Genomic DNA, 72,089 nt, shown 5'->3' with positions numbered 1-72,089 from the left:
CTGATCTTGATCCAAATTTGGGATTTGTTGCTACTATTGAGAAAATCATAAATGAATGATACTCTGAAATGGTGGAATGAAGCTGGTGTGGTCCGAAAAGCTTGTCACTCTGCTGGCTGGCTGTTGTGATGTGTTTATAGTTCCTGGAGCTGGAACTAAAATAAAAGTTTGTATGTTTTTTTATTTTCTTGTATTCAGGTGTGCTGTTTGGACTCCAGGAAGCTTGAAGGAGAATTTTTTTTTTTATTGTATTAACTAGTATGAATCTCAACTAGTCAGTGATGAGACTGATTGGGAAGTGTGTTTGTTTTTCTTTATATAAAATTCAGTTTATTAATTGTTGTGGTACTTCTGCAGAAGCACGTGCACACACAAAAAATTATGTCTTATCAATGCAGATTAAAAATAGCATCTATCTGCACTTTAATTACCTGTTCTATTCGAAAAGAAATTACAGGAATTATAATCTGAATTTCGAAATAACTAAGCAACTTATTTCGATACAGATGCATCTCGAAATATTTATGCCATTTCGATTTATCAGTTTTTAAATGTTATTCGAATAAATATTTGTTCGAATAAACAGAAAATTAATATGAAAATCAATATGACTTTCGAATTTTATAGGTTCAAGAAAATTTTTGAACTCCAAATTTTTTACTTTATTCGATATTTTTTTTCATTTCAAAATCTTATGAAAGATTCGACTTGCACGGATTAGACTTGGTTGAATTATTAAAAAAAATCCTCCAAAGTCAGGCTTAAATAGCAAGCATATTCAAATAAATAACAAAGGGAAGAAATTGTCTCTTTTATCATTAAAAAAAGGGGAAGAGATTTATACCTCCTTAAAATATTATCAAAAAGGGGGAACAAATTCTTTTTGAAGAAAAAATATCTCCCTACAAACTATATCTCTCAATTATGTCTCTCTATTTCAAAGAAATAAAAAGAGATTGTATTATACCCCTCTACGATTGAGGGGAAGCAATTATTTTTAAGGAAAGAAAAATTATTTTCCCCCCAAAAATTATAAACGGGGAAGTAAAGTTTTTTTCCGAAAAGAGTATAACAATTCTTTTTGGTCTTTTGTCAACAAAAGGGGAAGAGAAGCTATATAACTTCTTCATAACATTTGGTATCATAACATGTGGTATCTAAATTTAAGTTATATAGCTATCAAAATTTAAAATTTCCCCAAGGCCAAAAATAGACAAAATATATTTTATTCTAACAAATGTTTATTTTTGCAGGGACTATCAAGGATTACTAGTGCTTCTAGGATTTTCGTGTGTGAAAAACTTATTTTTCAAAACTCATGCATACACTAAGGGGAAGCACACACTGTTAAAATTTAAATTTTGTGTTTGTTCGACAAATACCAAAAAGGGGAAGATTGAAAGGATATCTTCGATAAACAATTATTTATATATTTGTTTTGGTATTTGTGACAAACATTAAATTTAAATTCATTTAGTAATCCTCCCAATAGGTCATTAATTTAATTGATTAATCAAAAGTGGATAGTCATCTTTGGCAAGTATTTCTAAAATAACTCTTTACCAAAATACATGTGCTTTCAAAAAGAATTTTCTTTACGCAATAGTCATGCCGAGGAATTTCGGTATTTCGGTATTTATCGATTGCCTCTCTCTTACTATTGTAACATCAAAATACATGAGCAAGGATGAAGTATCATCTACATATGATATTCTTTAAATATCTCATGTAACATTATTTTCAAAATACATTTAAGGTAATTTATTCCATATTCAAACAATTTATTTATCTTTCGGAATAAATTATTTTAAATATTTCAAAAATCATAGATCCTTCATTTTTCAAAGGTCTTATTTTTCTCAAGAAGGATTTATATTTTCCATATTAATATTTATCTCAAAAATATTGATATCAAATTTTATCTCATTTCGGGATATTTTTCTCGGTCTCTCAAATTCATTATTTTTCAAAGAAAAATATTTCCGATACTTAGAAAGCTCTTTCAACTTATCAAAATCATGATTTATCATGAACAATATTTTTCTAAGTATTTTGGGATAAAAACTTTCGTCAAAGAGTCTACGCGATTTGACTAAAAGACGAACTGTATCGGTTTTTCAAATATCGGTATTCGTTAAGAAAATTGATTTAAATACTCTAAAATATTTCCCCATCCTCAAAAGTATTTTATATTTAAGGGAATGTATTTTAAGTATTTAATCAAATCTTAACTTTGGTCAAAAACTCTCTTCTAAATCTCAAAAGAATTTTCGCTCATTATTTGGACCCGAAAAACGTTTTAATCGTTTTAATTCCAAATAAAATACTTCCACTTGTCCAAATGACTTGAAACTTGAGATTAGCCAGTTATATATTTTTCTTAGTGCATGGTTAAAGTTTCGTAATTTTTCGAGGACTTTCGTTCGGGAGCGTTTTTCTGTCTGTCGTCCCGATCTTCCACCGAACGTTTGACCAAGCTAGAGTTGACCAAAAATTACCAAACTTGGCAGAATATCATTTTCCAATATTCTAAGAATTATCATATTTTTTCCGGAATTTATTGAGCACGTTCGAAATCTCGTAATATTTAGTGTAACGGAATTTAATCGGTTTCTCGAAATGCGTGCCACCTTATCCACAAGCATGGAGCATTGAGATGTGTGCCAATAAATGCAGTTCAACTAGTGTACTTAATGCATTGGCAAGCATGGGGGACAAGAATGACAAGCATGGGCAAGTGGGGCCAATATGTTTTTAATTTGAATTTAATCATTTTAAATTCAAATGCTTCCACCAATTTTGCCTATAAATACAAGGCTTCCCCCATTCATTTCTTACAAGCTAACAAGCAAGAAAGTGCTGAGATTTTGCAAGTAGAAGCTCTCTCCAAATTTATATAAACACATTTTTCATCTACTTCATCTTTAAAACCTCCGTCCCGCTCGGTATATTCGTATATTCTCGAGGTTTTAAACACCGAGGCTTTGCTCCCCCCAACCAAGCCCCGTACCACTTTGCTTGCACCCAAACCACTCTTTCCGACCTCCCGAAGGGCTGTCCGAAGTTCGTCCATAAGCCAAATTCCTACCGAACCTCCGGCGAATTTTTCCGGCGAACTTGTTACGAAAATCGTGTAAGTGGTTTCTTTAGCTTCGTCTTATCCGAGTCTTAACCGACCGACTTTAACAGAGCTATCAAGCCAAAATTCTCTTCATCTCAAAGCTCTCTTTCTCTTTAACAATACAAAGCACAAGAGTTGGCCGCTCGTATTATCTATAGTATACCTACGTGTGCGTGTGTGTGTTATACCCTATCTTGTTGACGTGAAGATTCTCATACGTGCTGAGCTTTCGTGAGAATATTTGCTTAAACGAGTTTGGTGGTGGTCCTCACCTTAGTGAGTTGATTTATACGTATATCTATATATATCACCAACACTTTGTTCACACACCACAAAATACCCGTAGCTTGTCCCACGTGAGATTCGCTCGGTATTTCTAAAATCAACTATATATATATATTATAGCGGTGTTATAATCGCAAAATCTTAGTGGCCCAAAACTCTATATCATTGTGCAATTGTTAAAGATAGTCAAGAACTCACTCTCTCGTGCAAAACGATATTTATATTTAAAGAGGAGTTATCTTGCAACGAAAGTGTAAAATAAAACGCTTTGTAATATTACTTCGAGCGTTATCATACCCGAAGTATTTCATATACTTAGTCAAAGACAAGTATATTAGTCCATAAAGCCAAAAGAGCTTAAAAGGACTTTATTTTATCTACAAACTCCAAGACACTCGAATATTACTTATTTGGAGGATTTTGTACGATAAACGTATTCTTCGATTATAAATATAAATCTATCGAAAAAGAATACTTGCAAGGTCTTAAGCTTTATAAAAGCTTAAAGGACACTTAATCTTTAATATTCTAAGACCAAGAATATTATTGAAACACTCGGACTAGTGAATCTTGTCCAAAACTCTTTTTATAACCAAGGTTGTCTTTCGTAGATATTGTTTTCTAGATTTTGCAGTGAGGTGAAGTGAAGTGAGGTGATCTTCGTTCTAAGACCCAAGTCCTAGACGAGCTAACGGGGAGTTAGTCGTCTTTGCACCGTGAGGAAGAGGAAAGACCCAAGACCTAAGACCTAAGATCCAAGACCCGCTTAAGGCTAGAAGAACAAAGACTACACATTGAGAGATACAACGATTTTGAGGAGGTGACGGGGAGTTACGCTCCAAGACAAGTCTTGTAATTTACATTTATAGTGAGGAGGTAACGGGAAGTTACGCTCCAAGATATATATTTGTAAAGGCTTCTCCGCCTACTGTAAAGGAGTTTCTTTATAGTAGAGAAAATCTCGAGTCCGGGGAGGAGCTCGGGGACTGGAGTAGGGGTGAGTGGACTCCAAGGGTTGAGTTAGCCACCGCGAACCAGGATAAAATCGCTCGTGTGGTATTTGTCTTTCTTTTCATTTACTTCCGCACATCATAACTGCTAAAACTCTCGATACAAGCTTTTAAAAAGGGGATAAACTTTTTAAAACTACACCATTATTTTTAAATTGGCTATTAAGCTATTCAACCCCCCCTTCTAGCTTAATTATCCCCTATATCGGGACCTAACATGATGATTATCTCAAAAACCAGTACCGATTGGACCCCGCTTTATTAATATAAAGCTATTAATACGTATTTTCATGTCATAAACGATCCAAAGGGGTACCAATTATTTGTAAATATAAATAGACTTTCTTGTAACTTATTTTCACCGTAAAAAAATCATTTTCACCAGTTTCTTTGCACGAATACCGAGAGAAACCGAAGTATGTTCTTCGTGTTCTTCATAATCAAACGAAGATTTGGAGGTGTTATTGGAATCCGATGGAGGCGTATGAATAGTCAAAACGAAGCTATCGACGCGTAGAATCTAGTTTAATCATCCGTTTGTGTGCAGATTCAACAGGTGATTTTAGATTATTTTTATAAAATTCGAATTATTTGATTTTTAAATGATAAATTTTTGTAACTGATCTTGTTTGATTGATTTGATGATGCCATGTTGTAGAGCGTGTTTTTCTCGTCGTTTTGGTATATTATATGTTGAATTTGGAGTTCGGAATCATATTGAAACGTTAGGTTGATTCTGAGATTGTATGTGCTTGAATGTTCTTCGTTTGTTCTTGAAGCTTTTAATTGAAAATTCGATTTCTGAGTTCGGTTAAGTCTAGGTGAGTTTTGATGATTGGAACATGTTCGGTGGGTTGTGTAGAATCGATTGGTGTGATCGGTTTTGATGGAGGAGGTTTGTAGCAGCCTCGCCGGAGTTGAAGAACTTGGCGGCGGCGTGATTTTTGTTTCGAAAATACGGCCAAATGGTCGTGCTTTTGAGCAAATTGATCTGTTCATCAGCTTCCTGGTGGCTTAAGCTTGAGTTCTGGGTGATTTGGGTAAAGAACGGAGGTGGAAGACGCCGTTTCCGGCGAAGTCGGGGGGAAGGCGGTGCAAAAGTGCCGTTTAGTACCCCCAACTTTTGGAAACGGTGAAGTCTTCGTACCCGAGTTTCATATTAAACGTTTTCGACCCTGAAACTTTTGAATTTGACACATTGCACCCCGAGTGCAAACTTTTAGATTTTTACAGTTTAAACCTTTTACAAAATATTTTCAAAAATGTTTTTATTTAATTATTTTAAATTTCAAAAATAGTTTTTAATTATTTCTTTATTCAAAAATAAATCTAAATTAGTTTGTTAATTAATTTTAATTAGTAATTAATTATTTTAATTAGTCAATTAATTTAAATATTAATTGATTAATTATTTTAATTAATTATTAATTGATTTTAATTGATTAATTAATTGGATTTAATTAATCCTTTTTGATTTAAAAAGTCCGAAAAATAGTTTCGAGCTTTAAAATATTTTTCCAAATTATTTTCAAGGCTCGATAATTGTTTATGAATGATTTCAAGTCCAATTTCAAGTAATTGGGACTTGATTATTTATTCGAAAAGTGATTCTTTTATCGATTTTAATTCCGAAAATTGTTTAAAAATTCTAGAAAATTCCCGAAAAATCATTTTTAACCCAAGACTTGATTTGACATCGATTGGGATGAGAGATTTAATGTGTAATGTGTTGTCTGCTATCGGTGTAAGGTATTATTTGTTGAGAGCGGAGTCAGAAAACGGTTTTGAACCTATCTTTTGATCTGTAAGTCAGAATCAAGTGAAACGAAAGAGAGATAGAAGCTTGTGAAGCCTATTTTAATATAATGAGATAATATGATCGAATCTAGAATGTGGTAATATGTTATGTAATATGCAATATGTGTCAATATGTGACTTGTTTGCTGTGAATTGATGATTACGTGACCTACGTGGTTATTCCTAATAGGGTGCATATGTGATAAATGACTTATATGACATAGTGTCATGATTTGATTAGTATTGGATAAGAATATATGGATTATAGTGATTGGATCTTGTTGGTTGATTGTTGATTGAGATAGGATAACAGGTGGATAGTCTTATACATAGACGAAACGATGTCGGATTTTCGATAAGGATTTATATGATAATTGATTGGTGATATGTTATGTGGAATATGATTGATTATATGTTAGAGTCAAAGCATGCTTATGTGTTACGTGGTATGTGATAGGGTTAAAGGAGTATATAAGTGGGTATCGATATACGTGATATGTATATGCGGTATATTGTTTAGTGACTATAGCATTATCTTATTCTCGTAAAGGATTGGGACGAGACGTGTACGCTCGAAGACGTCAGAAAGTCGGAATGGTATTGCAAAGCGAATAAGGGATGATTGAGTAAGCGAAGCGAAGTGGCGAATAGAGTATAGCTAGAGATGGTCTAGAGATTACGAGATGCATAGATTGTGAAAGTGGAGAGATGAGATAGAGATGTGAGACTGGAGTCAGATTTAAGGCAAGTATCCTGCACCCTGCTTTTGGATATATTGCAAATATTCTGATTCATTCTTTTGATGTGTTGCAAGTATCCTAAACCCTTCTCTTGGATATATTGCATATTCTGATCCATTCTTTTGGTATCTGTTGCAAGAATTCGTACCTTTCCTTCCTTTACTTAAAAGTGCATGTATTCGGATCTATTCTTTCTATTCTTCAAGTTTCCATTCTATTAATTAATTCGAAGTTCAGATTGTCATTGAAGCATGTGTTGCTCAGTGATAGTTAGAGCTTTGAATGAATTGGGATCTTCTTGATTATTCAACCCGCCATTGTCATGCTGGTTTAGCAGGCTAAATTCAGTTGCTTAGCCGATAATGGAGGATATTGAATAGTTAGGGATTTCCTGAACGATGATTTATGAAAGAATGGACTGTGACTTATGAAAAGTTTATTATCAAAGTTTGATTTGAAATTATTCAGTTGTTGATGATGATTATGATTATGTTCTGTTAATTTACATTGGTTTCATGAACTGAATTATAGAATTGGATTATTGTTTTTATAAAATTATGTGGACCAAATGAGTGGTCAGACCAGATGAGTGGTCATGTTAGGCCAATGAGTGCCTTGGATCCAGTGACAGAGCATGGCGGGGCCTGCTCGGGGTTAGGTATGACTGATCAGCATCCTAACCTTGGTTTTTAATTAAAATGTGATAGTCCAATTCAATAATTCTCTTGTGAAGGATTGAATTCCTCAGGTTTCTATTGCTGCAAGGTATTGTGATTCTTTTATACAATACCTGAATTTGTGAACTCAGGTTGAATCTTTTTATATCTTGAACTCGAGAATTTCTGTTATATCACTTCAGAACTTTCATTGTTTATTATTACTTGCTGAGCATTGTTGCTCACTCTTGCTATTCCTTTCTTAATCATTTCAGAAAGGATTAAAGATGAATGGCTAGACTATGATTGCGAGTAAGGCTAATGCTAGGCGAGGAGACAGAGTTGAGGATCCAGTGGTCGAGGAGTGTTCAGGAAAGTTGATGAGGTTGGTGCAAGCTGGAATAGTTGACAGTGATTCTTCTTATCGAAGATGATCTGATTTGGTAAGAGATGTTGTGTAATAATAGTGGTAGATTCTAATTTCAATACTGTAACCTGGATGCGATCCTGTTGCTTTTAGGGGGTTTAAATGTTCTCTTGAAATTCTCCTATTATGGCTTTCAAGTTTGAAATTTAGGTTTTAAAATCATTCGATTTATGTTCTCATTCAAATCTTTTATTAAATGTTTTCAGGTTTTAAATTCTCTGATTTTATTATCTTTTGAAAAAAAAAAATTACAGGTTTTTGAAGTGTTTTAAAAATGGTTTTGTGTGGTGACGTCAGAATCCAGACCCCCGGATTCCTGGACCGTCACAGTTGGTATCAGAGCAACAGGTTATAAGTATTTGAAATTAGAATATAGACTTTAGTTTTAAGTTCTATTGATGAGGAATGTTGTGTGACCTCATATAGAGGTATTGTGAGACTATTTAGAAACAGTCTAGAGATGCGATAGAGGTATAAAATCTGGTTAGACGATCAAGTTGAGTGTATAGGTTTAGAGAGATTTTGATTCTTAAGTTTAGACATAGGATTTCTAGTATGTTGATTAATTGAGATGATGAATTGTGTGAAAGGTCAAGGTTAGACCTAGATAGAAGAGTTGGATAGTGAATGATTGAGTTGAGAATGGTGAAAATGCAGAGTTCAGAGTATTCTGACTATACTGCATAGTTGAAAATGGTCTACTGTATTGATTTGAGAATGATAAAGATGCATGGTTCATAGTATGTTGACCATGTCAGACATTTCGAAGATGTATATTGTTTTGAGTGAAGATATGAAGAGTAAGTGTAGAGTATGAGTTGTATTGGATTAGAAGGAGAGATTGGTAGATAGAGGTTGATAGGTGAGAAGTGAATGATAGAGAGTACGTGGAATTGAGTCCAGTTATTAGAAATGATGTCTACGAGTAAGTTAGAACGTTAGTCCTCGACGACAACGCTTCGAGCTAATCGGGATTTCAAATGGCATCAAGGTGGGCCCATAACCCACAGGTTGATGATCCAGAAAATCGAAGATATGCTATGTGTTGTGCTATGGACTTCAAAGGCAACTGGATGAAACATGAGAACGTGAACTACTTGGGCCAGACTTATTATGAACAATAACGTCTACGATGACATCTTACGAGGCTATTACGAGTCAACATCGATCGATTATCGAGAACGTTGAAAAGAAGATATATATCGAACAATGATTTATTGAAGCAAAGCGAAAATCTGAGAAGACCTTGGCAATACCTCTCTTCAACTAAAGATTCTTTTGATTGTTTTCTCATCAGTGAGATATTATCATGATATCTTTTCTACAAAAGTTTTGATAAATGAGATCTTTAATTTCTCAAATTCTAAGATGACAATGATATTGATTATTGGTGTGAGTTAGTATTGAATCGGTGTATGATAAAGGCGTGTTTATGAAGAGACAGTGGAATTCCTTAATATTATTTGATATTGTTTGATATCCCTTGATATTCTTCCATATTCTTTGATATCCCTTAATATTCGTTGATATTCTTTGACACTCTTTGATATTCCTTGATATCTTTTCAATATTTCTTATTATATTCCTCGATAATCCTTAACATTCTTTGATGCTCCTTGAGATTTCTTGGATTCTTTCCATCTGATTGGGATGAACAACCCTACGTATAGGGGACACAAGGTATACCTGTCTGTGTGATAGGAGTTGGATGGGACGCCATCACTTGTGTGTGTTGTGATTACAAGAAGGTTAGCAACCTTTAGTAGTGTCTAATATAGACACGCAACATTAAGCTCATTTGATCGTATTGATCTCCCAGTCACTCTTGTATTCCAATGTGACCTACTTTGAAAGCATCTTGTTCCTCCAAATTTTCCCAAAGATTGATTCTTGGGAAATGAATTTTGTAATTGTGAAAGTTTGATTTTCCTATTTCTTTGAAGTCAAAGGTATGCCAAGATTGATCAAAAGGCGGATGACGATATGATATTACGAAGTGTGTACGTTTTAGTTTTCTTCGGGGGATTCCGAGGACGGAATCCTTATAAGGGGGGTAGAATGTAATATCCCATATTATTAAATTTAGATGTGATTATTATAAATCTATTTGTCTAAATATTATTGTTGGCTGTAGTTGAAAAGCGAATTGATTATGTGAATAGTTTTATGTGATTATACTTGTTCTGTGGACTGATATGGATTTTACAAATTATGTGTCCTCCTTCTTTCTCTGATTCCGAGGACGGAATCCCTATAAGGAGGGTAGATTGTAATGACCCGGATTTTTAAAAATATTTTTATTAGTATTAAAAGTGATTTTTTCTTTAAAGAAGGGAATAAGATTTAATATTTTATTCCAGTTTAATGAGTTTTCAAAGTTTTATATTTAAACCCGGGTTATTGTGTTATTTATAAATAATGGTATTTTCAAAACTTATTTTCAAATATTGTTTTGAAATTTCTGTATGAATATTCTGTGAATATACGTGTTATGTGATTAAGTGGTGTTGGTGGAATTGATTGTTAATTAATTGTGGTTAATAACGGATATTATATGATTAATACATGAATTTTTGTGAATATTGTACTATCTGGTTTATTTAATTGACCGCTCATATGTGCTCGGATGTGAGATATTTCAATTTCTATATGATCAGGATAAAATGTAGTTTATTTGGATATTTTGTATCGATTTATGGAATGTTAGATGATTTTATAATCGATTTACAGATTTAATTGCGTATATTTGTATTTATTTATTAATTATTTGATCTTTTTGGAAACCGTCCACTCGTGACGGAACAACGATTTTATTTCCGAAAATTTCGAGAAAACTTACCTTTAGCCTAATTTGAATATTCCGGACATTTTTCGTGTTTTGACTTTTTCGATCCGGAGTACGGTTTTCCCCGGAGTCGGTCCGGCGGAGTTTTTCGGGTATTTTAATTGTTGATAATTATCTGGTTTGTCTCGATATACGTGAAAGCCAGATATTTTGATTATTATATTACTTTTTATCGAAATACGTGCAAATGGGACCCCCAGACCAATGATTGAGTTTAAAAGCCCCGTTTTGATGATTATCTCAAAAACCAGTACCGATTGGACCCCGCTTTATTAATATAAAGCTATTAATACGTATTTTCATGTCATAAACGATCCAAAGGGGTACCAATTATTTGTAAATATAAATAGACTTTCTTGTAACTTATTTTCACCGTAAAAAATCATTTTCACCAGTTTCTTTGCACGAATACCGAGAGAAACCGAAGTATGTTCTTCGTGTTCTTCATAATCAAACGAAGATTTGGAGGTGTTATTGGAATCCGATGGAGGCGTATGAATAGTCAAAACGAAGCTATCGACGCGTAGAATCTAGTTTAATCATCCGTTTGTGTGCAGATTCAACAGGTGATTTTAGATTATTTTTATAAAATTCGAATTATTTGATTTTTAAATGATAAATTTTTGTAACTGATCTTGTTTGATTGATTTGATGATGCCATGTTGTAGAGCGTGTTTTTCTCGTCGTTTTGGTATATTATTTGTTGAATTTGGAGTTCGGAATCATATTGAAACGTTAGGTTGATTCTGAGATTGTATGTGCTTGAATGTTCTTCGTTTGTTCTTGAAGCTTTTAATTGAAAATTCGATTTCTGAGTTCGGTTAAGTCTAGGTGAGTTTTGATGATTGGAACATGTTCGGTGGGTTGTGTAGAATCGATTGGTGTGATCGGTTTTGATGGAGGAGGTTTGTAGCAGCCTCGCCGGAGTTGAAGAACTTGGCGGCGGCGTGATTTTTGTTTCGAAAATACGGCCAAATGGTCGTGCTTTTGAGCAAATTGATCTGTTCATCAGCTTCCTGGTGGCTTAAGCTTGAGTTCTGGGTGATTTGGGTAAAGAACGGAGGTGGAAGACGCCGTTTCCGGCGAGGAAGGCGGTGCAAAAGTGCCGTTTAGTACCCTAACTTTTGGAAACGGTGAAGTCTTCGTACCCGAGTTTCATATTAAACGTTTTCGACCCTGAAACTTTTGAATTTGACACATTGCACCCCGAGTGCAAACTTTTAGATTTTTACAGTTTAAACCTTTTACAAAATATTTTCAAAAATGTTTTTATTTAATTATTTTAAATTTCAAAAATAGTTTTTAATTATTTCTTTATTCAAAAATAAATCTAAATTAGTTTGTTAATTAATTTTAATTAGTAATTAATTATTTTAATTAGTCAATTAATTTAAATATTAATTGATTAATTATTTTAATTAATTATTAATTGATTTTAATTGATTAATTAATTGGATTTAATTAATCCTTTTTGATTTAAAAAGTCCGAAAAATAGTTTCGAGCTTTAAAATATTTTTCCAAATTATTTTCAAGGCTCGATAATTGTTTATGAATGATTTCAAGTCCAATTTCAAGTAATTGGGACTTGATTATTTATTCGAAAAGTGATTCTTTTATCGATTTTAATTCCGAAAATTGTTTAAAAATTCTAGAAAATTCCCGAAAAATCATTTTTAACCCAAGACTTGATTTGACATCGATTGGGATGAGAGATTTAATGTGTAATGTGTTGTCTGCTATCGGTGTAAGGTATTATTTGTTGAGAGCGGAGTCAGAAAACGGTTTTGAACCTATCTTTTGATCTGTAAGTCAGAATCAAGTGAAACGAAAGAGAGATAGAAGCTTGTGAAGCCTATTTTAATATAATGAGATAATATGATCGAATCTAGAATGTGGTAATATGTTATGTAATATGCAATATGTGTCAATATGTGACTTGTTTGCTGTGAATTGATGATTACGTGACCTACGTGGTTATTCCTAATAGGGTGCATATGTGATAAATGACTTATATGACATAGTGTCATGATTTGATTAGTATTGGATAAGAATATATGGATTATAGTGATTGGATCTTGTTGGTTGATTGTTGATTGAGATAGGATAACAGGTGGATAGTCTTATACATAGACGAAACGATGTCGGATTTTCGATAAGGATTTATATGATAATTGATTGGTGATATGTTATGTGGAATATGATTGATTATATGTTAGAGTCAAAGCATGCTTATGTGTTACGTGGTATGTGATAGGGTTAAAGGAGTATATAAGTGGGTATCGATATACGTGATATGTATATGCGGTATATTGTTTAGTGACTATAGCATTATCTTATTCTCGTAAAGGATTGGGACGAGACGTGTACGCTCGAAGACGTCAGAAAGTCAGAATGGTATTGCAAAGCGAATAAGGGATGATTGAGTAAGCGAAGCGAAGTGGCGAATAGAGTATAGCTAGAGATGGTCTAGAGATTACGAGATGCATAGATTGTGAAAGTGGAGAGATGAGATAGAGATGTGAGACTGGAGTCAGATTTAAGGCAAGTATCCTGCACCCTGCTTTTGGATATATTGCAAATATTCTGATTCATTCTTTTGATGTGTTGCAAGTATCCTAAACCCTTCTCTTGGATATATTGCATATTCTGATCCATTCTTTTGGTATCTGTTGCAAGAATTCGTACCTTTCCTTCCTTTACTTAAAAGTGCATGTATTCGGATCTATTCTTTCTATTCTTCAAGTTTCCGTTCTATTAATTAATTCGAAGTTCAGATTGTCATTGAAGCATGTGTTGCTCAGTGATAGTTAGAGCTTTGAATGAATTGGGATCTTCTTGATTATTCAACCCGCCATTGTCATGCTGGTTTAGCAGGCTAAATTCAGTTGCTTAGCCGATAATGGAGGATATTGAATAGTTAGGGATTTCCTGAACGATGATTTATGAAAGAATGGACTGTGACTTATGAAAAGTTTATTATCAAAGTTTGATTTGAAATTATTCAGTTGTTGATGATGATTATGATTATGTTCTGTTAATTTACATTGGTTTCATGAACTGAATTATAGAATTGGATTATTGTTTTTATAAAATTATGTGGACCAAATGAGTGGTCAGACCAGATGAGTGGTCATGTTAGGCCAATGAGTGCCTTGGATCCAGTGACAGAGCATGGCGGGGCCTGCTCGGGGTTAGGTATGACTGATCAGCATCCTAACCTTGGTTTTTAATTAAAATGTGATAGTCCAATTCAATAATTCTCTTGTGAAGGATTGAATTCCTCAGGTTTCTATTGCTGCAAGGTATTGTGATTCTTTTATACAATACCTGAATTTGTGAACTCAGGTTGAATCTTTTTATATCTTGAACTCGAGAATTTCTGTTATATCACTTCAGAACTTTCATTGTTTATTATTACTTGCTGAGCATTGTTGCTCACTCTTGCTATTCCTTTCTTAATCATTTCAGAAAGGATTAAAGATGAATGGCTAGACTATGATTGCGAGTAAGGCTAATGCTAGGCGAGGAGACAGAGTTGAGGATCCAGTGGTCGAGGAGTGTTCAGGAAAGTTGATGAGGTTGGTGCAAGCTGGAATAGTTGACAGTGATTCTTCTTATCGAAGATGATCTGATTTGGTAAGAGATGTTGTGTAATAATAGTGGTAGATTCTAATTTCAATACTGTAACCTGGATGCGATCCTGTTGCTTTTAGGGGGTTTAAATGTTCTCTTGAAATTCTCCTATTATGGCTTTCAAGTTTGAAATTTAGGTTTTAAAATCATTCGATTTATGTTCTCATTCAAATCTTTTATTAAATGTTTTCAGGTTTTAAATTCTCTGATTTTATTATCTTTTGAAAAAAAAAAATTTACAGGTTTTTGAAGTGTTTTAAAAATGGTTTTGTGTGGTGACGTCAGAATCCAGACCCCCGGATTCCTGGACCGTCACATGCAGCCCATTCGGAAATTGATAACAGGCTGAAAACTGACATCTTGGAAAGGGTTATATCCGGTGACTCAGAATTCGGTGGTGAGGAGGAAGAAGAACACCTTCAATACTTGAATGCTTCTCCTTGGAGAAGACGGTTGGATCCTCCAATTGAATCTCTTGGGTTATCGGAGTTGAAAGATTCTCATGAACGGCTGAAACTCTCTATTGTTGAAGCTCCTAAACTTGAGCTTAAGCAACTTCCCGAACACCTAAGGTATGCCTTTCTTGGTGAATCTTCTACTTTACCTGTAATTATTGCATCTAACCTTTCAGGTATCGAGGAAGAAAAGCTTTTGAGAATTCTTAGGGAGTTCAAATCAGCCATTGGATGGACTATTGCAGATATCAAGGGAATCAGCCCTTCTTATTGTCAACATAAAATTTTGATCGAGGAGGGTAGTAGACCCACTGTTGAACATTAAAGAAGACTCAATCCAATCATGAAAGAAGTGGTGAAGAAGGAGATTCTTAAGTGGCTTGATGCCGGCATTATTTATCCAATCTCGGATAGTTCTTGGGTGAGCCCTGTTCAGTGTGTGCCTAAGAAAGGAGGCATGACCGTGGTAGCTAATGAGAAGAATGAGCTCATTCCGACTCGTACAGTCACAGGTTGGAGAATATGCATGGACTATCGGAAGCTCAATAAAGCCACCAGAAAAGATCACTTTCCGTTGCCTTTCATTGATCAGATGCTTGATAGGTTGGCCGGTCATGAGTACTATTGTCTTCTTGATGGGTATTCAGGGTATAATCAGATTTGTATCGCACCAGAGGATCTGGAGAAGACCACTTTCACTTGCCCTTTCGGCACATTTGCTTTCCGTCGTCTTTCTTTTGGACTTTGTGGTGCACCAGCAACTTTTCAGAGATGCATGATGGCTATTTTCTCCGAGATGATAGGTACCAATGTTGAGGTGTTCATGGATGACTTTTCTGTGTTCGGAACTTCTTATGATGAATGATTGAGCAACTTGACGATGGTGCTAAAAAGATGTGTGGAAACTAATCTCGTTCTTAATTCGGAAAAATGCCACTTCATGGTGCAAGAAGGCATAATTCTTGGGCATAAAGTTTCGAACAAGGGTCTTGAGGTGGATAAAGCAAAGGTGGAGACAATTGAAAACCTTCCTCCACCAATCTCAGTGAAGGGGATTAGGAGTTTTCTTGGTCACGCGGGTTTCTATCGAAGGTTCATCAAGGACTTCTCTAAAATCACCAAACCCTTGTGCAACTTGTTAGAGAAGGATGTGCCCTTCAAATTTGATGGAGAGTGCTTGGCTGCATTCGAAACTCTTAAGAAGAAATTAACCACAACACCTGTTATTACTGCACCTGATTGGAATGAGCCTTTCGAGATGATGTGTGATGCTAGTGACTATGCGGTGGGAGCTGTGCTTGGTCAGAGAAAGAATAACATATTTCATGTGATTTACTATGCTAGTAAGACTCTCAATGGTGCTCAGCTAAATTACACTACCACAGAGAAGGAGCTGCTGGCTATTGTTTATGGATTCGAGAAATTCAGGTCTTATTTGCTTGGGACGAAGGTGTTGGTTTACACTGATCATGCTGCCATTCGGTATCTAGTATCAAAGAAAGACTCAAAGCCTCGATTGATTCGATGGGTTCTCTTACTTCAGGAGTTCGAGTTAGAGATCAAGGATAGAAAGGGTACTGAAAATCAGGTGGCTGATCATCTTTCTCGGTTGGAAGATGAAGCGCGAGCGTCCAAAGACACCACTTTGATCAACGAGTCTTTCCCTGATGAACAACTATTTGGGGTACAAGAAGAAGAACCATGGTTTGCAGACATAGTGAACTATCTCGTGAGTAATGTCCTCCCTCCTGAGTTGTCTTATGCTCAAAGGAAAAAGTTTCTTCATGAGGCGAAGTGGTATCGTTGGGATGAGCCATTCTTGTTTCGACAAGGTTCCGATCAAATTATCAGAAGGTGCATTCCATACAGTGAGATTGAAGGAATCTTGCAAGCTTACCACGACTCTACTTATGGAGGACACTATGGAGGACAGAAGACAGCTGCTCGTATTCTGCAGGCGGGGTTCTTTTGGCCTACGCTCTTTAAGGACGCTCATCAGTTTGTGTTGAAGTGTGATCGTTGTCAAAGGGTTGGTAATATCTCTAGAAGGGACGAAATGCCCCTCAATGTACTCCTTGAGGTTGAAATCTTTGATGTGTGGGGTATTGACTTCATGGGACCCTTCATCTCGTCTTGCAATAATCTCTACATTCTTCTCGCTGTGGATTACGTGTCTAAATGGGTTGAAGTCAAAGCTTTACCAACCAACACCGCTGCGGTAGTCATCAGTTTTCTTCAGAAGAACATATTCACTCATTTTGGTACTCCTCGAGTCATAATCAGCGATGAAGGATCACACTTTTGTAATCGCAAGTTCACAGCGCTGATGGAACGGTTTGGTATCAATCATAGAGTTGCCACAGCCTATCATCCTCAAACGAATGGGCAAGCTGAGGTATCTAATCGTGAAATCAAGCGAATCTTAGAGAAAGTTGTGAGTCCTTCGAGAAAAGATTGGGCGTTAAAGCTTGATGAGGCCGTATGGGCCTATCGAACGGCGTATAAGACTCCATTGGGGATGTCTCCTTTTCAGTTGGTTTATGGAAAAGCATGTCATTTGCCCGCGGAGTTAGAGTACAAAGCATATTGGGCCTTAAAGAAGTTGAATTTTGATATGACAGCTGCTGGTGAGAAACGAATGCTTCAAATAAATGAACTCGACGAGTTCAGGCTTCAGGCGTACGAAAATAACAAGCTTTACAAGGAAAAAGTCAAGCGATGGCACGATAAGAAGTTGGTGCAAAAGGAGTTCTTTGTTGGCCAACAAGTTCTACTTTATAACTCTCGTCTCAGACTATTTCCGGGTAAGTTGAAGTCTAGGTGGTCTGGTCCTTTCACGGTTAAGACGGTATTTCCACATGGAGCAATTGAAATCTTTGAGACAACGCCGAATGAATCATTTAAAGTGAATGGACAGAGATTGAAGCCTTATTTTGGTGGAACGATGAATCGCGAGACGGTAAGCATCGCTCTTGCTATTGTGTAAATTCATGGACTTCACGTCGAGCTAAAGACGTTAAAAAAGCGCTTCGTGGGAGGCAACCCACGGCCTTTTTCGAGTTTTCGTTAGAAAAAAAAATAGAGGGGAGAAAATGTTCTGGTGAAATGGGGTCTCCACCCCATGAATGGGGCGGCCGCCCCAAAGCACCAGAAATCTGGAGGAAAAAACGAGGAACCGCACTGTCACGGTAGCGCGGCCGCGCCATGGGCGGGGCGCCCGCGCCAGTCACAGCGCGCCCGCGCCATGGGCGGCGCTCCCACCCCATTCCAGCAGAAAAAAAAAAAGCCTGCTTATATGTAAATTTCAGCTCGTTTTTTTTAAAAAACCCAGCCACAGAATCTTCTTCCCAGCCGAATTCCACCCTTCCTAACCCCTAATTTCAGAATCCAATTTGGTTACAAACACACAACCAACATCTTTTTAATTCCACCTCTTCCATATACATAAATTACAACTATATACACACAAAATCCCTAATTCCTTCCAACCATCTACCAAGCTTCAAATCTTCAATTCCATGGCACCTAAAAGAGCAAGGAGGGCAGTGAGTTCGAGTGTTCAAGCCGGATCCACGGATTCTTCTAGTTCGGGGTATGGTGCTATCAATTTCACAACTCCGGAGGCTCAGGCCGAATTCACTCGATTGATGGGCAAATCAATTGCGAAGGAGAGGGGATTCTTACCTTCTCCTGCTGATGGGAAGTTGGTGGAGATGATTCAGAGTAGGGGTTGGGAGTCCTTTTGCGAGGCACCGGCGGCGGTGCCATTGAGCATTGTGAGGGAGTTTTATGCTAATGCAAAGGCCGAGCAGAATGGGTTTTCTGTGGTTAGGGGTTTAACAGTGGATTACACGTTAGAGGCGATTCGCCGGGTTATTGGTGGTAAGGAGATGGGGCCAACTCAAGATGATTGGGTGAGGAAGAACAAGAGGAACATGGATTTGGACCGAATTATCTACTATCTGTGTATGCCGAATACGGAGTGGAGGAGCAACCCTTCCACCAATGAGCGGTTATCTTTTCCTGCCTCTGCAATGAACATGTATGCCCGTGCATGGAATCTGTTTATTTGTGCCAATATCATGCCTTCGACACATACACACGAGGTCACAGTAGATAGGGCTATTCTATTGTTTGGGATTCTGACGGATGAGTATGTGGATATTGCTTATGTGATCCACCAAAACATTCTGCGCTTTCTAAGGGGTAGTACTACTGGGGCCATCCCTCATGCCACGTTAGTAACTAAGTTGTGCACTGCTGTAGGAGTTCGTTGGTCAGCTGAGGAGCAGCTACAGATGCCGAGCTCTATTATAGATCATGCTGCTATTGAGAGGTTACCTGAGTGGGATGGTGGTCGAGCCCATCCTAAGGGGTTGGGATATTTTGTGGATGATTCGGAGGGTGGTCTTCATCGGGCACCTCGAGGACCATCAGATACAGCAGGACCTTCTCGTCAGTCGGAGGGGCATTCAGGTCTTAGTGATGCACAGTACAGGAGGCTGACTCGGCGTATGGATACCATGCACAACATTCATCGTCAGTTCGCTCAGGATTTGACACAGGCCCTGGGTACTGCATTTCGAGCTACAGGCGTAGATATTGAGTGGCCTGTGTTCGGGGCTGGCATGCCTTATCCACCACCAGACTCTCCACCAGACTCTCCACCCGATGAGGGCGAGGAGAGCGATCGCTCGGACTCCTCCTAGGTACATTCGATCCTTTTTATCACCTTCAATGAGGACATTGAAGATTTTAAGTTTGGGGGTGGTAATCTAAGGACTAGTATAGTATATAATGTGTGCATATAGGTTGCATGTTGCATGTAGTTTAGCATATTATCTCATATTGTTTGCATATATATTAGTTCATTTTAGTGTGCATATTAGTTCATTTTCGTTTCGTTTTTTTATATATGCTTGTGTTTAGGAGGTGTGAGTAGTTCATATAGTTGCATTTGCATGAATCATGATAGTAGTCTTCTAAGTTGATTTCCTATGATGAGGTTATGTGCATAATTTCTTGGATGGTAGTTTCGATCATATGTGATGCCTTGTTTCTTGGAAACTGCTTGTGTGAAAATTGTAATTACACTTATGCTTTAGAGATAAGACTTAGACTAACTTATTTCTTGAGTCTTCACGTTGAGTCGGGCGTAGAATTAGGATTATTCCCCTTTTGAACTTAGAGTTTGTAAATCTTAAGTTTGGGGGAGTTAAGGGATGAATATGCATTTCTAAAAAAAAAAAGAAAAAAAAAGAGAAAAAAAGAATAAAAATTATCAGGTACTCCTTTGAGATCAATGGGTAAAATGCAATGTCATGTGAAAGGGACGATCCATGTACTTGTGCTGGTATTAAGTGCAAATGTATTAGAATAAGGATTTTCTTGGTGACTTTTCACAACCCTTGATTACTGGAGAAATACTTGATTAAAAAAAAGAAAAAAAAGAAGAATAAGCGAAGTCGAATGGCGGTCGTGACTCACTTACACTGAGAAGCGTCCTAACCTTAGACTTAGCAAGAAAAAGAAAAAAAAATAGAATAAAAATAGGAAAGGCATAGGAATTCTTTAGTGACTCTAAATTGTAGTTGACTCTGTAGTAAAGAAGTGTTTAAGCCTGATTCTGATTAACGGCTCATAGTGAGGACTCTGTTGAAGTTTGATAGTCTTTGTTTTGTTTCACTAGAGAGCATGCTAGCACACACGATGCACTTCACACTTGTAGTGGAAGAGAACATGGCTAATGTGTGTAAGAGATGAATGCCGAGAATGTTGCATATTCTGAGGATTCTATGTTAACACGGATGACACTTCATGATTCGAGTAGACGTAGGCATATAGTTGCATTCATGCATTGCATTAGTAGTTGGTGTGTTTGTCTATGCTTGAGGACAAGCATCGGTTCAAGTTTGGGGGTGTGATAAGTGGATTTTATATCCACTTGGAATGCCTTCGTTTCGACTTAAATTGATGATTTGGCCTCAAGTATGTGGTGTTTTTGATGTGTTCTTGTGGTGTTGTGTAGGTTTCCTAGGAGGAGGATAAAGGGTGGATTAAAGGCTAAAAGGTGAAAGAAACGGCGTAAAGATCGAGCGAGCAAGGAAGGAGAAAAGGGAAGGAAGGTTCCAAGAGCGTTCGGGGCTGCCCAAATGGGGTCTCCACCCCATTTATGGGGTCTCCACCCCGTTCTGAAGGAGAAAAATCTGCCAAGATGGGGTCTCCACCCCACTGATGGGGTCTCCACCCTACTTCAGCAGAATAGAGGCTGCCAAGACGGGGTCTCCACCCCACTGACGGGGTCTCCACCCCATTCTTTTGGAAGAAAAAGCCCAAATTGCCTATTCTTGATCCGTTTGAAGGCCCGATCGCTGTGGGACTTAAACAAAAGCTCAAGGGAGAAGCCTAATAACCTAGAATCATTCCAAGGAGCACGTGACGGCTGCGGAGAAGATCAAGATCAAATTTCATAACTTTTACTTTTGTAATTCTTCGAAGTAGGCGTAACTTGGATGCTCGTTTCGGATTTGTTTCTTTACTCTTATTCTAGTACTTTTAGTTTGTTTTTCTTATTCCGTACCATGTTTACATTCGAACCCATGATGATGAGAAGTTCAATTATGAACTAATCATTGTCATGGGATTTTAGCGGATTTATCAATGAATTTCAGTAGTTTCGGATTTGTTTCTTAACTCTTATTCTAGTACTTTTAGTTTGTTTTTCTTATTCCGTACCATGTTTACATTCGAACCCATGATGATGAGAAGTTCAATTTGAACTAATCATTGTCATGGGATTTTAGCGGATTTATCAATGAATTTCAGTAGTTAATTTGCCTTGTTTATATGTGATGGTTTGATTTCCTCGTATTGGTTGTGCTTATTCGTCTTGGATGCGTAGCTAACATCTAAGATTGCTTGTTAATCTTTATTGAAGCGACAGTGAATATATTGATTTAGAACTTGCCATGCGAGCATAGGTTTCGTGTTCGATAACATGACTTGTGATGTGATTTTACCCATCTTGCATCGCCCTATGTAATCTTGATAGATAACTTGCTCTTCAACCGTTATGTTTTCAAATTCTATAGACATATAGGGTCTAAGCATAATTGGTGTCTGTTTACCTTCTATCTTAATTGTGGATGTGTAGCAGTATGGTGCACGTATAACGACAGTTAGCGTGTATCAGTCTCGTGTTATCTGATTAGTTATCAACCATTACAATTGAATAAAGGTAGAACTCTGAATGAAGTTGTTAATGAAGCTAGAATCCCGTGTTTTATTCTCATTAGTAAATCGTTATTCTCTTAGTTTATAATTCTTAGTTCATAATTCAAATCGAATTAGTTAAGTAGAAAACCAAACCCCAATTTGATACTTGTCTAAGCATTGAATAATAATCATACATTGGTACATAAGTGCATATTTCTGAATACACCAGTCTCTGTGGGTACGAACTTGAATTATATTCTATATTACTTGTGACCACGTACACTTGCGTGATTTTGTGCGAACAAGTTTTCAAGGAAGGCTACCAATCGCTAGTTCAAATATATTATCAATCGATAAACTTAGCGATTGATAATTAGCAGTTGAAAGCTACAAGTCAAGTAAAGGACAAGAAGCACATGGGTTGATGTGACAGATGCTGCACCAGTTTTGAAAGCTAAACCAAAAGCAGGTTAAGTCAAATATTGAGAATCTCAAAGCCTACCATTTCTGGCAAAGCAACAAGAATTTCAAGCTGCCAAATGTTCTATCAAGTCCAAGAAATTCTATATTTGCAATAGCTAGAAACTAAGTAGGAAAATACTTTTACAGACTAGTTTTGTTTGTAGTAGTATATATTCACTTTGTAATTCACATTTCAAAGTATCCAAACACTGAGAACTGAAGAGCAAAGCAGTAGAGATAGTGAGCAAGAAATTGTAAGTTTCCGCTTTTCATTCTTTTGTAAGCAGCCAAGTATTTTTACTTGGAAGGTTCTTGATATAAAAATCTCTCGGGTGGATCAAACAATCCACCTAAAATTTTTAAGATCCTTGTTCTTTAAATTTCTGTTTTAGTTTTAATTTTCTTTTGTAGTTTGAATATAATCTGTTAAACAAAAAAATTAGTTAGAAATTTTTGTATATTGTATTCAACCCCCCTTTTCTACAATCTAACTTATTGTTGCATTGTCAGAATAACACACAAGAGACTAGAAAAAGATTTTAAAATACATGTTGTAACTATTATATTGAAAAGATGATGAAAAAAACATACCCTTTTTAATATGATATTTTCAAAGAATGATGAGCCTTGCGCATTAAAGAACATCCGACATATAAAAAGGGTGACTTAGATATTACATTTTGGAATTTTTTTTTTTGAAGAAAAGGAGATAATTTAATAAATAATAGCCATACGGCATCTACAAGAATGATCGAATCGAACAAACATAGAAAAAATTAACATGTTTGTCTTCATACCCAAGATGAGACAAATAAACAATGTTGAAATTGACGATGGTATATGCATAGATCTTTACTCTGTGTTCACCATCTTTTTCAAATATTCCATTTGAGCTATCAACCACAAATGCAATTCCCGGAAGGCTATTATCGATGAACCCAAACCAACTCTCACAAAAGGAGAGAAAAATCACACACTCTCACCAGAGAGAGAAATCAAACTATAATCAAAACAAATTAGAGAAAATCCAACTACAAACTAAAAACAATTAGATCTGCACCACGACGCGTAGGAGATAATTGATCCACTCACAAATCCAAAAAGAAAATCAATGAAAAAGCAAGAACAATCAAAGAACTAGCAATCAAACGGAAAGATTTGGGGCTTTCTATCGGAAAACAGATAGAAGCCCTATCAGGGATGAAAAGAGGGAGGCAGCTAAAGAGAAGAGAGAAAAAGAAAATTAGAGTTTTCTAGACGGCTAGAAAGAAGAAAACAAAAACAAACTACTTTAAACTCCTATTATATCATCGCTAATCCAATCCAATGCTGATTACTCTATGTACATTTTGGAGTTGATAATTAAACCATTTGTATTTATTTTTTGGCCAGATTTATTAATTTTTTAATGTAAGGACGATTTGTATTAATTTGATTGTCCGCCCAAGAGTTTTTGTATGAGACAATACTAAATACTTGAAAGATTTACAATCTTTCGAGACAGGCATATGATATTTAAAATGTTTACATTGGCGGATGTCTAGTTTGAAACTCAAATCAACACACAGAAATTAGAAAACCATATACAACTGTTCTTTTTCTTCTTCACACGGCCAACACAACAAATCAAATGAATAGTAAAAGGGAAAAAAGTTTCCCATGTGCAGCTCTTCTACCATCTTATTTCTTCTTGGCGCCACTTTTCTTTCTGCTGCCACCTTTCTTTGTAAACCCTTTATTCTCCTGTCATCACAAGATAAATGATTTGTAAATATCCTAAAGATACAAGTGTCTGCCTTCAAATCTCGAAAAATGTATAATTTAAGTGTATCTACACAATGTGTATGCAGTTCAATGTTTTATATGTGTGTACTGATTAAGATAAGAAAATCGAAGTGAGTGGAAACAACAATAGAGTGAGTACTTTGCTCTCTGGATAAGAATATGCGGGAGCAGGAAAATGAGAATAGATAACACACAAAGAACTACAACGATCTTTAAGAAAGGGAACTACAGCAATTAATTTCCTAGTTGGACAAAATAAAGATAAGTTAAGTGGTTGCAAATTAAGAATGAGCAATTTCACAAAAGACTCCATTAAACACGAAAGTACATAGACGGATTAAATGCCATGTTTGTAATATAATTATGGGTACACGACGACACGTAAGTACACTGCACAAATATATAATCTTTTAATACATTATCACTTATTTATTAACAAAATGATCTTATAATTTCATAAATGATTAGTATTGAATACTCAACAAGTCAAAATTAAAACATATAAAGGAAATAGTAAAACATCACGAGTAATATTATAATATTTGATTTTTTTATTAAATACTCCCTCCGTCCCATTTTAACTGCTTTTGACTTTTTTACACGTATTTTAAGGTGTTAAAAAAATCATATCTAAACATAATCATTCTTTATAAAATTTATATCAAATAAAAGTTTAGAATCTAAACTTTAATTTGATATAAAAATTGAATTTTTTTATTAAGTGTAGATATAAGTTTTTTGCATCTCAATATACGTGTCAAAAAGTCAAACATCAGTTAAAATGGGACAGAGGGAGTAAATAACACGGAAACACACGCGGCAAGGATTTAACTAATGCCATTCATGAGATGAGGCTAAACTAGTGTCGTCTTTCAGTTTGACATTTGCGATAAGGTACACGAAACAAAACACAATTCCCATGCCTAGTTGTGATTATATAAATTATATAACATATTTATGTTACATACACATGTATATTAAATAGGTGAAGGTATTCTTGATAGAAAATACTTTGGTTCGCAGAAACATGCTTGTTTATTAATTAAACCTTTCAGCAGAACAGATTCTAAGCGAATTTCCATCGGTATGAAACTGCTGACTGTTTGATGCGAAATCACAAGTACGACTGCTCAATTGAGACGGAATTGACTTTATAATAAAGTGCTAAAAAAAGGATCACAAAGGTACGCAGAATTAATACAAAGAAGTTACCTTCTTGTAATTCATGTAGGCCATTCTACCACTCAACTCCTTGCCACTTTTATTAACATAAACCTGAGGAAGAAATGTATCGGATCATGGTTAATAACAGGAAAGGATACAAATATAGAACATAAAACTTAAAAATATGAATTAAACATCTTGAAGGACAAAATATCATTTAGCTTAGCAATGTCATATTATACCATTTACCATATGAGTATATGACTGAATTAGTTCACTATCCCAACATCACACAGATAGCCGAAATAAGTCTATCTAAGCAGATAGTAGAAGCTCACAAGAGCAGTTAACTACATAGCGAAAAGTCCACTCTTACTAATCTGAATATTAAAAAAACACAGCACTAATGTAGACTCCACTCCTTTGCACAACTCTTCCTGGTAACACTGATGTCCACTCTACAAGGCACTACGAGACTAAAATTGTTATAGTCTGATCATATCAGTTAACAGTGACTAAACTTTTTACATCTATTGATAGCACCAAATATGAAAGTAATAAGCACAGAAATTGGAATGTGTATATACACACATGTTTCAATGAATTTTTCACGTTTACTTACCCTTTTCCCACTAGAATCTGTGTACCAATGACCAACAGACTGAGTCGACTGACCAGCAGACTGAGTGGACTGGCCGCATGCGTGGACCCTTCTTTTGCCAGCATTTTTAGGGATCTTTGTGCAAGATTTAGGATTCACCCAGCTTCCGGAACCTTGTGACACGTCTTCAACAGTAGTTTTCTTCGACTGCTTCCTGCTCTTAGTCGAATTTGGAACAGCATTCTTTTTCCCAGATGCTTGTTTAGAACTTTCTCCATGGCTAAACTGTCCCCTGCAACACCAAAAGAGGTGCCATCACACCATTATGTCATGTAAGTTGGTAGTTTAGTATATGAAATATGAATACATGCAAGTGAGGGAATACATGTAATCAATGACTGATGCATTGCACTGATCAGATCCTTTGATGTTTGCAGTCATCAACGGGAAAAAGTTGGGCAAGCGTTCACGAACCAGATTTTGAATCCTTATATCATCATGAAAAAAGTAACTATGAGCAGGAGGCAGAGGTGCACCCAGGTTTACTTGCTGCTCATGATTTCTATTAATGTTGCTTTGATTACTTGCTTTGTGAGTACTGTAATTATTAGTATCTTTGGATGATTTGAAATATTCTTCACAGACCTCGTCAAATGCAGGTGTCGGGATAGGTATTTTCTTATCCAAACAAAAATCACTCCATAAATCATCTTTCTTGGACATACTTGCCTGCACCCCACTTCTTATTTCTTCTTCCCTACTTACATTCTCGTGAGGTCTTGACTTTGAAGATGAACCATGTTTATTATCCGTTACATTAGCACATCCATCTCCAACGAGATCGTCAAAATCAGAATCGGAATCAATCAATTGGAATTTCCTTAGAGGACTAACAATCAACTTTGGGAACATCAAATTTTTGTTGTTTCTATCCACATTGGACAAAGACGGGGTATTTGTAACATCTTTCCTTTTCTTTGACGATTGCGTGCTCAAAACCCCTTGTTTGGGCAATGACAACTTGGAACTTCTGCACACAGATTTGTGCTGTGTAGATGGGAGTCCATCCGCTATAAATTAAAAAACACATTATGCATACTATTAGAAATACATACTATAAACCAATTACTAAAGCAACCACATGTCGTTGCATATCAGGACACCACCTAATTTCACAGAATGAAGAACAAAATCAAGGTATTCAATAATATCTGCAACTCCTAAAACCTAATTTTACTTTAATTCTACAAAGCTGTGCATCCACATATATCATGCTTTCAGATAACTGAATTATTTTCACCGAGTGTATTCGTAAAATATACGAAAAACTCCACTTTTTTTTTCCCATTTTCAGCTAATAAGATAGTGTGAGCAGTTGTACACACACAGAATCCCAGATTAACAAGAAACAAATACAAACACAAATAATCATAAAATAAAAAAAAATTAATGAAATTAGGGACCATACAGAAATCATCAGAGGAGAAATCTTCAATCTCATCATCCACACTACACCAATTCACTTGCCGCTTGGGCAAAGTGGCGCCACGTCGGAGCCGCTTCAAACTGGGGCGGGTTTCCGGGTCAGGACCCGGCGACTGAAAATAATCATCATCATCATCAAATTTGGGGGAAATGTTGACAGGATTTAAAGGCGGCGGCGCAGCAACGGGGTCGGGTACCGGGTCAGCGAACTGGGGCTCCGAATCAAGGTCAAAATCGAGGCCCAGAGAGAACGAGGGAGCGAAATCATCGTCCATTGAGAAGTAAAGAAGAGCTTCGGATCTCAACAGGGGATAGTGTTTTTAAATGGGTCAGTTGTGTGTTTAGTAATTTTCCAAAATCGCGCCAAAATTAGTGATTCAAGTATTTTCACCGCCTTCCGATTTCGACGCTGCGGAGCTCGCTGCCCAAAAACAATTATTCAATAAAAAAATCGAAAATAATAATCGAGTGATGAATTTTGCTTTTAAAATAAAAGCCAAATTTAATTTCTTTTTAAGCATATCGAAAATAATCATGATAAAAATCGAATATTTTATTTCAAAAAAAAATCAAATATTGAACAAGTGTAAACTCGTCACGAAATGCTATCAGTTTTCATTACCAGAATAATGAATGTCATCAAGAATAATGATATATTTTTCAATATAAACTACACTTTCACTACTCTGATCTAAAATTAAATTTTATAATTTTTTTCTTGTACTATATCACTAGGAAAAAATTTATAACTATTTGATTTCATGATGTTATTGAGAATCTTAAAACACGCACATATTTACGTGTATTAAACTATTAATTAATCCTTTTTATTGTGGAATAATTTATAATATTTTTTTGTGAAATCTGATTGTGTCCGAGTTTCTATTAATTACAGAGTCAAAGGCTTAATTATCGAAAAACACCGATCTTCGTCATAATCAAACTCTCCGGGAGGTTGGATTTAAATTTGTAAAAGGAATCTGCAAACTTCGCGAGCTGCTAACTTGTTCTTATGGAGTCTTGATGTATCCAAAAATATGTAACTTATAAGCTGCTTAAAATCACTTTAAAAACAACCTTTTTAAATTGTAACAAAAAAAACAAGAAGAAAAGTTAAAGTGCTTCCATCGGCTACCTCTTTCAATTTCTACTATACAATATGGCCTGCCGGAACAACTAAAAAGAATAAATAAATGTGTCATCGAAATATGAGGTGGATTGCAAGTGCAAAGAAATCGAAAATTGTAGGTGTTAAAGCTCTGTAATGGTGGGTAACTCGGGTCGCCACGAACGAGTCTGATTCGATTGTACGTCGTCGATGCCGCCGTTAATCAAATGAGCTAACAATTCTTCCACGGACACTCCTTGGATATCTGTTTTTGTGAGTTTCAACACTTGTTCGAGTTGCTTTCTCGTTATCTTCAGCTTCACTTGTTTTGGTTCTTTGAGCTCCCCGTCGTTTGGCGCTAATGATCCTGTCTTTTCTTTAATGCTGTTGTAATCATCGTCGTTATTGTGACGGTGAAGGTTGGTTTTCTTGTCGGAGATATCGGAGTAATCCTCACTCCAGTCATCACCACCCCATTCCATAGATGACTGCTTTTTAATACAGTTTCCCATTTTGATCTTTAATTTCCTTGCTCTTTTTTCGATTTGTATGATGAAAAGTCTTTTTATGCTTCTTCTTTCTTAAACGAGAGAGAGGGAGAGAGAGACTTCAGAAATTGTTAAGGAGAGAGAGAGATTTGAGAATATGTTAGCTGAGAGAGAGAGATTTTGCTAAGGGGGGAGAGAGACTTGAGAATATGTAACACGAGAGAGATGGAGAGATTTTAAGAAAATGTTGGGTGAGAGAGATTTGAGAATTATGTTGGATGAGATCGTTGAGTAGTGTTTGTGTTGGTGTTGTATATATAGTAAGTGGGACAAGGATGAGGAGATAAAGATGAAAAAACAAAGAGATGCTGCTGGTGTTGAATGAGTGTTAAGCCTGTGATACGATAGCTCTATTTGAGATTGACTAATTTCTTTTCTTCGTTTGAGGAAATAATGTACATGTATATGCTGACGTTCAGACTTAGAATGGGTCTCAACTCTCACGGCTCAGCTCTCAGCTTCTCAGCCTCGACCCAGCAGCCACGTCCATATCAAAACTTAAGTTTTATCCTTGACGCATTCTATTGTTACGAATTATGCGGCCTTCGCCGTTAGGATGAAGTAGACTCCTCGCTGTGACTCCCAAGTACCAACCACTCACCTGTCACCTGTGTGTGGGGGGTTTTTGGGTTGGTGGTGATGAAAATTGTTTTCAAGAAAATCGAAAAAACGACCAAATCAAAAATCTGGTTCTCCTTTTTATCAAGTTCGGTTTAAGTCTTTTACTCCCTCTATTAGCATATATTACCCTGTTAACTTCTTTTCACGTACTTTTAAGGGTTGACCGCATATCTATAAACATTTATTTTTTGTGCACAAAAGAAAATATTTACAAAGAAGAGAGATAGAAAGAAAGTGTTGGTAATATTTTACTATAAAATTTAGGATAAAGCATGCAAAAATGTGTCTCAAAAATAAAAGCTTGCAGAGCTTGTGTCAGTGATATAAGGCATCACTAGGAATTTGTTGTATTACGTTTTTTTACCAAATGCCCTAAAGACCTAGGACATCACATCATATAAGAGCAAGTCCAGATGCCCTATATCATATCGTCAGTTATAATTTAGGGCATTTGATGAAAAAAGTTGATCCACCAATTTCCTAGTGATGCCTTATATCAGGATAACTTGCTCGAGCCCTATTTTTGAGGTATATCTCTCCTTGCCCTATTCTATATTTTATTATAAATTCTCATGAACACTCTCTCTTTTTCTCTCTATTTTTATATTATGTTTTAATAATGAAAGAAAGTCTTCATTAATAAAATATTAAATATATTGGAAGAATAAAGTACATTATTGGAGTTTAAGTTGGTAATATATGTTTTAAATTCCTAAGATATGATATTCTGTATTATATTTAGGGATTCAACAAAAACATTTTTGGACTTGCACCATGCTTCACGGACATTGTTTTTTTCTTTTGCGAAGAAACGGACATCCCTAGTCTATTGTGCCATGAACAAGTCGAGCAAATTATTTGTTATGTTGAAAACTGGGCCGAGACAAAATTTGTTTGTACAAATATTTTAGTTTGTACAAATATTTTATCGTCAGATTATGGCTAAACCTCAAAGTTTAACGGAGTCCAGAAAATTTATTTTAATTTATATTATCAAGGGAAAGCATAAATATAGTACACTTTTTAATCAAAAAATACGTTGCGTATGCTTTTGAGTTTTGTCTTCACTTAGATTTTATTTTAATGAAAATTTACCATTGAAAAAACATAGATAAAAGTTTCTGTGCTATCTCGTATACTTCAAAAGAGCTCCTCAGTCAAGGCCAGGGTCAAATATGAGGCAAGAGTGTAAGACGGGATCATACATTTACTTTACATTCTAAAAGTACTTAGACAAATTCAATCGGTGAAAGTAAGTAAAGTTGATTAAAATCTTTTTAAATATAAAAAACTGGATATGCATCTCCTTTTATTGACACGTATTTTACGTGCCTATAATGTTGAGTGGGTGTCAACCCAAATCCTCTCTTGAATATAAGCAACTAAAACACTTCATTACTATATGTGCCGGCTTGATCACGGTACAAAACGGACAATATCATACTAATGCATAGTTAACGGGTGTTGCGCGGCCAACGAGTTATAATACAATGCAAAATTCCACTATAATGAAATTTGTGATTATCAGAATATACATACCTATCATACAATTCAAAATATTAATATTGTGAAATTTATGATTGATTAGAATTTCGATCGTCTCTAATTATGTGATATATTCAATAAATTTATTACAGTATATCTTATATTAATAAAATTTAATCATATATATATATATATATATATATATATATATATATGGCATTGCTCAAAACAGAACACCCTTAAAAGAAGAACAAAGAAGAACACTTTAGAATCGAACATAGAATCTCATCTAAAACTTGAAATAAATTCCAACTTTAAGCTAATTAACCATTTATTATGAATAATAATAGTATCTAGCATGTTTAACAACAATTATGGATTAAAAATAACATGATTCTATGTGATATTAATCATGTAAAGAATATATACATGATTCTATCCTGTATTCTGTTTTGGATTCTGTTTTGGATTCTATAATATTTCATATTAATAATTTGGATAGATTTGGATGTTAGATTTCATATATTAAGTTTAGTTAGTGTTTAACTATGTAATTATAATCATAACAAATCATTTTTGATGAAAGAAAAAGTGTTATGATAGTGTTCTGTGTTGTTCTTTTTTTGAAGTGTTCTGTGTGGAGTGCAACCCTATATATATATATATATATATATATATATATATATATATATATATATATATATATATATATATATATATATATTTCAATATTCAAATACCATCAGCTAATGATATTATGTTTTAATTCTAAAAAATTAAAAATTCCACGTAAATCATGTGTTAAGGGTTCAGGACTTCACTCTTCAGGCTCCTTCCAATTTCTAGGCACCTTGAACATCATCTTTACAAATATAACCACCTTTTTTTTCACTTCACATTTCTAACCACCTTAAATCTCGGACGAATATGTTGTGAAAGTGTTGTTATGTTCGCCCCTGGCAAGGGAGAACATAACAAAGGAGACGTTATATGTTCGCCCCCCACAGGGGCGAACACATAAGGGCATGCACGCTAGAGATTTCCAATATTGACAATTTGCAACAGGAGGACCTACTGGAATTTTTTGGTGACAACTGACATGTACTTTTGTATTCATGTTCCTTATCTATGGTTTTCTCGAGCACTTTTACTTGTAAATGTTTTTAACTAAAATTGCGTATAATTTAGAGAAAATTAAGACTTCGACAGACAATTAAAAATATATACATCTCTATTAAAAGTATTTAAATATGTATTTTCTGGGGGGAAATAATTCACCTTTATAAATAAAAAATATTAAAGTCATATTAAATATTTACACTATAAATATTAATGAATATGAATTTTTTTTCTTAAATAAGTCTGTGAAATTAGTTTAACCAAAGTATAGGATAAATTTAAAGGAAGTGAGGAGGGGGAATGATACTCCTCTGTTCTCATTTGTTTACGGTTTTTTCACACTGCTCGACACGTATTTTAATGCGTATATAAAACATAGTTCTATAGTTTATTTTTAATTTTTTTTTTATTATATAAAAATATAAATAACAAATTTTTATTTAAAAGAAAAAAGTTCGAAATAATTTATTGAACTACGTTTTACGAGAGCATTAGAATGCGTGTCGAGCCCCCGCCCCCTAATGTAAACAAATGAGGGGACGGAGGGAGTATTAGTTTCTAGCATTTATGTCTCATTTGAGTTTTTGTTGATCTTGTACATAAATTATCTTATATTCATATAATTTAAACTAATAAAAAGTTTATAATCCCTTCCAATTTCATTTGATTATTTTTCACTTATGTTTAATTTTTTAATTTAACGACCAAAACTAAAAGTTTTATTTTTCCTAATAAAAAATAAATAACAAAATTCTAATAAAATATAAAAAAATATTAATATTACTACGCAAAGCCCTCAGAAAACACGGCATGTTAAAAACGTACAGCATGAAAATGCAGCTCCCCGGAGGCTGTAGACAATTGATTGTGAAAAACATGAGAGAAAATTAAGCTAATGTCATTATTACACAGACAATTGTTCAGACCGACCCAGCAACCCCTTTTCTGTCCGCGTGCATGCCCTTATGTGTTCGCCCCTGTGGGGGGCGAACATATAACGTCCTCTTTGTTATGTTCTCCCTTGTCAGGGGCGAACATAACAGCACTTTCACAACATGTTCGCCCGAGATTTAAGGTGGTTAGAAATGTGAAGTGAAAAAAAGAGTGGTTATATTTGTAAAGATGATGTTCAAGGTGCCTAGAAATTGGAAGGAGCCTCACTCTTCAGGACTTCAGGTTGATGTCACGTCGCAATGCACGTATTTCACAAGTTTCAACAGATTGCTTTTACCAACTCAATTAAATTAGCTGATGAATCAGGAGATCAGTACGTACTCCTAACTAGTACTCCCTCCGTTTCTTTTTTCTTTTCCTGTTTGTGATGTCGGTACTGTTCATAACATGAGACAAATTACTAATTTACATCTAATCTATAAAACTAAATATAATCATGAGTGATCTTGTTAGATTCGTATTCACAAGTACTTTAATACAGTGAAATTTTTATATTTAATGCTACTACGAAATGAAAGATATTAACGATTAAAAATGTGTGTTGGCAAACGTGAAAAGTACAAACAGGAAAAGCATTTAGAGACGGAGGGAGTACTTAAAGAGTGTTGAAATGGTCAGTAGAAGCTGAGTGTGCAATGGTTTAAGCTAATTTAATTATGTAGTAGTAATCAAGCTCTAGTAGCACTAGTCAACAAATTTAACCACTCATCTAATAGCGATTACTCAGCCAGCCAGCCAGTTCTCAGAGCCGAGTGAGCCGCTTAAATGTGAAAGCATTTTAAGATGGAATCTAATGAACAAAATTAGTAGAGTAGGTGCGGAGTGTGAACGTGACACCATTAGAATCTTATCTTTGTTTCACTATGAACAATAAAGTTATGGAGTTGTACTATTGTGGTAGCCGGTGATATGGTTATGATTATTTGTGGGGAACTGCCGAATGCAAATCACCGAAATCTTCGTAAAAGATTTATGACAACTCGCTGCGTAAATTTATAAACTTCATATTCATTTAAAAATCTTTAATTATTTTTAAAAAAAATAGTAGTATTTAACAAAGGAATCCCATTTTGATATTTATGAAACTCACACGTCCTTTTGTTGAATATAAACTCAGATATCCATAAATGACATACAATGTTGAGTTTTGTTTGTCAAATTTAATCAGAAGTCGGCTTATTTGATTGATTTAAGTTAAGTGACTCGGACTTATTTAAATATATACTCGTGTGATAATATTTGTGACTTAACTTACGTGCGGCTAAATATGCTGGATGGTTGTTGGGTTCCGTGCCGAATTCCTAAATAAGTCAAGAATCCTAATTGAAGAAGGTATCTTATTTATGATAATTGAGTTAATCCGATTCTTGGTAGAATATTAATTGTGGAAGGATTTCTGTCCAAGATAGGAAAAGATGGTAATTATCATAAATAGGATTTTGAAGTTGATTAGGATTAGAATATTGTGGTGCCTATAAATATAGCTATTTGTAGGAGGTTTATGTATTGCAAAAGTTAGAGAGTTGTGTGTAGGAGGTTTATGTATTGCAAAAGTTAGAGAGTTGTGTGAGATAAGAGAGAACTTTTGTGGTCAAGTTGAGGGGTTTGTATTTAAGAGTGTTGAGTGAGGGAGCGACTCCAATCTTGTAATACATAGTTATTTAGTGGATGGGTGGTTTTACCCTCCCTTGAGGGGTTTCCACGTTGATTATTTGTGTACTTTACTTTCATGCTTGTTATTGTGTTTGATTAACGTCAATTTATAATGGATGCGATCCTAACAATGGTTGTGACAAAAAAAATATACTCCCTCCGTTTCAAAATACATGTCCACTTTAGGAAAAAAAATTTGTTTCAAAATACTTGTCCACTTCAACTTTGAATGTACATTTATATTTCCAAAATCAACTCTCTTCCACCTATTTCAAATTTATATTTCCAAGATCACTCATATACCACATGTTAGGTTCAATTAATGACTTATTACACTTCTTTTTTCTCAAAATCCACTTTTCTTAAACTATGTGATTTTTTGAAAGTGGACATGTAATTTGAAACGGAGGGAGTATAAATAAACATGGATGCCATTTGCTAAAATATCTTGTATTTAAGAGAATTAAAGCTACAAGCACGTCGAGGGATTATGTATAAAACAATTGCCAGTATAGATAAGCATCATGCTTAGTTATATAATAAGCAATTAGTTTTTTTTTTTTTGAATAAATAATAAGCAATTAGTTAATAATGATTAGCATAATAATATAATAAATTACGAATATATTAGAGATCACCACGCAGGTTATGAAACCTGGATTAGGACACTGTATTATATATCAGCGTGTAGGAATATATAATTAAAGTCTTTACTAAAATGTTATGCCTCAAAGAGCACGAGGTATTTATTTACTCCCTTTATACATCGTTGTTTCCAAAAATTTGACTCGTTTTATTAATATAATTTTTTAAATGTTTTTTTTAAAATACCGGTATAACACAATTTTTAATGTTTGATCTATATGTAGATATAATTATAATTTAATTCAAATACTTCCTTTTAAAATACATAACTTTTTAAAGAGAAATATATAAAAAGGTACTGGAAAAGTATACCTGTTTCAATTGTGGTGAGCGACGATCTATTGATTATTTAATATGACACTTTTAACTTGAGCACGTACTTTTAGATGGGTTGACCGGGTAGTAAAACTTATTATTTTTAATTGATTTTTTTTGTTAATTAAATTTTTAATTACATATTTTTATTCAGAAAAAATTTTTTCAAAAATAATACATTTAACTACCCGGTTAAAGCACTTCAAAATGTGTGTCAACAAGTCAAACGTCATATATTTAAAAAAAAAAATAGAGGGAGTAATATAGTAGTGATGCATGTTAACTGACGAAACCAGAGTTCAATTTCCAGTTTTCCACCCAAACTCAAACTAATATTAATATATATTATATGAAAATGAAAAATATAAAATAATCTATATGTAAATCAAATACTCCACATTTTTAAAAATTTCAAAATTTATAATACAGTATTGTAATAAAGGGACCAATTCCTATATGTAATATATTTATAGATAGAAAATGGGGTTGAAAATTAAAATTTTATATTTGTAATATATAAATAAAATAAAAAATATATTGATAATATTACGGAGATCTCACGGTGGTCATGTTCCCTGCTCCGTCCTGATTGTTGTACGTAGACAGGACAACGAGTCGGGTTTGTGTCGGATCAGTCTAAGTTCATATTATATTTATTTATTTTGTCGGATTCGGATTTGGATCGGGATCGGATTTTTACAGATCAATCCATATCTAGATCCATTAGGAACACGGATATCTGAATCCGATCCGTGTAATCATCTAAGAAATTATAATTTTTTATTTTAATTTTTATTTGACGTAGGTTTAGAGTGTAGTAGGACGGTACATATATATTATGTAATGAAAATAGATGAGCTGTATGTTTTGTGCTGCCTAACAAGTATTCTTATAATATAAACTAAAATTGTCAATAATTCAAAAAATATATTACATAAACAGAACTATCAACACTGAATGATAATCAATTTCTTTAACAAAATGATAATAAGAAGTTAAATATTATATTTCCATAGTTGCCGCTCTTAGATAGTTCTGCCAATCCGGGTTTGGACCATATTGGTCTCCTGAAATAGAAAAATATTATTGTGGTCAATTAGTTATTATTTATCAAAATAGTTGAACGAGAAGTGTTAAAACAACTTGACTAATCCAGATTAGTCGTCTACTATATTCCATTCAAACCGTGGCAGTCTTACCAAGACCGCTTGCCGTAAAAATGGAGCACGTTGAACGTAAATATATGTAGATTAATACTTGCACGGTGTTTCAATTGAATTTGACGAAAATAATCTGAAGTATTATCATGAATTTTAAAATTAACAGTCAGCTGTACGAGTCGGATTAAATAGTGGACTTGGACATGATTACCAACAAAAATAATTACCGTAAATTTGATTTTGCGGGAAGTAGGAAAGAAGAAATTACAATTGTAAGTGGTGTTTTGAGATCACTCGGTCGTCATGAAGCACCGAGGTTGAAATGCGATGCACCACCAGTACAGGAGACAAATCCCACTCACGAGATTACAGGAACATGTCGAGGTTTGTGCATTGCAACCGGGCATGTGAATGGATCGAGTTCGGAGCAGATTAATTTGATTTCATATCTGTATTTATTAAATTTTATCGGATTTAGATAATCTGAATTTTTTAGTCTGGTTTTTATCCGAATCTGTGAGGATTATGTTTAACGGATCGAAGTTTCAAATTCGTTTGAATATCTTTTTGAGTAGAAAATCAATTTAATAATAAAAAAGCATATGATGTTTACAAAAATATTAGGAAGGTAGCGAGTATTCTTCTTGATTGTCTAAATTTAAAAAAAGTGAAGTAGAAGTGAAGTAGAAGTGAGAAGCAGAAGTCATAAGGGCCGTTTGACTAAATTTAAAAAAAGTGACTTCTTGCTTAAAATAAAAAAGTGAAGTAGAAGTGAGAAGCAGAAGTAAAACTTTTAAGTTGCTAAGTGTTTGGTTACTCGAACCTATAAGTTTTTTTTAGTGTTTGGATGATTTGACTTATAAATTTATGCAGTGTTTGTACATTATAATATTATTTTTAAAAGAGTTTAAATTGATAATAGATAAATTTGCTAAGAAATTTAAATACAAAATACTAAACACGGATAATCAATAAATCGGTAATATATTTTTTAAAAATTAATCAGAAATTTGTAAATCGATCAGAGTTAACAATTGTTATTATATATTGAAAGAATAAATTATGAATTTTAATCTTATTTAGCATGTTGGTCTTGGCATATTGGCTGATTGAAATTTTTATAATATTGGTTGGTAATACAAGCAGGTGCTTATAGTTGGAAACGTACAAGGACAACGAGAAGCAAGGAAAAGAAGCTTGGTTTTTGGCTTCTAATTTTTCACTTCTAAAGCACAAAAGAAGCGCTTGGCTTCTTTTCCAAAACAGTGATTAGACTTCTGTTTTATGCTTCTGCTTAAAATAAGCTCATACTTCTCATCCCCAAACACCTCCATAGTCTTGCCTAATGCCTAACTGTCTGTTAGATAATAGTTAAAAATGAGTCTAAAATGCTGAGCAGGTAATTAGATAAATAAATTAAAAAAATAGTAAACAAGGTTAGTAGATTTGGCTCATAACTGGATTGTAACAAAGAATGAATTATTAAGGGCGAGTTTCCTAAGCGGAACATATACAAAGGATTCATAGGAATTATTTAATAACGATTCATAAATCTTTCATTTTGGTAAATCTTATTAATTTGTGAAAATTCTTTTTATTTTCATCAAATTATAACTTTTCAAACATGCTTTCATTATATATTTCTTTCACTAGAACACATCAAAATAATTAGTTGATTGGAATTTTTTCACGACGTTCTGCTCAATTCGGTGATCAGTCACATAAGTTCTCATTCATACAGAATGCGAAGTCCCTCTAAACATGAATTGAGACGCGACGACGACTAGACATGAATTAAGACACAACGACGATGGCCGGGTTGCACAATCGCGGTTATAAATGAGAGAGAGTGCTGGAGATTCGGGCAGGCGGATGACGGATGGAGAGGGAAATCGCCGGCGGTGATTATTAGAATGGGCATGGATTAGAGAGATTAAAGCAGGGATGGTGATGTGGTATGTTTTCTGTTAAAAATTTAACATAGATTGGCGAAATAATCTATTTGCAAATTTTAAATAGTACAATCAGTTGATTAATGTTTTTTCCACTCGGTAAGCCAATGAAAATTGTTGAAGAGTTACAGTATAAACCCATGCGTAACTCGTAAGTATTCAAATTATTCATTGCTTAGAAAATATCTTGTAAAAAGGTAGTTCTGAAATCACACAGAGTAGTCAGTAGTGCATTGAGTGTTAAATTGGGCTAAGTCAGCTCTTTTGAGCCGCGGAAAGACCAGTAATAGAAGATGAGAACAGGCCCACAAGGTATCAACGTCTTAAACACACACAAAATGTGCAATGAAAGCCCAATTACAATGCCCCCCGCGACTAGCACAGTTCATGATACATTTCATTTTGTGTAAATTTTGCATGTATATAAATCTTTATTTTTAAAAAAGTTAATTGATTTATCTTTGTAAAAAAATATCAAATACCTAAGTTCTGTAAAAACGAAATATCAAACTCCTATCGAATATATAATTAAAATAATATTATGTAAATATAAAGTTTTAATAGAAACAAGTACTTGCTCATTATTTATCAGAAATAAATTACTTATTCTTGAAAAATTTATATATAATTATTTAATTATTTTTTCTGAAAAATAACTTGTTTATACATATCAGAAATGTCGAATGCTCTTTAGAAATTTATATTTAAAAAGCAGAAATAGGATGTAACTTGTAAGAGCATCTCCAACGGCGTTGGTTATAATCGTTGGCTAAATTGAACCTGTAAGACATTATGTAAAATTTGCTGAATCTGTAAGACATTGTACCTCAATGGTATTGTATATATTGGTTGGCTATAATGTAAAAATAGAATGTTATTAATATTTTAGTTTGTTAAAATAAAATATATCAGTTTAATATGGTAATAAATGATGTGCAATCATCCTACAGATTTCTTACAGATCTGTAGAGGTTCGACAAATATAGCCATCCATAGGAGGTTGGCTAAAATTATAGACAACAGGTCCACGTGGTTGGAGTATGATTTTTTCAGTAGATTGGCTAAATTTTTTATATTTGGAATGTCAACTCATTTTTTAGCTAAGGGGTTTGTATGGTTAGAGATGCTCTAAGTATGAAAAAGTTTCTTGAAACAGGTCATTATTTTGTCAAGTAAACTTGGTCAAACATTGACATTATTTGGTTTAGCATACAACAATTTAAAGCTTGATATTTTTCGGAACTTATTTAAAGAGCATCCGAGATTGATCTCACACCGTCTCCAAAGGTTAAATGAACTGATGATTTCTCATTTCTCCATTGACACTCAAGAGTCATGTGCCCAAATTTCTAAACAAAAAACATGTAACAAAAGAATGTAACAAGAAATGGTAGGAATGATAACGTTAATAGATCTCAATTAGAGTAGCATTAGATCTAATCTAGAGTATTAATCATAATGAATCAAGTGTCACAATTCGGAACGCATTATTTAAATTTTAAGCACGAAATTAGGGTTAAAAAAATCACAGCCACGGGATAGTTCTTGGATACCTTTCCATTCCTCGTGCACCAACTAAAATAATAATTACTCTGCGTGTCTTTGTGTATAAAAACAAGCCAGAAGACGATAGATTGCTCAGGATGGTTTCGACTTCACTGGGGTGATATAAAAATGTACCAAGTAGGCTTGTCAATTACTCAATGGAGCGAAAATCCGATCCGAGGTCATTTTAGCGGATGGATTTAATAAAAAAAATCCGATCCGATAAAAAAATCTGATAATAAATGGGTTGGATATGGATTTAACATAAACACTTACAATGGGGCTATTATGCAGCAATGCAGTGGTAAAGATTCCCATGTAAACTTGCTGGTCCATAATATAGTCTCTTGTGTTTCCAGCCAGTCACCCCTCACCAGTGTCTTCTTTATTTATTTTTGATGTTTACATTATTTATTTATTTTTTCTGGTATTTATCTTCCCATTTTGGTATTGTTTTTTGAGAGTAGACAATTAGACTTCACCTTTCATTTTTCCTTATTTTGTTTAATGCATTCTTTGATCTTGTATATAATAAATTCATTTTTATATGATTTAACATGGAAATAAATTCATTTCTACATGATAAATTCATTTTTTAGCATTGTTTTATATATATAGTAAATGGATCGGATTTCCGATCCGAGATCCGTGATCCTAATAGATATGGATAAGGATCGGCTTAAAAAAAATCAGGTCCCGATCTGATCTGAATCCTAATCCGAATCCGATAAAATAAACGGATATAGATATGGATTTAGGTCGATCCGATCCAAACCTGATCCATTGACGGGCCTAAATTACCAAGTACGTTCTGGTTTCAATATATTTATCGGGGTGAAAGAGAAATTGATGTAAAAATATATAATCATTCCAACTTTACAGAGTCATGTCAAAGTGTTGTTCAAAATTAAATCTGACCCGAAATTTTAGTTTAATATTGTTATATTAGGATGGACAAAATATTGATAAATAGGAGTTCAAGATTGGATAAAATATAATCTAGTCGTTTCAATTTAATTATTTTGTGTTATAATATTTGTAAACATCGACAACCTGTAGATCATATTCTACTATTATAATCGTTGTAATCGAAGTATAAAATAATTATTTTTATAAAGCACAGGATATTATGCTGTACAATATAACTCATAAGCATAGTAATGATCTTAACAATGGTTGAAGTTGATAAATGTTAATGATCAATGGATAATTATGCTTAAAGTTATATATATATATATATATATATATATATATATATATATATATATATAAGGGTCAAATTGTGTGGAGTCCATTTTATTTGGAGTCTTTAGAGTCTAACTTTATAACCATTGGATGATACGTTGATCCCGTGGCTAGAAAGAAACTAAAAAAACACAGTTGTTTTTTAACGTTAACTGTAATCTCGTCACCGTTTGATGCTTTTCTGTTAACTTTGATATCTACAAATCAAATCCCGCACTTTACTCCACTAAACCAGTGATTACACACAATTGTAGACATATCTTTGAAACGAACTTTCAATTCAAAAACCACAGAGTTAGATACGCGGACAGAATAAAAACTATTGAAAAGAGAGTTCGAATTTTAGGTTGCAGAACACGATCGATGAATTCAGGTATTACAATTGCACGCATCTTAATTATGGTATTCAGCACCATTTATACAGTGTTCTGCACCATATAAATGATATTCTGCACCATTTATACAGTGTTCTGCACCATATAAATGGTGTTCTGCACTGTATAAATGGTGTTCTGCACCATTTATGATTTGTGTATACTGTTCTGCATTGAAAAAGGATTGAAGAACACTACAAATCAGACAAAAAAGAAATAACCTTGTTAATTCAAAGAGAATTACATATGATACGAAAAAATTAACGTCCCAGATGTTTCACCGTGACAAGCCGTATCAAGATCAGGATAAGGGAAGCCATAGTATGGAATCGTGATAAGAGAAAGAAAAAAAGAAGCAAGATTCTGCGATTGTATGATGGAGCAATATACGATTTAATTTTGTAACTGATTTCCTACAATTATGCACTTCACACCGTTAGTTTTAACAGATAAGAAAATAAAGTTGTCAAAATTGTGTTTGTATACTTTTATTTTAAAAAAAAAACAAAAAAAAACTGACCATTAGATTGACAAATAATGGATGGTTAGGATTTTGGACTCCAAGACTCCAAAAAAAGTGTGGACTCCATAGAACTTGCTTCTATATATATATATATATATATATATATATATATATATATATATGGGGAGGTTCAAAAGAGACCAGGGTTTAAGAGGAGAACCGAGAGACCATAAATCTGACCATCCATTATCATTTGATCCTATGGCCTAAATTATATACACATTAATCAGTATTTATATTATCTAGTGCTACAAGGATAGTATATGTAAAGCAGAAGTATAAATTATGTATACATACATCATATTAATTCAATCATTTATTTCCATATACAAAACGATTGCATTAAATATTGTCTACACATTTAATACTGGACTTTTATATATTTCCGTAATCAAGTTATTTCAATAAATTCATGTATCTATATTATATGGATAATTAAAATTATTATGTATGATTAACTAAAAAAACATGACTGGTACTCTAATACTCAAACTTAAATGCGGACTCAATAAAGCTTAACTCTGTTATATAATCCAAGTCAATTCTTTTTCTTTGTCGGTGTTTTCAAAAATTTTGTTATAAATAAAATCAATATTTTTAATAATTTTTTTACAATACAATATAAATATTAAATTCTTATTTAATAAATATTAATATTAATTTTAGCTATATAATCAACATTTGTGAATAGACACAAATATATAAACAATTCTATAATAAAAAAATGAATAAAAGAGAGTAAAATGAAAAGCACCACCAATAAAGCTTTCTTGTGATCCACATGGATAGCATGGAGAATGGCGAGCTGAACATGAGAATAATAATCGGTCTTTCCAATATGTGCCCATGTGCACATAATAAGCACCAATTTTCATGAAAATGGGTTATTTTGATTGGTAGAATTGGTATAAATGCAAGGGGGACATTTACGTTTATTATTCATCCACCAATCAAAAGTTAATATTCTCATGAGAGTTAGTGATTATTATGTGCCCTTGGGCACACCATAAAAAATTCGAATAATAATATCACAAATATAATGCAAGAGAGACTAATAGAAATGAGAGTAAATTGAATACAGTATCCAAGATAGTCATATATTTTCTGACCGATCTATTATAGCTCAGGGTCTTAGAACGATCCTAGTCTTTTATAAAAGAGAACTAGATAATTAAAAGTTTGTATATGTTGATGAGAGGGCTATCCTCCTCGTCTATTCACTCCCCACCCCCTTCTTCTCCAAAGGTGCAACCTTCCCTCTCCAGCCCGAGGTTGACCTCATTTTCTTCTTGCGAACGAGAGATTTTCCACTCGAATCCTGGATCAATCTCCAAGATAGAGAAACTCATCAAAATTAATCACCCAACACCCAGCTTTCAGGAATATTCTTTTTCGGACCGAATACTTTTTTAGGATGAGTTGAAACACTTTTAAAGAGATTAACATCATGACAAGCTTACTTTATTTCTAGAAATAACCATATTCTTTTACACCAAATCAACAACTCTTGTGGAGGAAAATAACTCACACCCTTTGGTTGAAAAGTATGATGAAAATGCCAAAAAAGTATCAAATATCCAAGATTTCTGCAACAGCCAACAAGTAACAAACCATGTCATCATTTTCATGGAGTTTAGAGCCAGTTGCACTATAGGGATCTCATATTGACTCTGGCATATTTCTTCTCGGAAACATGAAAAACTGGATGAAAATCACTCAATGAATGTTTCAAGAATATCATTACCGAGCCATCCTCAAAACGATGATATATATAAGGTTCGGGCCACGTCCCGTCATATTTTATCTTTCTCCAAGAGGAACCAATATGTTCAAGTATTCTAGGAGAATGTTGTTTATAATACACCCCTGCTTTTTATCCATCATAGCATACCTGATCTCTCTATAAGATATGGAAGGGGACTTAGTTGAGTGGGAAGTGGACTTCCTAATCCTTGACAAAAAGCCAGCACGGGCCCAGTTCGAGCCATAAACGCCGAGCAAAATCGGGACAAGTATAATTAGGTCAGTGAGACGAAAGTAGTCCAAGACCCCAAGGTACGTGGTCCCGGCCGGATTGCTCCCTAGAGACTATATTGAAGTTGTAAACAACTTGTAGCTTCATTCCACACTCGTTTGAAGTTGAAACCAACTTGTAGCTTCATTTTCGGTTGTTTGAAATTGGAATCAACTTGTAGTTTCATTCTTGACTCGTTTGACCTCGGAAACCACTTGTAGCTTCCTTATTGACTATATTGAAGTTGTAAACAACTTGTAGCTTCATTCCACCCTCGTTTGAAGTTGAAAACAACTTGTAGCTTCATTTTCGGTTGTTTGAAACTGGAATCAACTTGTAGTTTGATTCTTGACTCGTTTGAGCCCGGAAACAAGTTCTAGCTTCATTATTGACTCGATTGAAGTTGGAAACAACTTGTAGCTTCATTCCAGATTCGTTTGAAGTTGAAAACAACTTGTAGATTCATTTTTGGTTGTTTGAAATTAGAATCAACTTGTAGTTTCATTCTTGACTCGTTTTAGCCTGTAAACAACTTGTAGCTTCATTATTTACTCGATTGAAGTCCAAGACCCCAAGGTACGTGGTCCCGGCCGGATTACCATCATACATCATATTTTTTAACCTTCATTTTATAAATATTTATCTATACATATCTACCGGACTCTTAATTCACATTATCATGTTTTTTAGGAAAAAAGGTTTCATGGGCAAATTTTTAAATTTATCCCGAATACCGTGTGATTTAAAATTTTCAATGATCTTTCTAATAAGAAAGATTACAAGTCATTAATTATCAGTAAATCTTCTCATAGTTAAGCGTTGTGTTTTATTATTTTGTGAGGTTCAATTATTAAACATTAGGATTAATGAGTACTCGGTATAGATTCTAGGGTTAATGATTAGTCAACACATAGTTATATAATCAACTTCTACACGTTAATGCGTATACATCTAAATCTTAACTCGCATCATCATAATTTTTTTTACGAATAATTGTTCTATTTATAATCTATCATTATTTGAATTCTTTTTCCAAATATTTATGTGATATAAAAAAGCTTCGATCACATTAATGCAATTAAGAGGTTACATATTGTATAACCTTTTCATTGTCAACACAAAAAAACATAATTTTTCTAATTTTTTAATTATGTAATTATATTATCAACTTATAAAATATGTTTAACGATCACGCGAGTGTTTGTGCAACATTAAACCTGAGTCAATAACTAATATATCATAATTATCAGCTCTTTTGGAGTCACTTCATATATTATATAATTTTATATTCACAGCTGAATACATATGAGACTCAATATTTCATAATTTTATATTCACAACCGAATACATATGAGACTTGATATTCCACATTCACAATGAATACATATCAGATTCAAAAACTCAAATTGAAATTATTGATTTGTATATATATAAATTTCAAAACTCTTTTAATTGATATCAAATGCTATAAAACACTCAATTTGATAAGCCTGTTTCCTTGTCAAACTTGCATATAAATTATAAAACGGTATTACCAGTACACTTTCGACCATGTATTACTTTGATATATTTTATAACAATCCAAGCCATAATTTTCACGCATTATCCAAAATTTATAAAAAAACCCTTATATATTAATTAAATTTCAGCCACTCAGTACTTTATATTATTTTAAATAATAATTTAAACAAACCCCATCAAAAATGTTACTCCCTCCATACTTTGAATTATATATATTGGGGATGAGGATGCGACATACATTTTAATGCTCATGTAAAATACAGTTTAATAACTTATTTTTGAGATTTTTTTCTAAATATAAATTTGACATTTAAACTTTTACTTATTTCATTTTTAAAAAAAATAAATTAAAGTATTATCGTAAAAAGGAGTATTAAAGTGCACGAGGAGCAATGAAAAAAATCGTATGAAATGAATATAGAAATGAATAATGAAAAAAGTCCTCCGAAAATGAATATAGAAATGAACGTGACAGGAATTCTTTTTATATAAAAAAGAATATAAGATGATAAGAAAATACTCCATGATATTCTTACAAAGATAATTCAAACACCGTAAAAACAGGGTATAGTAATTTCGGCGAGGAGAGACGTTGACTGTAAAAAACACATACTCCCTCCGTCCCACCAGGTTCTTTACGTTACTTTTTGGCACGCATTTTAATGCTCCTATAAAGTATACTTATATTATATATTTATTTTTAAAAAAAATCTCCAAAAAAAGTTTGACGTTTAAACTTTAATTCAAAAAAATAAAAAATAAAAAATACATTATAGAACTATACTTTACGAGAGCCTCAAAATGCGTGCAAACAGTGCACTTCCTGATGGGACGGAGGGAGTACATATACGAGGTGTGTATCTATCTTTCTTACATCCCGTCGCTATCCCCGCATAATCACTGTAAGATGTACTATAATACTGCTACATACTCTAACTGGTGAGAAAGATAGAGAGAGCTCCCAAATCACTGTAATAAAATACTTCACATTATTATTTATTATTATTATTCATTATTGTTACTTTTATTTCATGTAATTGTCATGCTTGCTCTGTGTTGAAGATGATGAAGATGAGTCGTGATGATGACCCACCACCTGTTCGGAAGCCGGTTAATCGGAAATCGAGAAATGGGTTTTCCGGCGCCGGAGTTCGGTTGAGGAGAGATGGGGCTCCGACGGGGAGACGGAGCCGACCCGAGACGCCGTTGCTGAAGTGGAAGGTTGATGATAAGGTTAAAGATACGGTTAAGGTTCATGATTCAGTCGACGGCGACAAATCGGCGGCTGATTCTGGCCGGAAAATGAGGAGAGATAAGCCGGTGTTGATCTCGGCGAGAAAGCTCGCTGCTGGCCTTTGGAGATTGCAGGTGCCCAAGTCTTTGGGTACTGAAGCTGAGGATGGAGTCAGTAATCGAGAACTAGGGTTTCAGGTTTCTATATTTAAATCTCGAAATTAATTAATTTTTATTTAATTGCTGTTCATTTGTTTGATTAGGGTTGTGTGTTTCGATTGTTTTGAAGGTCTGGTTGCTTATTGGGTGTGTTTGTTGTTTTGTAATAGGCTACATTGGGACATATCGGAGCTGCTGCTTATCCTAGTCATTATAGTAGCAAGCCGTACAGTGCTCATATGAAGGATCTACCCCGGAGTCCTCACTTTGCTCCGAAAATCGGGTTCCCCCTTAAGGTATTGTCATTTTTTTGTTCCGAGATTTATACACATTGGTTGATCTGTGCTATAAAGTTGCTTTTACTTGCAAAAGTCCATACTTTTCTTTAGGTATGTTGTGTCGTCATGCTTCTATGATAGTTCGAGCTAGTGGAGGTGTTCTCTGTTAAGTTGATCTGTATTTGTAGGATTGACTAAATAGATGCAACATGAATACTGAATGGTAACTTTTAACGTGGCATGTGTCCTTGCCATTGTCTCACTCGGTGTATTTTAAGGCAAGAGGCGAGGAGAGTCGACAAGATGGTGTCTATGAATTAATCGCGAGGTGAAGCGGTAGCTTTATTAAAGATATGTTTTTAATGCCACATTTTTTTAAAACACGTAAATACTAATTAAGAACACATGATAGCAATATTTCTACCAGTATTAACATCAGTATGACGACTATGTGATAGTAATCATTAATAAATACACATCCATATATAGATTGTGAGATTATATACCTTTTTATTTTGCTTTTAAGGATGAGTTGTAAGTACTGGTTGATGACTAATGGTACAGAAAGGGAGGTGTTCTTTGTTAAACTTTATCTGTATTATAGGAATGACTAAATAAATACAACATGAATAACGAATGGCAATTGGTAACCTTTAACCTGGCATGTGTCCTTGCCATTATGTCTCGACCAGTCTTATTTAAGGCAAGAGGCAATGAGAGTTGACAAGGGGTATCTATTAATTAATTATGAGGTGAAGTGGTAGCTTTATTAGAGATATGTGTTTAATGCCACACAAATATATTAAAACACATAAATACTATTTAAGAACACATGGTAGCAATATTTCCACCACTATAAACATCAGTATGACAACTATATAATAGTAATCACTAATAAATAAACATACATATATAGATTGTGAGATTATATACCTTATTATGTTACTATTAAGGATTATTCATAAGTACTGGTTAATGCTTGAGTGTTTTTTGTTGTTAAATTTAAGTCAACACATAAATCATATGTCTTACGAGTTCAAAATTTATTAAAATAAGATATACATTTCATTTAGTTGCTATGTTTAGAATTTTAATTTATTTTGAGAAAGGCGTAATTAATTGATCACCTCAACATATTGCCTAATTGAGGAGAGCTGACCGCCTTATCAAAATTGCCTAAGCGAGGTGGTATTCCCTCGATAGCGCCTCGGATCGCTTCTTGATCAATCAACGCTTAATCACGCTTTTTGATAACACTGGCCCCCATCGGTGTTGCAAGGCTAAGTCAGTTTTTTTACCTTACAAGTTTGATGATGTTGATGATGTCAATCAATGAGTGGGCTAAGTGATACTGATTACTCCCTTTTTTTGGATTTTCTCCAATTTAATTGGGTTTTACTTTGCATTTAATTGACAGAATGGTTGCAAATTGCAATGTTTTGGATTATTTCTATCAGCTTCTGAAGTAACTTTTCGTCCTATTATAGGTGGAACATTCATTAATTAATTCCAATCCTGCAATGGAGGGTATTACAAAGTGGGATCCTATGTGCTATGGGGCATCAGATGAGGTTCAACGTATATACAGTCATTCAAAGCCTATATACGAACAGGTAGGTGCTGTCTCTACGGTCTCCGTGCTGGAGCTAGAACTTAAGCAGGCTCGTGGACGAATTCAAGAACTTGAGAGTGAGCGACGATCATCAAAGAAGAAAATTGAACAGTTCCTGAAGAAATTGAGTGAGGAAAGGGCTGTCTGGCGAAGCAGAGAACATGAGAAAATTCGGGCAGTCATTGATGATATAAAAGATGATCTGAACCGGGAGAGGAAGAATCGTCAGAGGACTGAAATGGTTAACTCCAAGTTGGTCAATGAGCTGGCTGATGTCAAGCTATCAGCTAAAAGATATATGCAGGATTTTGAAAAAGAGCGGAAGGCCAGAGGTCTGATTGAGGAAGTATGTGATGAGCTTGCTAAGGAAATTGGGGAAGACAAGGCTGAAGTGGAAGCACTGAAGAGAGAATCTTTGAATTTGCGTGATGAATTGGAAGATGAGAGGAAGATGTTGCAGATGGCTGAGGTCTGGCGCGAAGAGCGAGTGCAGATGAAGTTAGTTGATGCAAAGGTTACACTTGAAGAGAAGTTTGCACAAATGAATAATCTCATTGCTGACCTTGAGACTTTAAAAGGCTCGATCATTGACATAGAGGAAAGGAGAAAAGTAGAGCAACTTCGACAGGCTGCAGCCTCTGTGAACATTAAGGATATCAGAGAATTTACATATGAGCCATCAAATCCAGAAGATATATATTCTATCTTTGAAGATGCTAACTTTGGTGAACCTATTGAGAGGGAGATTGAAGATTGTGGTATATACAGTCCAGCCAGCCATGGTTCAAAAGCTCATAGTGTCAGTCCAAAGGCCAGTAATTTCTACAAAAAAGACGTGACACAGAAATATTCAAATGCTTCTCTCAGTCACAATGGAGAATTAGAAGATGATGATAGTGGATGGGAAACTGTAAGTCATGTTGATGACCAGGGCTCAAGTTTTTCACCTGATGGTAGTGATCCATCTGTCAACAAGATGTACAGGGACAGTAATGTGTCTGGCAGCGGAACTGAATGGGAAGACAATGCAGGTAGGGAGACACCAATTACCGAGATCAGCGAAGTCTGTTCTGAGCCAACTGTGCAACAGAAGAAGGTATCATCCATATCTAGGATGTGGAAAGCATTGCCAAACAATGTTGAAAACTACAAGATAATCGCGGTGGAGGGATTAAAAGGAAGACTTTCACGGGGACGTCTTTCTAATGGGACTGTAAATTCACCAGATCAAGGTTTGGGTAAAGGGGGGAACAGCCCAAAAGATTTAACTGGACACTGGAGTTCACCTGAGTTGGGGAATGCCCATATAAATCCTGGGACGAAAGGTTGCATTGAATGGCCACGTGGTTCTCAGAAAGACAGTCTAAAAACGAAGCTTCAAGAGGCAAGGATGGATACCCAAAAGATTCAGTTGCGCCAAGTCTTAAAGCAGAAGATTTAGGTATGATAACCTCTCATAAGCCCAAACCCAGTGTAAACCCAATGTAAACCCAATGTAAACTGAACTAATAAAAACAGACCAAGCCAACTTTCCATCAGCTGCCCATGCAAGTTATTCCTTCCGCCCACAAAGATTGCTTTCTAGGCTATTTGGAGAATCTTTAAAAAGATAAGTGATTACTTTCTTGATTTTTCCATTTACTGGTTCTTCATTAATAGTTGTAGGCACAGTTTCTCATCACCCACCAGCACCCTAAGAATAATGATCTGATTTGAGCAGCTGATTTATTCTGTATAATGTATATCATGAGGAGCTGTAGGTTTGCTTGTTTAGGGTGATTAGATACCTATATACAAGCAAAACCGAACATATGATGCATTTTGTATTTTACCATATCTTATTCGTGGAAGGATGAAATTTCTCAAACTGTTCTTGTAACTTGCAACTTTATCTCTGGGCTATGTTCACTGAATGGAAAGGAACAATGTTTTCTTGGTCCCTACTGCCTTACATGTGACATTGTTGTCTTTGTTTTTACCTATATGACAGATTCTTTATGCTTCTCACATTATTACTTGTATAATATGTTTTGTATCTTGCTTGAATGTTCTACATAAAAACTTGCTTGTAGAGTTTTTTACACATGTTAGGGTTGATGCAAGTAAAGATAATTGTATCAAAACTGAGTAGGTGTCTCACATGTATGGTTCCTCTTCAATCTTAAGTCTCTGATCCAGCTAGATTTTAAGCAGAGTGCTGAATGAGATGTTGGGCATCCAATGCAAATAATAATAGTTCAAAACTGACATTGAGTGACCCAATTAAGCCGAGAAACCCATTTGGACCCCAGACCTATCAATAGTTTTGAATTTGTATCTGCAACTGCTCAGACCGAAATATGCTTTTGGGAGTTGGGACAAATAATCTAACAAAACATTTGGTAAATAAGTAAAATCAAATTGATTCAAAAGGAACCATTTGATCGTGAAACGTAAATATATATTTTTTTAAAATAATCATCACATTAACAGATTGCTTTTACAAAATTTAAACCAACCTAGACGTCAAGCATGGTAGGATTGGCAACTCATTTGTATTTGTCAAAAGTAACGAAAACCTTTTTGAAGGTGTCAACTTCAAGCAATATGGTACAACATCATACAATCTTACATCATTTTCTCCAGGTGAGAGTTCTTAAACTCTGCTAAATCAATTTAATAAGTTGCACTTATTTGATCGAAACATACAATTTCATGAAACAAATTTGAATCACTCAAGACAATAACGAAGGGACCAAGTTTCGGTCCTCTCTTTTTTGTCTCACTTGTATTCTTGAAAGTTGACATGTCCCGTTGCTTCTGCATGCTGGACCGCTTCCTGTGAAGCAGAGTTTTGTTACCAAAGATTTGCATATAAAAGATATAGTCATATAGAGATGTATACAAGTATCTGTAGGGATAATACAGGAAGAAACATATACTGTATAATTTTATTACAAACCTTTTGACCTATAACTCCAATTTGGCATACTCCACACCGCAAAGTGAAGTTGGCAGTATCGGTGTAAGACCTTTTCCTGACACAATAAAATATCATAAGCCTTTACATAAAACTGTTCCACACAATTTCTTTCTTTCGAGACTATGATTATATTACCGGTAAAGTAAATCAAGAAAACTTTTTTCAATTGCACAAAGAAAGCTTCATAATTATTTAAGCAAACCAAGTCATAAAATGAAGTTGATCTAATGATCTCGTCTTGCTAATGCTCCGTAAGCAATCACACAAGTAGAAACTGAAGTCACTAGCTTGACTACTACAAACAATAAGCTTAAGCTGGTTTACAAGGCAGACCAGCAAACCTGGAAAACTAACTTCAATTGTTGGGCATCTATAAGCTTTAAAGCTTTATGACGTGCACTTCAACTTCAATGACCCAAAAGTGGCAAAAATATCCACCAAAGATCTAGTAAGTCAATAATATAAGTGCTTAAATGAATAACGTTCTTTGTAAAGTATCAGCTTTAGTTCTCCATGGAATTTAATAAAATCATGAAATGCATGAAAACAACAGAAAGCAATGCGCAAACTTAAACTTGAGAAAGTCATCACTTCTCTCATTGAGCTTTAATGTTACCTTTGTTGTTCCTTAACAAGATTCAGAGTAAGCCCCTCAACAGGCCCAAGTGTTCTATCATTCCTTACAGCGAATATTGTCTGATCAAACTCTTCAGGAGCTCCATCAGATGGAGACATCTACAAATACAAAAGACAAACAATAATTATTAAAGATATATCTGGTCATCAAGCTTTGATATCTAAATCCTGGACACAAACCCTCTATTATATTGTACTTTACATACTTTAGTGGTTAGTGGCTAGAAATTACAAGGCAATTATGTAACTTTTAGTATTCAAAACATTAAAAGCTATGTAGCACAAAAGCCTGACTACAAAGTTTCAAAACACTAGGCCTTCAAATCTCACACCCATAGACCTTCTACCTTATATCATCCTCTAAAAAAGACATCTTCAGTGGGGGCACTCTTGTTTAAAACTGATCAAGCATTAGTATCCTTTACTTGTTTTATACATTTATTCAACTAGCAAATAAAAATACAACCACAACATATTTCCATGAGTCTGTGATCTCCGTATTATAATTCAATCTACTACATAAAGGGAAAGAAAGATGAAAGAACGTCATACGGCCAAAGCATCATAGTGGAGCCCATCATATATCAGCATGACTCTTTCCTGATAATTCTTCCCCTGTTAGAAAATACCCATTATAAAGGACATTCAGAATAAATTCAACAATTTGCCTCAAGATGGTGGACATAAAGGTACAATAGCTAACCTGTCCATACAAATCACATCTAGTGGTTTGAATATCGTAAGCGGCAATCTCACGTCCATAATATTCTGCTAATATCGAAAGCTCTATGGCACCTTCATAAAAAATTATATAGTTAGATTCTGGAAAATTATCAGAAAGTATCAAAGCAAGTTTAAATTATAAGCTGAAACATGACAATATATCCAACTAGACCTATTTATCCAAAAATAATAACCAGTTGTACTTCTGACTCTGGCACATCATCGAGTATAAAAGTATCATTGATATCGTGCAACAAACAATAAAATAAGGAGTGGAGGAATATACAAATATGATTTAAGTCTTAAACAATAAGCTGAAAGAGCAAGGCGCTTCACCCCAGTAAAATCAGTAGAAAATAATACTATGATTTAAGTTATTATTATTTGTCGATGAAATCAGGTAGAAGAAGCATTTGAAGATATAAACACATGCAGCACATACAATTGTACCACTAGAGGTGAAAAGCAATATACAATAAGTGACAAGGAAAGCCTTAAAATATTGCACACTCCTAAAACAATGTATCTATAGTGAGAATTTACATGTTTTGAGAATTTGTCCAAAAAGGTTAGTATTCAATTCATCAATAAATTTATAACACTATGCACTTAAAATTGATGATACGAAACACATATACCACAAAATACTTGTACATTTCTTATTTAAAATTGCAAGAACCTAAATATGAAGTTTCAAGTTATTGTTATTGATTGGCGACAGGAAACAAGGTAAGCATATATAGATAGAAATGACAGTACTCTAAAGGGTAAGGTGGCATCAAGTTCATATAGAAGAGCATCACTATTAGTGAGAGTCTTTGCAGTATAATCTCGATCTGCAACTAAGTGACCACAATAAGATGAAAAAAAAGAAAGCTAGAAGAGGAAAAGAAAACATAATGTACCCAGAGACAATCTTTGAAGGTATATAACAACACCTACCTCCCCATTTCTCTGGATTTAGAATCCAAGCACAATACTCCTCATTCGGCTTTCCAAGGAAAGCTTCGGAATATTTTTTAGGATCACTTGCTACTGTTGCAGCTATGACCTAAAACAAAAAACATTTCAAAATTTAATAGGGAGAAAATATTTCATATGATGAGAAACAGAAATGGGTAAAGAGTGGCTCTCCCTTGCCATTCCCCTATACTTCAAAATATATCAATTATTAAAAAATCTAAGCAGACTGACGTATTAAATGATAAATCTTCAAAAGGTGCACTCAATTCTAATAAGGTAAAACCCTGACGATAATCATGAATAACACATAAAGGGAACTACATACTTATAGTTATAGCTAGGGGAGTAAGAGTCATGTGAATTACTATGATCTACTGTGCATCTGCCCTTCAAGCAGATCGCTTCTGCTACAATATCCGCAGAGCATTTTTGGAATATGAAAGACCTTTTCATATAGCAGTTTCAATTTTTTTCTTCTTGTCAATTTAAAGAGAGGTTGTGAGCTGTAAGTTGTAACTACACTTGAACCATGATAACTTACATGAACATATGCCATGAAAAGCAGTTAAAAACATTATTATGATTGCATTGGACATAGATAGATAATCAACTAGTTATATATGAATCAACCGATCAAGGATTATTGATTAATAATTAATATCAAATAAGAATTTATAACATTTTTAAGTGCCATGCACAATTTAGTGAGATTTGATATGGTATCAGATGACACTAGATAAAGATATAAGTTACTCCCTCTGTCCCCCTCATTTGTTTACAGTTTTTTCACACTGCTCGACACGCATTTTAATGCGCATATAAAACATAGTTCTATAGCTTATTTTTAAATTTTTTCTTTTTTGTATAAAAATTTAAACATCAAATTTTTATACAGAAGAAAAAAAAGTTCAAAATAATTTACCGAACTACGTTTTACGAGAGCATTAGAATGCGTGCCGAGCCCCCGTCCCCCAATGTAAACAAATGAGGGGGACGGAGGGAGTACAAAATAAAAACATAATATTGGTCAGTAGAAGAGGTACGAATTGTAACCTGCCTCAACTCTGGAGCTTTATGTTTGTCATGTTCCATAATATAGCTGCATATATAATATCAAACAGTCGTGTCAAAGGCCAGAATTTATCTAATGTAAGTAGACAAAAGTATATGCAGAGTCCTTACATAAAGCGGAGACCAACAATTCTCAGGTTGTAACCAAGTAAGAGTATTAGTAAAAGAATAATGTTTGACAATTAGAGGTTTACCCAACAGCATTAAAGAGGCAACTGTTGTCTGAAGGAATCACTCTTCTTACTATAGTACCTTCCATTTCCTGTAATGTATGTGTCAACTGAAAAAAAAGTACAGATGATTTGATCACTGTCAGCTCCCACATATGTGTCATAATGATTAAACAGATAGAAATGAACACAGAAATGGAAGATCCTAAAGATTATACTCTCTCATTTCACCACACTTAAATCTGTAAGACAGACACAATGACCTATGTTAACACTTAACAGCACTCTGGTACGTGTTTTGGAGATCGATGCATAGTTAACTCAGCATGTAAAGCTGCTTAACACAATCTTGATCCCAAAAGTTCAACTAAATCATAAAGACTAGATAATAACTCAATAACTTATTTGATACATATATCATATATGATATAACCAAAGGGATAACATAAAAAAACAAATCATTTTTAAGCCTTGCTCTCAGTGAAGCTTGAGACCAACTCATACTTCCTTTCCAAATCCAATTAATGTGAAGTGTCCTGTTTCAATACAAAAAACCCGATTCACATCCTACACCCTGTATAATGTGCTATAAACAAGGGTACGAGTACAAAATTGGAGATTCCGGGCTACAAAGATATGACCAATTCTTACCACCATTCAGTTCAATTATGCAAAAGGTACAATTCTTTATAAACAAAAAATATTAAATAACGAAAGCAATCAACTTTATAAGAAGCCTAACAACCAATATTAAACAACTCACAAAAACAAGATGAATACAGAAACGTATCTCAATCGCTGCATTTACGGGATGTCGAATGTTCGAAACTGGTCTAAGACAAGGCGGGTCAAAAAAGACATACAAAAACCCAATAACACAAATCAAAAATAACAACAAACAGAGCAACCCCACTAACAAAAAATCAAAATCAATGAACAAAATTAACAACACTTTGATTTAAAGTAAGAGTTACTTGCAAATAAATTTGATTATGAACAGAAAGATGAAAAAGCAGCACTATGAAATGATGAAAGATCTATAGATACATACAAATTGTTATGAGAGATATTGTTATGATATACCTGCTTGCTTTTGTTTATCTTGCGCAGAAAGATGAAGAAGAGGAGAATGAAAATGATGGCTTTCTTTTGTTTTTAACTGCCCCCCTTGCTTGCATTAAATTCTTTCTACTTCAGCTAATTTCCCCCCTGCAAAATCAATCTCAGTTGGTCAGTCATTTATTTTTAGCAATTGTAATTCGTGTATCCGACACAAATTTGTTGATCACATTGATAGGATTTCAAGATATCTCCAGCTTAGTTAGCTATAATGAATTAATAATTAACAAAATTGGAGCCGCAAAATATTAATATTATATAAAATTTGTTGAATCTATAACATATTTTGCTTATAGTATTGGTTATATTGTTTAGTTATAATTTAAAAATAATATGTTATTAATATATTAGATTATTATAAATAGAATATATCAATTTAATATGATAATAAGTGATAGTGTCATATTTCTTACGTGCATGCAGTGGATCGACAAATATAGTCATCCACAGAAAATCGGTTATAATCATAGATAAGGTGTGAGTATCGGTGGAGGGTGATATTTTGAATAGGTTGAATATATATTTTATTTTTGGTATGCCAACTAAGTTTTTAGCTAAGAGCTCTTCATGGTTGAAGATACTCTTACCGAACCCGAATTTTTAGATTCAGTTGTGGCTATTTTTAAATCAAAAATATATTTTGGTGAGGTTTATTTAAACCACATATTGTTTCATATTCAATTCGAAACTCATTTCGAATCCGACCGCACCCAATCCAAAACATGAATTTTTTATTATATTATATTATATATTTATATATAAGTATTCATTGTACATCATATTTATCAATTTGCATATTATGCAATAAGTATTGATATTCATATTCTAATATCACTAACTAGGTGGTATCATGCCTTTATAGTTTAATTCCAAAAATATAATGAGTTTTAATTTAAATAATATAATTATAAATTTTACTGCACTTATTAAAAAAACTCGAAATTTTATCATTCCATGATTTTATACAACCATACTCAAATTTATATTACTTTTTATTTTTATAATAGTGTCTATACTAATAAAATTAAGAATGAAGTAAAACCTGTTTGATTCTTTCAGTTTACAACTCAATACACAAGTCTGGTTATTTCATTGATTTATATGTCTTTTTGATAACATTTTACTGGTGATCATAATATTTGTTCTGATAAGACCTCACAACACACTGCAATTCATAATTTGTACGATTGTGTGGCTATTGATTAAGAAATTTACATATGTTGTTATACACAACAATAATCATTTTAGTTGGTTAATGGCTACAAGTTGGTTGGTCCATATAATTATGCATCTTGGAGTCAATCTATGCGTATTATTTTTAATGTAAGGAATAAGTTTGTATTCGAATTCAAATCGATACAACATGCTCTTGGTGCTGGTAACAAATGAAGACATTGGCTTGTGTTATTTGGATGCTCATTTGCAAGAGAGTTGTGGTTGAAGGTGGGACTCCAGGAAGTGAGTAATGAGAGATTAAGATATCAAGATTCTGAATTGGATATATTCTTTTCTCTTTTTAATACATGTGCACGAGAGAAGTTAACATGAATGGCAATGGTTATGAAATCAAAAAAATTCAATGGGTGTGGGATAAGATTGTATGATCAGTTTTAGTGTTCATGCAGCTGCAATGAACTTATTAAGGGGCCGTTTGGCTGAGCTTAAAAGAAATGACTTATTGCTTAAAGTAAAGAAGTGGATTAAAAGTGAGAAGTTGGTTTGAACTTATAAGCTCCCAGAAGTGTTTGGATACTGCGACTTTAAGTTTTTTAAGTGTTTGGATAACTTAACTTATAAGTTGGTATTAGTTTGGCAATTTTGAAGTCATTTTCTGTTAGAAATAGAAAGAAGTAGAAGTTGAGACTAAAAAAAAGCTAGGAAACCTAACTTATTTTGTGGGCTTCTTTTCGTTTAATTAAGCACTTCCTCGCGTTTGCCAAACGCACAGATAATAAGTGGAGGTGGACTTTCGAACTTTTAAGCCCATAAGCCATGCATCCAAACACCCACTAAATGACTAGAAAAGAAGTCAGTTGGAGTAAAAAACTTTTAGGCCTACCATTAATCAAGTCCGAGGCGTTGGTCTCCACTGCCTCAAGGTTGACTAAAATTAATATTGATGCAGCCATATTCGAAGCAACTAAAAGTATAAGCCTAAGCAGTATAATCATTATTGAAGATGGGGAGTTTATTCGAGCTAGAGCACAAAAAATTTTATTAGATCCTCATATAAGGGTCAATTAAGTTAGGAGGAGGTTGAATAGCTTAATCACCAATTAAAATTAATTATGACGTTTTAAAATTTTTATCCCTTTTTAAAATTGTGTATCGAGAGTAACAACAGTTAATATACGAAAGTAAAAGAAAGAAAGAAGAAATATCACACATGAGATTTTTATTCTAGTTTGCAATGACGAAATCCCTAACAGATTCGCTCACCCCTAATCCCGTAACCGAGCTTCTCCCTAGACTCGAAATTTTTTACTATAAGAAAAACATACTCTTTATAGTAGGCGAAGAAGCCTTTACAAATATATATCTTGGTACGTAACTTTCCATTACTACCTCACTATAAATGTAAATCTACAAGACTTATCTCGGAACGTATTCCTGTTACTTCCTCAATATTTATGTAGCTTCAGGTGTGGTATTTGAACTTCTAAATTTTTACGGGTCTTGGATCTTAGGTATTAGGTGTCGGGTCTTTTCTCTTACTCACAGTGTAAAGACTACTAACTCCCCGTTATTATGTCTAGGGCTTGGGTCTTAGAACGAAGATCACCTCACAGCAAAATTTTGAAAAACAATGTCTACAAGAAAAATCATTGTCTTATAAAAGATTTTGGACCAATATAATTCAACACTAGGCTGATAGTGATTAAATGTTCACTACGTATACAATGAGTCCTTCGTTGAATATAATAGTCAAGGTATATTATACTCGTCTTCGACTAAGTATAAAGGATATTATTTCGGGTATATAAAAATGTTCATCCGACGAAGTAAGAAATATAAAGTGTTTATTTTACACGTTCGTAGAAAGATAACTTCTTTTTTTTTTTTTTATAAACTAAACCAATTTTGAAATAATAGTTATATGACATTTTTAAAATATAGTCCATTAATATAACATGTATTATTAAAACATAATGTGTTACGGATCCAATTTAGTCAAATCATTTATAGTCAATAAGGAGATGATTTTATATTATTCACCCGTCAAATACTTTACTAGTTGAAGAACAAAAAAAGTTTTAAAATTATATATAATTAACATATATCCGATTTCAGAAGACCGATTAGAATAGATACCAACTTGTCGTCTCTTCTAATATTTCAATTAAGAAATCAAAGCAACCCAATTTTAGAATAAAAAAGGTCAAAGAATTGCGATGGCGCTAATGAGGTGGACGGATCATGATGGAACGTGCATATATGTAAGTATATAAATTACTCCTCCATTAAATTTCTTACGCGCATACAAACACATGTACACATCCATTATTTCTCTTATTATTTCAAACGACGCGTTATTTTCGGATGCCACCACCACCTGCATTTTAATTTAACTCCCTCCCCTCCGGCTGTTGTGTATGTAAGTATCTTTGTATGTATATACTCACTCACACACACTCTTCTTGAACTTTTCAGCATTTATTTTAACTCCACCTTTAGCTGACCAAGTTGTTCTCCAGCTGCCGGCTTTACTTTTTATCTCTCTTGTTTCTTAATATTATTTATACCCTTTTTTTACTACAAGTCTTGTTTGCAAAATCTCTTTTTCTTTCAATTTGGTTGGTTAAAATATTATCTTTTTGTGAAATCCTTGTGTGTGATAATTCTTGGTGATCCCAGTTTAAAGTTGTTACCTTTTGTGTATTACAAGTCTTGCTTCAGTTTAAGTCTTGCATTATCTCATTCTTCTTGCAATTTTCTTCATAAAAATCTGAACTTTATCTGAAATCTCATCTGGGTGTTTTGAGGAGTTGTATTTATAGTCTTGTATGATCAATTCTTGGTGATTAAAGTGATTATTTTTGAGAATGGGTGTTTGTGTAAGCAAAGGTAAGCTTGTAGAGGGTAGATCAAATGGGAATAGATCAGGTGATGGAAGGCATTCCCAAGAATCACAGATTATATATACAAAGTCTCCGGGACCGGGTTCTCAGGTTCCTTTTAAGCCTCCAGTGAGTCCAAGAAGGGTCCATAGATCAGATACAATTCTTGGTAAGCCGTATGAAGATGTTAAGGCATATTATACACTTGGTAGAGAATTGGGTAGGGGCCAATTTGGGGTTACATATTTTTGTACTGATAATAGAACTAGGTTGCATTATGCTTGTAAGTCGATATCAAAGAGGAAGCTTGTGAGTAAAAGTGATAAGGAAGATATGAGAAGAGAGGTGCAGATTATGCAGCATTTGAGTGGGCAAGCTAATATTGTTGAATTTAAGGGTGCTTATGAGGATAAACAATCTGTGCATCTTGTGATGGAGTTGTGTGCTGGAGGAGAGCTTTTCGATAGGATTATTGCAAAGGGGCATTATAGTGAGAGAGCTGCAGCTTCGGTTTGTAGGGCTATTGTTAATGTTGTGCATATTTGTCATTTTATGGGTGTAATGCACCGGGACCTTAAGCCAGAGAATTTCTTGTTGTCTGACAAGAGTGAGAACGCTCTTCTTAAGACAACTGATTTCGGGTTGTCGGTATTTATTGATGAAGGTAAATCTCTTGTTGTTTCATTGTGCACATACCTGAATGTATTCACTAGATAAATAACTGCACATGTAGTATGTTTGGATTTTTCTTGCCGAAAATGTAGGAGAGGTTGGTTGTATTGATTGGCAATTTTGGTCTTAATATTGATCATGATGGTCTGGTATTATGGTTAGATTAATAAATTTATATAGCTGTGATTTGAACTTGGAATGTCCTATTTTAGCTTGTTTTTACTTAATGTGTTTGCAGTACTTGGACTCATCCTGATGCAACAGAATCCCATCAAAGTAGTTTGACAAGGGTTTCCTATTCTCCTGAAAACGACTAATCATGAAACTGAATAAGAGGTTCTATAGGGCTAGTTCGTATCCAAATCATAAACTATCAAACTGTGTACTACTTTAATCAGTCTGAATAAGAGGTTGAGTTTGCATATGAAGCTCTATATGACTCTGGCTACCGTGTGAAACTGTGACTCTTTATACATGAGCATCACCAAAGTATGGATAAGCATACCACTAAAAAATGTTTGCTTATATATCTATGGTTATATATATCCCTTGAACGAACACAGTCCCCACTTCATTAGAGTCTGAGCTTTCTAAACTTTTCTTGTAAAACCACTTTTTACTTATCTATAAACCTTAATACCGTATCACCAGAACTTATGCATATCACTCTGCACAATAAAATTGGATACTGACGGACTGTTCACTAGTAATTTCTGACATGCCAATAATAATTTATTTCTTCAGGAAAGGTGTACCGAGACATTGTAGGAAGTGCTTACTATGTAGCTCCAGAAGTGTTGAGGCGCAAATATGGGAAGGAGATAGATATATGGAGTGCAGGGGTCATATTGTATATCCTCCTCAGTGGTGTACCTCCATTCTGGGCTGGTAAAATTTGACAAATTATATTCTTTGCAGCATCATGCTTATCATTTAGATTACCATCAGAAATTATGTATTTTGACTTAACAACGATTATTACAGAGACCGAGAAGGGAATATTTGATGCAGTATTGAAAGGAGACATCGACTTTGAAAGTCAACCTTGGCCAAAGATATCAAACAGTGCCAAGGACCTAGTTCGGAAGATGTTGACACAAGACCCAAAGAAACGGATCACATCTGCTCAAGTTCTTGGTAAGAGTTATGACTGCGACATATTTATCAAATTTTATATTTTGCACAGGCAAAGTTGAATTATATAAAGTAACCACATGGGAATTGAATATCTCTCATCTGAACATAGTTATTTATCTTTCCTGGTAAACTCTCTTGAAACGTCTGATATGTTTTTCTCGTGGATATATGTTCCTTCATGTCCTAAGCTTAAACAAAATCATATAGTCACGGTCATAGCCTTTTAACCATACATTGTGATCATCAGATATTCAATGTAAAACAATAATGCCTTGTGCGGCTCATCATTAAAAATTACTTCTACATTGCTTAATATCGAAAGAAGGGTCCTGCAGCTAAATGCATATATTTTTAGTACAATTCTTATTCGTGTCATTTCAACAAAACAACTATGTTATATATATATATATGCTAGATCACCCATGGCTTCGAGAGGGCGGTGAAGCATCAGACAAGCCAATAGACAGTGCGGTTCTTTCTAGGATGAAGCAGTTCAGAGCTATGAACAAGCTCAAGAAGCTTGCACTGAAGGTTCTATTTCGTGTGTGAATACAATTAAATATATTTGCTATAAATCCTTCTTGAAACAAACAAAGGACCAAATCACTCAAGTTCTTGATTTGAATTATAGGTTATTGCAGAAAATCTATCTGCAGAGGAAATCCAAGGACTAAAGTCTATGTTTACTAACATGGACACAGACAACAGTGGTACAATCACTTACGAAGAATTGAAAACTGGCTTAGCCCGTCTTGGATCAAAGCTGACGGAGGCAGAAGTTAAGCAACTCATGGAAGCTGTAAGATATTGACGGTTATACTAATTTTTATAAACTGTTTAGTAGTTGCAATAAAAATTATTTCCATACTTCTAGTTTATAAAATGTCATTCTTATGTCAGGCTGACGTGGATGGTAATGGGACAATCGATTACATTGAATTTATTACTGCTACGATGCATAGATACAAACTGGACAGGGATGAACATCTCTACAAGGCATTCCAACATTTTGATACAGACAACAGTGGGTAAGTAATGCATGCAAGTTGCCAGTTACATACAATTCACATTGTATTGTACTCCCTGAGTCCAAACCTGGTTTATTTCAATCCGTCTCTATAATCTATCAGCTCTATTTTTTTTGTTCAAAATAATCACAGTTACATAACAAGAGATGAACTAGAAGCAGCAATGCAAAAATATGGAATGGGTGATGCAGCAACCATCAAAGAAATAATATCGGAAGTCGACTCAGATAATGTATGTTATTCTTTACAATTTCATATAAATGTATGCACAGTTGATCCAAATCTCGATTAAACAATCATGCTTATGTTGCTGTCCACAGGATGGAAAGATTAACTACGACGAGTTTTGTGCAATGATGAGGAGTGGCACCACCCAACAACAGGGGAAACTGTTTTAATTCCACATGGAGGATCTCTATGCCCAGTCTACAGTTATCTACCACCTCGATAGTGGTTGGGAATCAAAGTAAGAACAGGGGCTGCTTGCTGCTTCAATTTGAGTTGTTTTTAAAACAATAAAATTCACGTGAAATTGAAAACGATCAGAACAATTCTACTATTGTTTTGTGTATAGTGCTTTGGAAGAGTGACCTACGTGATGCGTAAGATGGACTAAGATTTCATCTTAAGGTGCATTTCACCCAAATTTAGTTGTGATCTGGAAGGGTTGTGATCCAAAACTGTTCGGATCATATTTAAATGAAGAGTTTGACTTTTTGAATAATTTTGTTCTTCTCATAAACCGAGGTTGAAGATTAGCTGTAACAATTGCCTCGGTGATTCAGGGTGTGTAACATAAGCATTCCAATAACAATAACAAGAGGTCCTGTGATAATGGTTCCAACCTGAGTAGAGAACTTATTGCTTTTAGATTTATGTAGGGATCGTTGAAATTTATGCCGAAAATTCTTGACAACCAAGATCCCTGGAGCTGAAGGCATATACCTGAAAAAGATGATGAAGAAACAGTATGGAACAGAGATACAAAATCTGCTGTCTCGTCTTTTAACTGAAATATCATTGTGAAAACAGTTTACGAATAGAAGGGAAACATTTTGATACACAGACAAGGAATCCTGTAGCAAGTGATCGACATTTGATTCATGATTAATGAGCTTGGCAAACAGAAATCAGAAACTCAAACCCAAATATTCGGGTTTGGATTAGCAATTTTATAACATGGAATGATGATTCCAATCCTATAAATTGTAAAGGGAATGCTTTATCCACTAAATGAGAGATTCCCACTCCATATAATAAATTTGCTAATCCGAACATGTTCTAAAATCCGAAATTTCTGTTAACTGGACTCATTAATCATGATCCAAACATGCCAATACAAAACCATATATTTCTTGGAATCAAGAAGGTTGGAAACAATAGAAATTATCAGCTTCTGACAGACATTGCTAATAAATCATGAAAAGATGCAAGTGATGTAACACAGAACCACAAACTTCATTATTCATAATTAAACCCAACATCAAGTGCTTACAATCAACTGAAGTTCCCATTTATCATGGGAAATCATATGCCGAATAAACAGAGTTCAAACTTAAACAATACTTGAAACAGAAATACTAGAATTATTATTCTTCAGAGTCAAAAGTTGGTATTAGAAACCATGAACTTTGATCTGATCCTTCTTGACAATCCCTGCCTGGACGATGAAAGTCGAGACGTTCTTGCGCTGATCACCTTGAAGTTGAATGACCTTGCCAAGCTCCTTATCATTCACAACAGTACCATTACAGCAAAACGCCTTCTTAAGGTCCTTAAGAATCTTGTCGTAACTGAGTTCTTTCTTGAGCCCTTGCACAGTTGTCAAGCTTTTCCTTCCATTCCTTTGCTGAATGCGAATATGCACATACTCTTTAGTAGAGCCAGTGGCGTCTGTTATCTCAGCCTCCGCGAATGGGTCGAAAGATGTGGGGATCTGGATATCGGAATCAACCATGTACCTTCTTTGTGGGGAAAAGAGCAAACAGATAATTTGCAAACGTAAACCTGATCAATCAACAAAACAAAACTCAGAATCAAAGTGTCCAATCATCATCACATAAAGAGATTTTACACAACCCATTCCTACAGAAGATTAGTCTCCAATAGCCCAATTTATTTGCTATAAGGTCATATCACCGATTAGTGGATTCATATCACTATAAGGCTATTATCCAATTAACCGCTTTAAGGTCATATCACCTATTAGTTCCTATTATCCGATTAATCGCTATAAGGTCATGTCACCAAAGTCGCTCTAAGGTCAAGTCATCACCGACTAGTTCCAATTACCTGATTACTTGCTATAAGCTCGTATCACCGATTAGTACTGATTACCGGATTAACAGCTATAAGTTCATGTTACCGACTAGGTCCGATTAACGACCTTCGGAACACCTGATAAATAAATAATTAAGCAGAATCTCCCGAGTTATCTATACATCAACTCCGTAAAAAGCCTAAAAACAAGGTCAATTCGGGAAACAATTACAATTCTAAACCCTAATTGATTTCCATAAAAGATGAAACAGTATCCAAAATACAAAGCAACCAATGAGGAGATCATAAACAGAGAGAATCAACAAAGATTTAGATGAAATTCAAACAAAAACCAGTAAACGAAGATGAATTAAAGGATAATTACCTGAAAAGATGAAGCTTTGGAAATAAAGCAAGAGCGATGAAAGTATGTGTGGATTGTAATTTGGGGGAAGGGGGTGATTTATATAGGCGGAAATGAGAGGCGGTGGGTGGGGTCGGTTTAATCTCCTCCGCTAAATTAAATATCTATATTTAATTGTTTGTTATATTATCAGATTTTCCTTATCAGAATCATTTTCATTTATTAGACTGTCTTTTTTATATATTTTGGTTTTTTAATTCTTTTAAGTATTTAAGTATTGGGTTTTTAAGACAGTGTAGTAAACGCGTAACTTGGACGCAGTGCGTAATGTTCTGGTACGTGGGGACCAAGATTGGGTACATCCACAATTTCCACCGTAATGGCCGAAGTGGAGTAACATTATCAAACTCCCTTTGTTCTTTTTTTGGTCGGTTTGATTTTTTGCACGTACTTTAAGGTATAAAAGAAAATATATTTTTATATATTATTCTTTAATTTTTTTTTAAATAAAAATATATATGTTAATTTGTTATTCAGAAAAAAATTCAAAAATAAGTATATAAAAGTATTTTTTTTAAATTGTAAATTACGCGCACAAAGTCACAACAACTAATATAAAAAAATATAAATAAACAGAGGGAGTATCTTATTATTATTCTTACTTTAAATTTTAGGGAAATACTATATCCAGAGCAAAGTTTTAATTTTCTGAGCAAACAAGCATTAAAAGACAAAACTGACCCGTGCATATATAATAACAACAAAAGAAAAAAAACAATGTGAGCGATAATTTCATCTTTTCATACATTTTCAGCTCTAGATCAGTGTTTTAAAAATCCCCAATTTAATCGATTAATCTCCGATTAATGAAATTACACACCTAGAGGGGGGTGAATAGGTGTTATGGCTAATATGACCGATTTTTAATGTTACCGAATATTTATACTGTCACAGACAGCTTGCTGTTAATTTCAGAGTAACCAGTCAGCTAGCTAACAATGCAGATGCAATGCAAAACAGATATAATCAGTAAGCTAGCAACACAGAGAATTTTAGCCAGGTTCGACCCCTAACCCTAATGGTCTACGTCCTGGTCCCCTACCAACTGGTAAGAGATTATATTATTAATCAATAATGTCAACGATTACAATGATTCAATAATATAACTCCCTTTATCCCTTGTTCCTGTTATCAGCTTGCTGAAACCCCTGAACCACGAACCAAAAGCTCTCCAAGACCTATACTTCCCAAGTATACTCTTCTAGCTAACTAGTCCCCTTGTTCCCTTGTTTCACAAGCTCGATACACAGCAACAAACCTTTACACTTTGAACAATACAATGTATGAGTGTAATACAACCGAAACTATGAACTCAATATAGATATATAATCAAATATAAGTACTAGAGCTCAAGTAAAGATTTTGCAATGAAAGTGTGTTGTATTTCAGAAGCTTGAAGTGTGTTCTTGTTCTTTTTCTTATCAAAACGGAAACCACACTCAAGTTTATATACACAAAGTCCAACGGTCAATTTGCTAACAAATTCCAACGTTCTTGTTCCAACCGAACTCACGTATAATTTGTTCTCAATTTGAACGTTTAAACTTGTGAAGATTACTGAGTAAAAAGCGTAGAAACGTTGTAAACCAACTCAGTAAAACGTTTATGTATAAAACCATAATTTGAAATAAGATAGGATGTGTTTTTAGATAAGATCGAAATAGAGATAAACACTCCTATAAGTTAGGAAATCGTTTTTGTTTGAAATTCTGATTTAAAACTGAGCTCTAATATTTATATAAGTCATATATAAATATTAAAGTCCTTACAAATCGATTCCTAATAAATCTCCTTGCTTTTCGACTTAGATCCTTATCCATTTGTTATTCTGTTCACGCTGTGAGCTCGCTGATAAGCCTGAATGATAACCTGTAAGCTTGCTGACAGTTGAACATAACACTGAAACTCATTAAGCTGTTAGCACATGCATATATCACTTTGATAGCTTGCTAACAAGCATCAGTTTTATGCTATTAGCTTGCTGGCAGTGTAATCATCAAAACCTTGAGAGTATCAATCTCCCCCTTTTTGATGATTACACCATATTTAGGAAAAGTAATTAAACTCCCCCTGAATACAGCCATCTAATATCATTAAACCTTAACAAATATACCAATACAGCACATACATCAGATATAACAAATATTTTATGCAAAGCAGAATATATTATGCAATCAGATATCAACCAAATCAAGTACTTGCATAACTAGATAGATAAACCAATAATCTGACCAGGATAAACCACCTGGATACAGATAAACATCCCAAAACAACCAACTTAAACAAATTTAACTCAGGATAAACCACCTGAAAACCAAACAACTTAGTACTTAGTCTGAATCAAAACAAATAGAACCATAGAGCCATAAAGTTGCACTTAAACACATAAGCACACACAAGTTTTATTAATTAAAGTTCCTAAATTTCTCCCCCTTAATCATCCAAAAGGTGAAAAATTTAAGCCTCGTCATCGTCCACAGACTTCTCCTTCTCAGAGCCCAACTTCTTGGCAAGCTCCACAGCAGCAAGAGCTTCAGCCACCATCACATTCCCAGCTGCATCCTTTTGAACTGTGCCAGCAGCTTCCTGTAGAGCATCCATCGCAGTACGTGGCCTTGGACTCTCAGTAGCCTCATCCGTAGAAGTAAAAGTGAACTTAACATCAGAAGACCCGCAAGACCCAAACATCCGCTTGCGTAACTCATACCCAAAACTTCCAGAACTGCACTTCTCAGGAGAATTACCAGTTTTCCCTCCAAAGACAATATCTTTCCAAAAATCGAACTGATTTGACAATTCCTCCATCTGTTCAGAAAGCTGTTTCTGACCATCCACCAACTGCTTATGATTGTCACGAAGTTCATCCATAAACTCAAGAATATCCTTTGCAGGAATACCAAGATCAATAGAAGCAGAGGGAACTGGAGAAACTTGTGGAGTAGGAGCAACCGGAACCTCCACAACCGACAACGAACCATCTTTCTCAACTTTCAAGTTGGACTGAGCTAAACACTTAACATCTAGAAATTCTTTGGCAGCAATGGACTCAACACCATCCAAACTTACTCCATACCACTCAAAAATCCTAGTGAGGAGTAACCCATAAGGTAAACCAGCAGTGGTTTTCCCTTCAACAGCAGAAATCATATTGTTCAAAACTAAATCCCCCAAATCAAATTGTTTCCCAGCCAACAACATGGAAACAACAACAACATCTTGTGCAGAAAGATTGGAACGAGTTCCCAACCTAGGACTCAAATTTTCAATAGAGACCCTAAAAACAGCATGAGCTAAAGGCAATATTTGAGTAGTAGAGGGAAAAGTATCTACTGGACCATCAACCCCAAACAACACATTAAACTGTTGTTTAACATCAAAATCATCAAACTGCTTAAACCCACGCTTAGTATAGATCGACACAAAAGATGGAGGGGTTTTCAGAATGGCATTCAAAAACAGAGAAGACAATGTGATTTTAGTGTTGTTTACATGCGAAACATAATGACCCGAAGTGTTCGATTGAAGATTGACATAAAACTCACGAACAAGAGTGGGATAGCAAGTCTTAGGCATATCAATTAAGAATGACTCAAAACCTAAATCAGTAAAGAGCTTAACTACGCCACAGTTAAAGAAAACTTTACCCGATAGAGGTTTCCCCAAAATAATCTTGCGATCATCAAGACCCAGAACATCTGGCTTTTCTTCAGCTAACAAGCGAGCCTTCTTGCCCGACTTCTCCACCTTCGGAGCCCCAGACTTCTCATCACTACTTTCGATATCGACCAAATCAGGATCAATGTCGATATCATCCTCATCGATTAACCTCCGTTTGGTGACTGAACCAGAAGTGGATGTCTTCATTGATGCTCTAGTCTTCTTCTTCATAGCTACCCGAGCGCCGATTGTCGCAATGGTGAAGAGAAAGAGTCGATTTGTGAAGAGAGATAAAACCCTAGTGGGTTGTTGAGAGCTTTTAAAGAAGAAACTGTATAGACTCGGAGTTAGGATAGATTTTAAAAATCTTTTGATAATGATTTCGGGAGAGGATTTAGGGATTAAATCTTTAAAACTAATTTTTCGGAGAAACGACATAATATATTAGATAAATATACAAACAAATCTAAGTTAACTAATCTTATCAGATCTCCACTTAAATAGCAACTCCTAAAATTTGAATTTAGCCTATTCTTAAATTCACATAGATTATCACATAATCACGTAGAAAAATTCAACACATAAATTCATGTAAATCAGCACATAACGGATAGTTAATTAATTATCCTAAACTGCAAATAAACTCTTAAACTGACCCGCATGCAAAAATAATTAACAATATGTAAAGTACAGAGAGTAAGCTGATAGTACCCGGACCAAGCTTATTAGCTTGCTGACTGCACATCACACATACCCAATTCCCTTCTCAGCACAACATATCGTTCTTCAGGAAGAGGTTTTGTGAAGATGTCAGCTAGCTGATCTGCTGTAGCCACAAAAATCAGCTTGACAGCACCTTTTGCAACATTGTCTCTCAGAAAATGATGTCGAACATCAATATGCTTTGTCCTTGAATGATTGACTGGATTTTCTGAAATGTTGATTGTACTTGTGTTGTCACAAAAGATAGGAGTTTGCTTGCATTTGATTCCAAAGTCCTTCAATTGTTGTCTCATCCATAGCATTTGAGAGCAACAGCTACCAGCTGCCAAATACTCCCCCTCAGCCGTAGATAGAGCAACTGAAGTTTGCTTCTTGCTTAACCAAGAAACTAAGCTTTGACCCAAAAATGCACAAACACCACTTGTACTTTTTCTATCAGTTTGACTACCTGCATAATCTGCATCACTATACCCAACAAGATCAAAAGCATTTGTGATAGGATAGAATAAGCCCAAAGTAATAGTTCCACTTAAATATTTAAATATTCTTTTAACAGCTTGTAAGTGAGAATCCTTTGGTTTTGCTTGAAATCTAGCACAAACACAAACACTATACATAATATCAGGTCTAGAGGCTGTAAGATAGAGTAAACTTCCAATCATACCTCTATACATTCGAATATCAACATCTTTACCATTTTCATCTGCTGTCAGCTTGCTGACAACGCTCATCGGTGTTGAT

General features: G+C 34.4%; 6 protein-coding genes and 2 long non-coding RNA genes across 8 annotated transcripts; 4 read left to right on the top strand and 4 right to left on the bottom strand.

Moving 5' to 3' along the window:
• The first annotated feature begins 4,791 nt into the window (after window positions 1-4,791).
• LOC135146977 (uncharacterized) lies at window positions 4,792-8,198 on the top strand. Its single transcript, XR_010284177.1, has 3 exons — window positions 4,792-4,972; window positions 6,764-6,957; window positions 7,885-8,198. It is a non-coding gene; the product is annotated as an uncharacterized LOC135146977 (long non-coding RNA).
• A 5,043-nt stretch (window positions 8,199-13,241) lies between these two features.
• On the top strand, window positions 13,242-14,664 carry LOC135146981 (uncharacterized). Its single transcript, XR_010284197.1, has 2 exons — window positions 13,242-13,423; window positions 14,351-14,664. It is a non-coding gene; the product is annotated as an uncharacterized LOC135146981 (long non-coding RNA).
• A 9,452-nt stretch (window positions 14,665-24,116) lies between these two features.
• Window positions 24,117-28,142, bottom strand: LOC108225252 (uncharacterized). Its single transcript, XM_017400080.2, has 5 exons — window positions 27,666-28,142; window positions 26,583-27,267; window positions 26,219-26,489; window positions 25,645-25,707; window positions 24,117-24,390 (listed from the first exon to the last, which is right to left on the bottom strand). The coding sequence occupies exons 1-5, from the start codon at window positions 27,955-27,957 to the stop codon at window positions 24,328-24,330; spliced, it is 1,374 nt and encodes a 457-aa protein (XP_017255569.1). The 5' UTR covers window positions 27,958-28,142; the 3' UTR covers window positions 24,117-24,327.
• Window positions 28,143-28,933: 791 nt separating this feature from the next.
• On the bottom strand, window positions 28,934-29,302 carry LOC108226546 (uncharacterized). Its single transcript, XM_017401514.2, has one exon. It carries the CDS (start codon window positions 29,300-29,302, stop codon window positions 28,934-28,936), a length of 369 nt encoding a protein of 122 aa, XP_017257003.1.
• A 17,991-nt stretch (window positions 29,303-47,293) lies between these two features.
• On the top strand, window positions 47,294-51,685 carry LOC108227907 (uncharacterized). The gene is made up of 4 exons (XM_064080697.1): window positions 47,294-47,435; window positions 47,527-47,895; window positions 48,027-48,152; window positions 49,622-51,685. The coding sequence occupies exons 2-4, from the start codon at window positions 47,527-47,529 to the stop codon at window positions 51,185-51,187; spliced, it is 2,061 nt and encodes a 686-aa protein (XP_063936767.1). The 5' UTR covers window positions 47,294-47,435; the 3' UTR covers window positions 51,188-51,685.
• A 609-nt stretch (window positions 51,686-52,294) lies between these two features.
• On the bottom strand, window positions 52,295-57,568 carry LOC108224854 (OVARIAN TUMOR DOMAIN-containing deubiquitinating enzyme 2). The gene is made up of 9 exons (XM_017399591.2): window positions 57,355-57,568; window positions 56,296-56,381; window positions 56,084-56,129; window positions 55,010-55,118; window positions 54,048-54,139; window positions 53,897-53,959; window positions 53,325-53,443; window positions 52,688-52,763; window positions 52,295-52,564 (listed from the first exon to the last, which is right to left on the bottom strand). The coding sequence occupies exons 2-9, from the start codon at window positions 56,358-56,360 to the stop codon at window positions 52,508-52,510; spliced, it is 627 nt and encodes a 208-aa protein (XP_017255080.1). The 5' UTR covers window positions 56,361-56,381; window positions 57,355-57,568; the 3' UTR covers window positions 52,295-52,507.
• Window positions 57,569-60,862: 3,294 nt separating this feature from the next.
• On the top strand, window positions 60,863-65,009 carry LOC108226902 (calcium-dependent protein kinase 2). Its single transcript, XM_017401895.2, has 8 exons — window positions 60,863-62,112; window positions 62,865-63,008; window positions 63,105-63,257; window positions 63,673-63,788; window positions 63,889-64,056; window positions 64,158-64,285; window positions 64,418-64,517; window positions 64,606-65,009. Exons 1-8 carry the CDS (start codon window positions 61,434-61,436, stop codon window positions 64,681-64,683), a joined length of 1,566 nt encoding a protein of 521 aa, XP_017257384.1. The 5' UTR covers window positions 60,863-61,433; the 3' UTR covers window positions 64,684-65,009.
• Window positions 65,010-65,724: 715 nt separating this feature from the next.
• On the bottom strand, window positions 65,725-67,059 carry LOC108226904 (protein translation factor SUI1 homolog). Its single transcript, XM_017401898.2, has 2 exons — window positions 66,930-67,059; window positions 65,725-66,292 (listed from the first exon to the last, which is right to left on the bottom strand). The coding sequence occupies exon 2, from the start codon at window positions 66,240-66,242 to the stop codon at window positions 65,901-65,903; it is 342 nt and encodes a 113-aa protein (XP_017257387.1). The 5' UTR covers window positions 66,243-66,292; window positions 66,930-67,059; the 3' UTR covers window positions 65,725-65,900.
• Between the last annotated feature and the right edge of the window lie 5,030 nt (window positions 67,060-72,089).

Source organism: Daucus carota, chromosome 6 (assembly GCF_001625215.2).
Source record: "Daucus carota subsp. sativus chromosome 6, DH1 v3.0, whole genome shotgun sequence".
Classification (NCBI taxonomy): domain Eukaryota; kingdom Viridiplantae; phylum Streptophyta; class Magnoliopsida; order Apiales; family Apiaceae; genus Daucus; species Daucus carota.
The sequence above is the reverse complement of the archived record's forward strand: the minus strand, read 5'-3'. Positions and strand labels throughout refer to the sequence as shown.

Coding starts and splice junctions, on each gene's coding strand:
- LOC108225252 (XM_017400080.2), bottom strand. CDS start 27,957: ATGGACGATGATTTCGCTCCCTCGTTCTCTCTGGGCCTCGATTTTGAC. Junction 25,708..26,218: donor CAGATTCTAGTGGGAAAAGG/GTAAGTAAACGT, acceptor TTTCTTCCTCAG/GTTTATGTTAATAAAAGTGG. Junction 24,391..25,644: donor CCTACATGAATTACAAGAAG/GTAACTTCTTTG, acceptor TTGTGATGACAG/GAGAATAAAGGGTTTACAAA.
- LOC108226546 (XM_017401514.2), bottom strand. CDS start 29,302: ATGGGAAACTGTATTAAAAAGCAGTCATCTATGGAATGGGGTGGTGAT.
- LOC108227907 (XM_064080697.1), top strand. CDS start 47,527: ATGATGAAGATGAGTCGTGATGATGACCCACCACCTGTTCGGAAGCCG. Junction 47,896..48,026: donor ATCGAGAACTAGGGTTTCAG/GTTTCTATATTT, acceptor GTTTTGTAATAG/GCTACATTGGGACATATCGG. Junction 48,153..49,621: donor AAATCGGGTTCCCCCTTAAG/GTATTGTCATTT, acceptor GTCCTATTATAG/GTGGAACATTCATTAATTAA.
- LOC108224854 (XM_017399591.2), bottom strand. CDS start 56,360: ATGGAAGGTACTATAGTAAGAAGAGTGATTCCTTCAGACAACAGTTGC. Junction 55,119..56,083: donor AAGCTCCAGAGTTGAGGCAG/GTTACAATTCGT, acceptor TTTTTGTTTTAG/GTCATAGCTGCAACAGTAGC. Junction 54,140..55,009: donor AAATCCAGAGAAATGGGGAG/GTAGGTGTTGTT, acceptor TTTTTTATGAAG/GTGCCATAGAGCTTTCGATA.
- LOC108226902 (XM_017401895.2), top strand. CDS start 61,434: ATGGGTGTTTGTGTAAGCAAAGGTAAGCTTGTAGAGGGTAGATCAAAT. Junction 62,113..62,864: donor GTCGGTATTTATTGATGAAG/GTAAATCTCTTG, acceptor TTATTTCTTCAG/GAAAGGTGTACCGAGACATT. Junction 63,789..63,888: donor TCAAGAAGCTTGCACTGAAG/GTTCTATTTCGT, acceptor TTTGAATTATAG/GTTATTGCAGAAAATCTATC.
- LOC108226904 (XM_017401898.2), bottom strand. CDS start 66,242: ATGGTTGATTCCGATATCCAGATCCCCACATCTTTCGACCCATTCGCG.